General features: G+C 46.0%; 3 protein-coding genes and 1 pseudogene across 3 annotated transcripts; 3 read left to right on the plus strand and 1 right to left on the minus strand.

Moving 5' to 3' along the window:
- Positions 1 to 17,654: 17,654 nt before the first annotated feature.
- Positions 17,655 to 25,733, plus strand: LOC109771576 (pyrophosphate-energized membrane proton pump 3). The gene is made up of 15 exons (XM_020330275.4): positions 17,655 to 17,973; positions 18,726 to 18,928; positions 19,628 to 19,831; positions 20,641 to 20,792; positions 20,868 to 21,015; positions 21,111 to 21,243; positions 22,120 to 22,292; positions 22,694 to 22,814; positions 23,116 to 23,303; positions 23,626 to 24,063; positions 24,270 to 24,434; positions 24,519 to 24,674; positions 24,757 to 24,868; positions 24,983 to 25,202; positions 25,384 to 25,733. Exons 2-15 carry the CDS (start codon positions 18,839 to 18,841, stop codon positions 25,481 to 25,483), a joined length of 2,400 nt encoding a protein of 799 aa, XP_020185864.1. The 5' UTR covers positions 17,655 to 17,973; positions 18,726 to 18,838; the 3' UTR covers positions 25,484 to 25,733.
- Positions 25,734 to 26,176: 443 nt separating this feature from the next.
- On the plus strand, positions 26,177 to 30,237 carry LOC109771577 (26S proteasome regulatory subunit 7A). The gene is made up of 10 exons (XM_020330276.2): positions 26,177 to 26,438; positions 26,981 to 27,062; positions 27,552 to 27,643; positions 27,746 to 27,823; positions 27,913 to 27,974; positions 28,530 to 28,674; positions 28,793 to 29,011; positions 29,127 to 29,308; positions 29,546 to 29,721; positions 29,837 to 30,237. The coding sequence occupies exons 1-10, from the start codon at positions 26,352 to 26,354 to the stop codon at positions 29,992 to 29,994; spliced, it is 1,281 nt and encodes a 426-aa protein (XP_020185865.1). The 5' UTR covers positions 26,177 to 26,351; the 3' UTR covers positions 29,995 to 30,237.
- Positions 30,238 to 31,784: 1,547 nt separating this feature from the next.
- Positions 31,785 to 33,167, plus strand: LOC109771581 (beta-1,3-galactosyltransferase pvg3-like). Its single transcript, XM_020330281.4, has one exon. It carries the CDS (start codon positions 31,957 to 31,959, stop codon positions 33,034 to 33,036), a length of 1,080 nt encoding a protein of 359 aa, XP_020185870.1. The 5' UTR covers positions 31,785 to 31,956; the 3' UTR covers positions 33,037 to 33,167.
- A 2,153-nt stretch (positions 33,168 to 35,320) lies between these two features.
- Positions 35,321 to 37,175, minus strand: LOC109771582 (putative ETHYLENE INSENSITIVE 3-like 4 protein; annotated as a pseudogene).
- Between the last annotated feature and the right edge of the window lie 34,914 nt (positions 37,176 to 72,089).

Genomic DNA, 72,089 nt, shown 5'->3' on the forward strand with positions numbered 1-72,089 from the left:
AACGTGGTCAAGGAACGACTTCCATCGGAAGAGTACTGTACGTGGAGAGGCTGACAGCTGGGTCCACGGCCGCAGCAAGGAAGTGCCTCCTTATTATGCGCAAAATAATTATTCCTCCACCTGACAGCAGGGACCCACCGGACGGGCAACTGTATTTCACGAAAAAAACATTTCCCCCTGACTGCTGGGACCTACCAGCTACATCTTCGCACGCAAGGAAGTGCGTCCGGGCAAAAAAAACGATTCGCCCCCCTGACTGCTGGGACCCACCAGCTACATCTTTGCACGCAAGGAAGTGCCTGACAGTCGGGACCCACTTGGTCAAAGCGTACGTAGCATTGTCATTCTGGTCGTGAACGTGTACGTACATACTGGTCGATGTAGAGGCGCGCACGTGTCGTAGTAGAGGCGCGCACGTAGCATGTACACGTACGTACAGCGGCCAGGGTGCAAGAAAGAAATACGGCCACATACGTACATACGGGCAGGGTCTCGAACGCCTACTCGCGCATACGTACGGCCAGGGCTCGTGTACATGGCTGGGTCGGAACAGAGAAACAACGTCGTCGTGTTCATGGGGAGCCAACCGGCTGGGTCGAAACGGAATGCGTCGTCGTGTTCATCGGGAGGGCTTGGATGGAACAGCCGATGGAAACGAGGCCTGGTGTACCGCAGAACGGAGGAAACGGCCTTGTGTTTGACCGGCCACGTTCGAAACGGGATCCTGTTCATCGAGAGGGGTCTGGCGTACCGCAAAACGGAGGAAACGGACCTCCTACGGTCGAAACGGGGGTCCTGTTGATCGGGAGGGGTGTGGCGTACCGCAAAACGGAGGAAACGGACTTGTGTTGGAGCGCTACGGTCGAAACGGGGGTCCTGTTCATCGGGAGGGGTGTGGTGTACCGCAAAACGGGACTCCACGGGATATTGTTCATCTCCACCATCGACCCCCTCCAGCCTCCACGGGCTACTGTTCATCCACCGTCGACCTCCTCCAGCCTCCACCTGCAACTGTTCATCCACGGGCTCCTGTTCATCCAGCCTCCACCGTGCGCTACTCCATCGGCTACTGTTCAACCAGCCCTCTCCACAGGCTCCTGTTCAACCACCCCTCCATGGGCTACTGTTCATCCAGCCCTCCACCGTCAACTGTTCATCCTGCCCTCCACGGGGGTGGTCCTGTTCATCCTGCCCTCCACGGGGTCCTGTTCATCCAGCCCCAACCGGCTCGATTGATCGGGGTCCTGTTCATCCAGAGGCAACGCCACGGGGTCCTGTTCATCCACCCCCACCAGGAACTGTTCATCCACCCCCCCCAGCAACGCTCACTGCTCATCCAGACGCAGCATCGATCGGCTTCAGTTAGCAGCAGTAGCGAAGGAATCGCTCGATCGGGTTCAGTTAACAGCCATCGATCGATCGCTCGGGTTCAGTAACGCGTAGCCTGCAGTGCAATCGCTCGGGTTCAGTTAGAGCCCAATGCCTCGCTCGGGTTCAGTTAGAGCCCAACGCCACGCACCCACTCACGTGCGTGCACGAGAGAAACGCGCATCGCTCAGCCCCGACCACCCACCGTAACCGGGAACACCCTGATATTTTCCTCGCCCTCGCTTCTACCACGGTTTTTTCCGTCATGGACGGCCCAAAGAATGTCATGCAGCTGCGTCTCTGGCCCGCCTAGGACGAAAAGCCCATTTTCTGTCATGATTTTTTGTCATAGAAGTAGGACCCCACCACATCTATGATGATACCGGGTTTTGTCATAATTATCGTCATAGAAGTGTCATAAGTATGACAGAAAAAAATTCGTTCGGCCCAAAATGTCACGGATGTGTCTTTTTTTTGTAGTGTCTACTTTCCTCCCACTCACTTCTTTCGAGAGAAACTCCTTCTCTAGAAAGGATCCATTCTTAGCAACAAATGTCTTGCCTTCGGATCTGTGATAGAAGGTGTACCCAACTGTCTCCTTTGGGTATCCTATGAAGACACATTTCTCCGATTTGGGTTCGAGCTTATCAGGTTGAAGCTTTTTCACATAAGCATCGCAGCCCCAAACTTTAAGAAACGACAACTTTGGTTTCTTGCCAAACCACAGTTCATAAGGTCTCGTTTCCACGGATTTAGATGGTGCCCTATTTAACGTGTATGCAGCTGTCTCTAAAGCATAAACCCAAAACGATAGCGGTAAATCAGTAGGAGACATCATAGATCGCACCATATCTAGTAAAGTACGATTACGACGTTCGGACACACCATTACGCTGTGGTGTTCCGGGTGGCGTGAGTTGCGAAACTATTCCGCATTGTTTCAAATGAAGACCAAACTCGTAATCAAATATTCTCCTCCACGATCAGATCGTAGAAACTTTATTTACTTGTTACGATGATTTTCCACTTCACTCTGAAATTCTTTGAACTTTTCAAATGTTTCAGACTTATGTTTCATTAAGTAGATATACCCATATCTGCTCAAATCGTCTGTGAAGGTGAGAAAATAACGATACCCGCCGCGAGCCTCAACATTCATCGGACCACATACATCAGTATGTATGATTTCAAACAAATCTGTTGCTCGCTCCATTGTTCCGGAGAACGGCGTTTTAGTCATCTTGCCCATGAGGCATGGTTCGCAAGTACCAAGTGATTCTTAATCAAGTGATTCCAAAAGTCCATCAGAATGGAGTTTCTTCATGCGCTTTACACCAATATGACCTAAACGGCAGTGCCACAAATAAGCTGCACTATCATTATCAACTCTACATCTTTTGGCTTCAATATTATGAATATGTGTATCACTACTATCGAGATTCAATATAAATAGACCACTCTTCAAGGGTGCATGAGCATAAAAGATATTACTCATATAAATAGAACAACCATTATTCTCTGATCTAAATGAATAACCGTCTCGCATCAAACAAGATCCAGATATAATGTTCATGCTCAACGCTGGCACCAAATAACAATTATTCGGGTCTAAAACTAATCTCGAAGGTAGATGTAGAGGTAGCGTGCCGACCGCGATCACATCGACTTTGGAACCATTTTCCACGCGCATCGTCAGCTCGTCCTTAGCCAATCTTCGCTTAATCCGTAGTCCCTATTGCGAGTTGCAAATATTAGCAACAGAACCAGTATCAAATACCCAGGTGCTACTGCGAGCATTAGTAAGGTACACATCAATAACATGTATATCACATATACCTTTGTTCACCTTGCCATCCTTCTTATCTGCCAAATACTTGGTGCAGTTCCGCTTCAAGTGACCAGTCCCTTTGCAGTAGAAGCACTCAGTATCAGGCTTAGGTCCAGACTTAGGTTTCTTCACTTGAGCAGCAACTTGCTTGCCGTTCTTCTTGAAGTTCCCCTTCTTCCCTTTACCCTTTTTCTTGAAACTGGTGGTCTTGTTGACCATCAACACTTGATGCTCCTTCTTGATTTCTACCTCCGCAGCCTTTAGCATCGCGAAGAGCTCGGGAATTGTCTTATCCATCCCTTGCATGTTATAGTTCATCACGAAGCTCTTGTAGCTTGGTGGCAGTGATTGAAGAATTATGTCAATGACACTATCATCTGGAAGATTAACTCCCAGTTGAATCAAGTGATTCTTATACCCAGACATTTTGAGTATATGCTCACTGACAGAACTATTCTCCTCCATCTTGCAGCTGTAGAACTTATTGGAGACTTCATATCTCTCAATCCGGGTATTTGCTTGAAATATTAACTTCAACTCCTGGAACATCTCATATGCTCCATGACGTTCAAAACGTCATTGAAGTCCTGGTTCTAAACCGTAAAGCATGGCACACTGAACTATCGAGTAGTCATCAGCTTTGCTCTGCCAGACGTTCATAACATCTGGCTTTGCTCCTGCAGCGGGTTTGGCACCTAGCGGTGCTTCCAGGACGTAATTCTTCTGTGCAGCAATGAGGATAATCCTCAAGTTACGGACCTAGTCCGTGTAGTTGCTACCATCATCTTTCAACTTAGCTTTCTCTAGGAACACATTAAAATTCAATGGAACAACAGCACGGGCCATCTATCTACAACAACATAGACATGCAAAATACCATCAGGTACTAAGTTCATGATAAATTAAAGTTCAATTAATCAAATTACTTAAGAACTCCCACTTAGATAGACATCCCTCTAATCATCTAAGTGATCACGTGATCCATATCAACTAAACCATGTCCGATCATCACGTGAGATGGAGTAGTTTTCAATGGTGAACATCACTATGTTGATCATATCTACTATATGATTCACGCTCGACCTTTCAGTCTCAGTGTTCCGAGGCCATATCTGCATATGCTAGGCTCGTCAAGTTTAACCCGAGTATTCTGCGTGTGCAAAACTGGCTTGCACCCGTTGTATGTGAACGTAGAGCTTATCACACCCGATCATCACGTGGTGTCTTGGCACGACGAACTTTCGCAACGGTGCATACTCAGGGAGAACACTTGTACCTTGAAATTTAGTGAGAGATCATCTTATAATGCTACCGCCGAACTAAGCAAAATAAGATGCATAAAAGATAAACATCACATGCAATCAATATAAGTGATATGATATGGCCATCATCATCTTATGACTTTGATCTCCATCTCCAAAGCACCGTCATGATCACCATCGTCACCGGCGCGACACCTTGATATCCATCGTAGCATCGTTGTTGTCTCGCCAACTATTGCTTCTACGACTATCGCTACCGCTTAGTGATAAAGTAAAACAATTACATGGCGATTGCATTTCATACAATAAAGCGACAACCATATGGCTCTTGCCAGTTGCTGATAACTCCGTTACAAAACATGATCATCTCATACAATAAAATTTAGCATCATGTCTTGACCATATCACATCACAACATGCCCTGCAAAAACAAGTTAGATGTCCTCTACTTTGTTGTTGCAAGTTTTACGTGGCTGCTACGGGCTGAGCAAGAACCGTTCTTACCTATGCATCAAAACCACAACGATATTTCGTCAAGTATGTGTTGTTTTAACCTTCAACAAGGACTAGGCGTAGTCACACTCGATTCAACTAAAGTTGGAGAAACTGACACCCGCCAGCCACCTGTGTGCGAAGCACGTCGGTAGAACCAGTCTCGCGTAAGCGTATGCGTAATGTCGGTCCGGGCCGCTTCATCCAACAATACCGCCGAATCAAAGTATGACATGCTGGTAAGCAGTATGAGTAGTATCGCCCACAACTCACTTGTGTTCTACTCGTGCATATAACATCTACGCATAAACCTGGCTCGGATGCCACTGTTGGGGAACGTAGTAATTTCAAAAAAAATCCTACGCACACGCAAGATCATGGTGATGCATAGCGACGAGAGGGGAGAGTGTTGTCTACGTACCCTCGTAGACCGTAAGCGGAAGCGTTATGACAACGCGGTTGATGTAGTCTTACGTCTTCACGATCGACCGGTCCTAGCACCGAAGGTACGGCACCTCCGCGATCTGCACACGTTCGGCTCGGTGACGTCCCACGAACTCACGATCCAGCAGAGTGTCGGGGAAGAGCTTCGACAGCACGACGGCGTGATGACGGTGATGATGAAGCTACCGGCGCAGGGCTTCGCCTAAGCACTACGATGATATGACCGAGGTGGATTATTGTAACACCCCGCATGTAACTTGCCTTATTTGTAACTCCGACTCTTGCCATTTTCGGCTATGTGATATGTTATTCCCTCCGTTGTTGGGTTTTTGTCTTTCGTTTTGTATTTTGTCATGTCATGCATTTTCATATCATGTCATCATGCGCATTGCATTCGCATACGTGTTCGTCTCATGCATCCGAGCATTTTCCCCGTTGTCCGTTTTCCAATCCGGCGCTCCTGTCTCCTCCGGTGCACCCCTCTAGTTTTCTTTCGTGCGCGTGTGTCAAACTTTCTCGGAATGGACCGAGGCTTGTCAAGTGGTCTTTATATACCACCCGAAGACTACCGGTCAAGTTTCGTTCCATTCGGAGGTCGTTTGGTACTCCAACGGTTAACCGGGCCTCCGCTAAGTCCATTTGAGTGTCCAGCAAAACCCCCCTCTAAAACCAGCCCAAAACCCACCAAACTCTCTTCCATGCTCTAGGTCGTTCGATCACGATCGTGTGGGCGAAAACCACACATCATTTGGAGCCTCCTAGCTCCCTCTACCTATTTATATGTGGGCATCCCGAAAACGAAACCGCAGTCTCCCCGTAACCCTAAATCACCTCTCCGCGGGCGGACGTGTCCAGCCGCCGCCGGACAAAACGCGCCGCCGCTCCCGGCCAGTGGCGTCGCGCCACGTCGCCCCCGCCGCCGTCCCCGCCGCGCCAGGCCCGCCGGGCCCGTGACCGGCCCTCCCGGCCCGCAGCTCCGCCGCCCGGCGCCCGCGCCCCGTCTGCCGCCTCCCCGCGCGACCGCCGCCGCCGGCCATCGCCGCCTCGCCGCCGGGGCTGCGCCGCCCGTCCGCCGCGTCGCCGGGGCTCCGCCGCCTCCCTCGCCGGCCGGCGACCCCCCCTCCGCCGACCGCCGCCCTCCGGGTCCCTCCTCCTCCGCCGGCGACCGCCGACCGCCGGCCCCTCTCCCTGCCTCGCCGGCGTCGGCCGAGCTCGAGCTCAGCCTCGCGAGATCCGATCTGGTAACTCCCCCGCGTTGACTTCTCCCGACCTCGTTTTTTTCCCAAGTCCCAGAATTCCATCAGCAAGTGCCTATGTTCCCGATGCCGTAACTTTGTGCATATAGCTCTGATTCGCGCGTGTAATATGTCAAATTGTTCGCCTCGTGATGCTCTTCATTTTGTTCAATCTCACCATTTTCATTAGAGGTCATCTTGATGCCCAAATCTTCGTTGGAAGAGGGCTAGTTGCTGTTAATCTCTGGTTCTTATCAGAACTTGGAGATTTGTCATTTTTGTATCATTTATTATGTGCATCTTTTGAGCATGAGCTCTACATGTGTTTTGACGTATGCCATGCCATCTTTCCAGTGGTGTAGTACATGTATTTTTTTGATCTATGTGGTGACTAGCACAAGCATGCAAAGTAGGCCCCGTAATATTTCTGATTTCAGGGACTTGGTGTTTTCTCTAAGTCTTTGTCTGCTGTAATTTTGTTGCCATGTAAACTTGATGCTAGAGAGAGATCCATGCATATTTTGGAGATGTTCAGTAAGGATGTTTTGTAGCTATAGTTGTAATTGATCCATTCCTGCAATTTTTTGCAATTTTAGAGTACCATAGCATGACTCAATCTTGCTCTACTTTTGCTACAAAATATTTCTGGCAGATTCTTAACATGACATGCATTTTTGCCAAGCTTATTGTAGTTGATCCATACATGCTATGTAATTGTTCTTGCCATGGATAGCTTCATAAACATGCCATCTCTCTGTAGGTATGCTTGGTTTGTCATGCATTGATCTGTAGTGAGTGCATCAAGCTCACAAAGAGGCCTACATATTAATATTTCTGCCATGCTCTGTTTTCTGCTAAGTCTGAAACCTGATAACGAAACTTGCTATGTGTACATGCTTGCCATCATATCTTCTGGTCCTTTTTGGCTTATGGTCAGTAAGGGACTTTTGTCATGTGCATTTAGTAGAACACTATCATGCCTTGCTTTGCTATGTTAAGTTCCTGTAGCATGTTGATTTCGTGCTCTGAACATTGCTACCTGATGCTGATTTCTGCCATGTCCAGTTTTTCACTAAGTCTGTGAACCTGTAATCTTTTGCACTTTTGCCATGCTTGTTTGAGCTTGTTACGTTGTGAACTAGCCGTAGCTCAGTGTTCATCTTTTGTCAAGAATCTCCTGTAGATTACTGCCATGTGCTTTGTTGCTATGTTGGGATGCTGTAGCATTGTTACTTGTTGTATTTTAAGTGCTATCTTGCTGTTTATCGCAGATTAGTGTCATTCTTGTTTTGCTTGTCATTTGCAAACCGTGCATCCGATTCCGGTGATCTTTATATCGATTTCGACCAAAATCATCTCATCTTTCCAGTGGCATGCTTGGTTTGCCAAGTTACTGCCATGTTCATCATTTTCCTTCCGGAGCACGCATATGCATCGCATATCATATCTTGCATATCATACATGTCTTGCATCATGTTGCTTGCGCATTTCTCGTTGTTGATTGTGGTTCCGTTTGTTTGTGTTCTTGTCTTGGGTAGAGCCGGGAGACGAGTTCGTGAACGAGGAACCTGTCGAGTACGCGTACGAGGATCAAGCTTTCGACAACTCTGAGAACCTTGCAGGCAAGATGACCACCCCTCGAAATCACTTCTATCTTTGCTATGCTAGTTGTTCGCTCTATTGCCATGCTCGCTACCTATCACTTGCTATATCATGTCTCCTATTTCAGCCATGTCAGCCCCTAACCATCCTTTCCTAGCAAACCGTTGTTTGGCTATGTTACCGCTTTTGCTCAGCCCCTCTTATAGCGTTGCTAGCTGCAGGTGAAGTTGAAGTTTGTTCCATGTCGGAACATGGATATGTTGGGATATCACAATATCTCTTATTTAATTAATGCATCCATATATTTTGGTAAAGGGTGGAAGGCTCGGCCTTATGCCTGGTGTTTTGTTCCACTCTTGCCGCCCTAGTTACTGTTATACCGGGATTATGTTCCTTGAGTTTGCGTTCCTTACACGGTCGGGTGATTTATGGGACCCCCTTGACAGTTCGCCTTGAATAAAACTCCTCCAGCAAGGCCCAACCTTGGTTTTACCATTTGCGACCTATACCTTTTTCCCCCGGGTTTTCTAGAGCCCGAGGGTCATCCTTATTTTAAACCCCCAGGCCAGTGCTCCTCTGAGTATTGGTCCAAACTGTCAGTCGCCGATGGCCACCAGGGGCAACTCTGGTCTGGCCTATCGGAAGCTTGGACAATCCGGTGTGCCCTGAGAACGAGATATGTGCAGCTCCTATCGGGATTTGTCGGCACATTCGGGAGGCTTTGCTGGTCTTGTTTTACCATTGTCGAGATGTCTTGTAGACCGGAATTCCGAGACTGATCGGGTCTTTCCGGGAGAAGGTTTATCCTTCGTTGACCGTGAGAGCTTATGATGGGCTAAGTTGGGACACCCCTGCAGGGTATTATCTTTCGAAAGCCGTGCCCACGGTTATGAGGCAGATGGGAATTTGTTAATGTCCGGTTGTAGATAACTTGTCACTTGACCCAATTAAAATACACAAAGTGTGTGTGTAGCCGTGATGGTCTCTTCTCGGCGGAGTCCGGGAAGCGAACACGGTCTGTGTTATGTTTGACGTAAGTAGGTGTTCAAGACCTCTTCTTGGTCATTGCTAGATGACGTCCGTTCCTTTGCTTCTCTTCTCGCTCTCATTTGCGCAAGTTAGCCACCATATATGCTTTTGCCGCTGCAGCTCCACCTCTTTGCACCTCCTTGTCCTATAAGCTTAAATAGTCTTGATCTCGCGGGTGTGAGATTGCTGAGTCCCCGTGACTCACAGATACTTCCAACAACAGTTGCAGGTGCCGACGATGCCAGTGCAGACGATGGCGTCGATCTCAAGTGGGAGTTTGACGAGGAACGTGGTCGTTACTATGTGTCTTTTCCTGATGATCAGTAGTGGAGCCCAGTTGGGACGATCGGGGATCTAGCATTTGGGGTTGTCTTATTTTCATATGGATTTTGACCGTAGCCGGTCTATATGATTGTATTTTGGATGATGTATGAATGATATTTATGTATTGTGTGAAGTGGCGATTGTAAGCCAACTCTTTATCCCATTCTTGTTCATTACATGGGATTGTGTGAAGATGACCCTTCTTGCGACAAAACCACTATGCGGTTATGCCTCTAAGTCGTGCCTCGACACGTGGGAGATATAGCCGCATCGTGGGCGTTACAATTATGGTGGGGGGCACCGCACACGGCTAAGAACAATGTCTGTTGTGATTCTAGGGTGCCCCCTGCCCCCGTATATAAAGGAGCAAGGGGGAGGTCGGCCGGCCTTGGGGCGCGCCAAGGAGGGGGAGGAGTCCTCCTCCTAGTAGGAGTAGGACTCCCCCTTTCCAAGTCCAACTAGGATGAGGAAGGGGGAAGGAAAGAGAGGGAGAGGGAGAGGGAAAGAGGGGCCGCGCCCCCTCCCCTAGTCCAATTCGGACTCCCCTTGGGAGGGGGCGCGCCACCTCATGGGTTGCTGCCCTCTCTCTCCCCTAAGGCCCACTAAGGCCCAATACTTCCCCGGGGGGTTCCGGTAACCCCTCCGGCACTCCGGTTTTCTCCGAAATCACCCGGAACACTTCCGGTGTCCGAATATAGCCGTCCAATATATCGATCTTTATGTCTCGACCATTTCAAGACTCCTCCTCATGTCCGTGATCATATCTGGGACTCCGAACTACCTTCGGTACATCAAAACACATAAACTCATAATAGCGATCGTCACCGAACTTTAAGCGTGCGGACCCTACGGGTTCGAGAACTATGTAGACATGACCAAGACTCATCTCCGGTCAATAACCAATAGCGGAACCTGGATGCTCATATTGGTTCCTACATATTCTACGAAAATCTTTATCGGTCAAACCGCATAACAACATACGTTGTTCCCTTTGTCAACGGTATGTTACTTGCCCGAGATTCGATCGTCGGTATCTCAATACCTAGTTCAATCTCGTTACCGGCAAGTCTCTTTACTCGTTCCGTAATGCATCATCCCGCAACTAACTCATTAGTTACATTGCTTGCAAGGCTTATAGTGATGTGCATTACTGAGAGGGCCCAGAGATACCTCTTCGACAATCGGAGTGACAAATCCTAATCTTGATCTATGCCAACTCAACAAGTACCATCGGAGACACCTGTAGAGCACCTTTATAATCACCCAGTTACGTTGTGATGGTTGGTAGCACACAAAGTGTTCCTCCGGTATTCGGGAGTTGCATAATCTCATAGTCATAGGAACATGTATAAGTCATGAAGAACGCAATAGCAATATACTAAACGATCAAGTGCTAAGCTAACGGAATGGGTCAAGTCAATCACATCATTCTCTAATGATGTGATCCCGTTAATCAAATGACAACTCATGTCTATGGCTAGGAAACATAACCATCTTTGATTCAACGAGCTAGGCAAGTAGAGGCAAACTAGTGACACTTTGTTTGTCTATGCATTCACACATGTACTAAGTTTCCGGTTAATACAATTCTAGCATGAATAATAAACATTTATCATGATATAAGGAAATATAAATAACAACTTTATTATTGCCTCTAGGGCATATTTCCTTCACGGATGCCATTGTTGGGGAACGTAGTATTTCAAAAAAAATCTACGATCACGCAAGATCTATCTAGGAGAAGCATAGCAACGAGCGGGAAGAGTGTGTCCACGTACCCTCGTAGACCGAAAGCAGAAGCGTTTAGTAACGCGGTTGATGTAGTCAAACATCTTCACGATCCAACCGATCTAAGCACCAAACGTACGACACCTCCGTGTTCAGCACACGTTCATCTCGATGACGTCCCTCGAGCTCTTGATCCAGTTGAGGCCGAGGGAGGGTTCCGTCAGCACAACGACGTGGTGACGGTGATGATGAAGTTACCGGCGCAGGGCTTCGCCTAAGCACTACGACGATATGAGCGAGGTGTGTAACTGTGGAGGGGGCACCGCACATGGCTAAGAGAAGACTTGGTGTGCCTTTGGGGTGCCCCCCTCCCACGTATATAAAGGGGGGGAGAGGAGGCCGGCCCAAGGGGGCGCGCCAAGGGGGGGAGTCCTACTTGGACTCCCGGTCCAAGTAGGATTCGCCCCCCCTTTCCTATCCCAACAAGGGGGAGAGAGGGAAGGAGGAAGAGGGGAGAAGGAAAGAGGGGGCCGCCGCCTCCCCTTGTGGCCCTTCTCTCCTTTCCACTAAGGCCCAATAAGGCCCATTACTTGCCCGGGGGGTTCCGGTAGCCTCCCGGTACTCTGAAACTTATTCGATACTTCCCGAAACCATTCTGGAGTCCGAATATAACCTTCCAATATATGAATCTTTACCTCTCGACCATTTTGAGACTCCTCGTCATGTCTGTGATCTCATCCGGGACTCCGAACAAACTTCGGTCACCAAATCACATAACTCATAATACAAATCGTCATCAAACGTTAAGCGTGCAGACCCTACGGGTTCGAGAACTATGTAGACATGACTGAGACACATCTCCGGTCAATAACCAATAGCTGAACCTGGATGCTCATATGGGCTCCTACATATTCTACGAAGATCTTTATCGGTCAAACCGCACAACAACATACGTTGTTCCCTTTGTCATCGGTATGTTACTTGCCCGAGATTCGATCGTCGGTATCATCATACCTAGTTCAATCTCGTTACCGGCAAGTCTCTTTACTCGTTCCGTAATGTATCATCCCATAACTAACTCATTAGTCACATTGCTTGCAAGGCTTATAGTGATGTGCATTACCGAGAGGGCCCGGAGATACCTCTCCGATACTCGGAGTGACAAATCCTAATCTCGATCTATGCCAACTCAACAAACACCATCGGATACACCTGTAGAGCATCTTTATAATCACCCAGTTACATTGTGACATTGATAGCACACTAAGTGTTCCTCCGCTATTCGAGAGTTGCATAATCTCATAGTCATAGGAACATGTGTAAGTCATGAAGAAAGCAATAGCAATAAACTAAACGATCATAGTGCTAAGATAACGGATGGGTCTTGTCCATCACATCATTCTCTAATGATGTGATCCCATTCATCAAATGACAACACATGTCTATGGCTAGGAAACTTAACCATCTTTGATTAACGAGCTAGTCAAGTAGAGGCATACTAGGGACACTCTGTTTGTCTATGTATTCACACATGTACTAAGTTTCCGGTTAATACAATTCTAGCATGAATTATAAACATTTATCATGATATAAGGAAATATAAATAACAACTTTATTATTGCCTGTAGGGCATATTTCCTTCAACCCTGATGTATGTCATCTTTTCTATGCATACGTTGCTGGTCCTCCCGTGCCTCCGATGTATCTTTTGTCTTCCCATACACGCCCAAGAAGCCAAGTAGGGTCACGCAAAGGTTCTTCATCACATGCATCACGTCGATTGCAGAGCGGACCTCTAGGTCTTTCCAATAGGGCAGGTCCCAAAATATAGATTTCTTCTTCCACATGGGTGCGTGTCCGTCAGCGTCATTCGGAACAGGTTGTCCGCCAGGACCCTTTCCAAAGATTACCTTCAAATTCTTGACCATATCATGTACATCATCACCAGTACGGTGGCGAGGCTTCGTCTAGTGATCCGCCTCACCTTTGAAATGCTTGCCTTTCTTTCTTACGGGATGCCTGCTCGGAAGAAATCGACGATGTCCCAGGTACACATTCTTCCTATAATTATCCAAATATATACTGTCTGTATCATCCAAACAGCGCGTGCATGCGTGATATCCCTTGTTTGTTTGTCCTAAAAGGTTACTGAGAGCAGGCCAATCATTGATGGTCACGAACAGCAACGCCTTTAGGTCAAATTCTTCCTGTCTGTGCTCATCCCACGCACGTACACCTTCTCCATTCCACAGCTGTAAGAGTTCTTCAACTAATGGCCTTAGGTACACATCAATGTCGTTGCCGGGTTGCTTAGGGCCTTGGATGAGCACTGGCATCATAATGAACTTCCGCTTCATGCACAACCAAGGAGGAAGGTTATACATACATAGAGTCATAGGCCAGGTGCTATGGTTGCTGCTCTGCTCCCCAAAAGGATTAATGCCATCTGCGCTTAGACCAAACCATACGCTCCTTGTGTCACCTACAAAGTCCTCCCTGTACTTTCTCTCGATTTTTCTCCACTGCGACCCGTCAGCGGGTACTCTCAACTTCCCATCTTTCTTACGGTCTTCTCTGTGCCATCGCATCGCCTTGGCATGCTCTTTGTTTTGGAACAAACGTTTCAACCATGGTATTATAGGAGCATACCACATCACCTTGGCAGGAATCTTCTTCCTGGGGCGCTCGCCCTCGACATCACCAGGGTCATCGCGGTTGATCTTATAGCGCAATGCACCACATACCGGGCACGCGTTCAAATCCTCGTACTCACCGCGGTAGAGGATGCAGTCATTAGGGCATGCATATATCTTCTGCACCTCTAACCCTAGAGGGCAGACAGCCTTCTTTGCTTCGTACGTACTCTCGGGCAATTCGTTATCCTTTGGAAGCACCTTCTTTAACATTATCAGCAACTTTCCAAATCCCTTGTCAGATACACCATTCTCTGCCTTCCATTGCAGCAATTCCAGTGTGGTGCCAAGCTTTTTCTTGTTAGCTTCGCAATTCGGGTACAACAATTTCTTGTGATCCTCTAACATGCGTTGCAACTTCTTCTTCTCCTCCTTTTCACTTGCGCAATTTCTCTTTGCATCGGCAATGGCCCGACCTAGATCATTAGCGGGCTCATCTGATGCCTCTTCTTCAGCTTCTTCCCGCATTGCCAGCTCAGCTTCTTCCCCCATTGTTGTATCATCGTATTCAGGGAACCCATGGCCAGGATAGCTATCGTCCCTCTTCTTCTTCATTGTCTTCCATCATAACCCCTCTTTCTTCGTGCTTGGTCCAAACATTATAGTGGGGCATGAAACTGGACTCAAACAGGTGGACGTGAATGGTTCTTGAGTTAGAGTAATTGTGATCATTCTTACAACCAGCACATGGACAAGACATAAAACCATCCGCCCGCTTGTTTGCCCCAGCCGCAAGCAAAAAAGTATGCACGCCATCAACGAACTGGGGAGAGCATCGATCATCGTACATCCATTGCCGGCTCATCTTCATTACACAACACCGAATAGACCAAATTAATACAAGTTCATACAACACTTAAATGCAACATACAAATAACTCTCTAGCTAAAGCATTTAAATGCAACAACAAATGGATCAAGATCGCAACTAAGGTAACAATTGATCCAACAACATAATGATACCAAGACTCACTATCAATGGCATATTTTCTAATCTTTCTAATCTTCAAGCGCATTTTCTCCATCTTGATATTGTGATCATCGATGACATCGGCAACATGCAACTCCAATTCCATCTTCTCCCCCTCAATTCTTTTCAATTTTTCTTTCAAATACTTGTTTTCTCTTTCAACTAAATTTAACCTCTCGACAATAGGGTCGGTTGGAATTTTCGGTTCACATACCTCCTAGATAAAAATATCTATGTCAACTTGATGGGCTTAATTTGCCATAAACACGAAATGCAACAAATAGTTATAAAAGAGAATATACCACATCCGAATCATAACCCAGACGAGGGCCGACAGGGACGGATATCAAAACCATGGCACTATGTATAACAAACAACGTACGGGTAAGATAATTATACGAGTAACTATATATCTAAATCACACAAACATGATTTTTTTATATATAAAAAAGATAAGAACAAGAGGCTCACCACAAGGTGGTGCCGGCGACGGGACGGTGCGGGCGATCGATGGTGGTTACGACAGAGACGGGAAGGCACTAAGTAAACCACACCTACATATGCAAACTAAGTGTTATTTTGACCTCAAATTGCATATAAATCAAGTACTACCACATATAATTCCTCCCAAATTACTAAAACCCACAAATTAATCACTATATAAAGCATTGCAAGAGCTAATCTAGCAATGAGAGATGAAAGGACAAAGTTGCTAACCTTTGTGATCACTTGAATGGATGGGGGCCTTCAAATCTTGACAAATTTTGGGCAAAATGTGTGATGTGCTCGAGGAAGAGGGGAAGAACAGAGAGGAGAGGGGAAAGGGGAAGAACAGAGCGAGCTCGATCGCGGGTGGACGAAGGGTTTATATAGGAATACCTTTAGTCCCGGTTCAGGGCACAAACCGGGACTAAAGGCCAGCCTCTAGTACCGGTTCGTGCCACCAACCGGGACTAAAGGTGTTGGTGGGGCCGCAGCCTGACACAAGCCTGCCACCACCTCTTCAGTACCGGTTCGTGGCACGAACCGGTACTAAAGGTTCGCCATGAACCGGTACTAATGATCGCCGCCCGCCTAGCCGTTGGAACCGGCACTAATGGTCACATTAGTGCCGGTTCAGTTACAAACCGGGACTAATGTGCTTCACATTAAGCCCTTTTTCTACTAGTGGCGATGACCGTGGAGGCGAGGGCGGTGCCGGCAACCCTTGGCAGGCGTGCCTTCTCGTGCTCTAACGACGACGAGGAGCAGTCACCGACGTCGGCAAGAGTTGGCCTCGATGGATGTGGTCGCGGTGGGGAAGTTGGTGGATGCGGCGGCGACGCCTGGGTGGTGTCATCGCATCCGGAACTAGGCGGCGGCTAGGGGAGAACAAGGAGGACGAAAACCCGGTCCAAAATTGAGCCAGAAATAGGCCGCGACGGGAAAAAACGAACACCCCGTTTGCGTCGGCAGCGTTCAGCCATGTTTTGTGCCCGTGCAGACCCATAAGAAGGTGGGCAGACGAAATGGATCGTCATCGAGTTGGCCTAAAGGAAGCGTTTGCCCATTTGAGGCGGCGTTTTTTGTTCAGGTAGTGTCTGACTGTCTAGACTGTCCAGCCGGGCATATACGAGTCCTGTTGGAGATACTCTTTTGTGGGCGCTTCAGCCGAGGTAGATGAGCCATACAACGATCGTTTTCCTCCTGTAGAGATGGTTTTCCTCCTATAGCGAAACCTAGCCGCCGCCACCAGGAGAGCCCCTCCTTCCCGTGCCGTCTCCCGGCGGCTCTCCTCCGCCGGCGACCTTTTGGTCGTCGGTGGTGAGGGGGGTCGCCGGATCCCGCGTGTGTGGATCATTTTAGCTTTAGGTTTTAGGGCCCAAGAAGCTTAAGGTTTTGGATCGTCCGACGTCTTGGCTTCGGCGGCGGCGACGGCGATGCTGAATAAAGAAGCTCCAGATTCTTCTCCGGCGAGACGATCGTCTCTATTGTCGGTGAAGGATCTGGGAACCAATCTGTTCAAGCGGGGATGTCGTGGCGGCGGCATCCTTGTGGTGGACATGTGTCCTCGGGCTCCGCCGTTGCGACGACGTATGCTCCAACGTCGGCGCGGAGCTTGGGAGGTAGTCGAGGAGTGGATGCAGATTGTGGTCTGCATCGACGATATCTGGAATACGGAGCGTGTGCTGGGCTCATGGTTCGTGGATGGCAGGTATGGTTTCCTCCTGCGATGTCTTAGTCATGTGGGGGTGCCAGATCTGGAGTTCGATGACGTGTCCGGGGTGTTGCCCTGGTCTGATTCGTTCAACGATAATGGTTTCGTCTTTGGCGAGTCAGCTTGGAGGTCCGCAAAGCTGCATATCAGCGATGGAGCCGCGTCAAGCTCGAGTGAGAAGGTGATCCGTCATTTTTTCTTTCGGTGACTGCTATGGTGGTGCCAGAGGCAAGTGACGGACGTTGGTGTCAAGCACAGACGTTCTGCTGTCTTCTCAGTTTTGTCATGTCGGTCTTTATGTGACTTATACTTTAATCTTTATGATATGAATGAGACACATATTACCATAAAAAAAAAAGATGAGCCGTACGAGCAAATGCGAGCTGGCTAAGGCTCGGCTGATTTGGTGACCGAGCCGAGCCGAGCCGAGACTCGGGTCAGGCGGCTCGCAACGAGCTCCGTTTTTCTCCCATCCCTCCCTCCCGACCTTTCTCTCCCCCCGCATCTCCACTCCAACCGCATCGCACCTCTCCCCTCTCCTCTCTCTCCACCCAGCTCAGTGCGCGGCGACGAGGGGGACCGCGACCGCCGGCGGCCGCGTCGACGAGGGGGACAGCCACTTCCGCCAGCGCCGGCGACCGCGCGCGGCGACGAGGGGAGCACGGCAGGCAGCGACCGGAACGCGACCGCGTCAACGAGAGATCTCGGCGACCCCGCGGGGGGCCGTGCCACCGTTGGGCTCCACTCCTCTTCATTCCCGTCGACGTCTGGCTGACCGGCTTCCGCCCCACCGAAAGCCGAAGGTACGGGCCCGCATCTGCTCGATCTGCGCAGGCGCTGGTAGATCAGGTTGATTCGTGGCGACCGCGCAATGCTAGGCATGCCAATTCTGGACGTTGGCACTGCGTCCGTGATTGACTTAGGTGGATCCGTCATAGTTTTGGTGTCAAGTACGACCTGTTCGTGGTTACTAGTTTTTTGGGGCTGCGCAGTGCGCACTCGATGTAGATGGTTCATTCATAGTTATCCTCCTTTCGTACTAGCTGTCCATGGTCGCTAGTTTCCCTGGGCTGCACAATTGGTGTGAAGTGCTTGTGGTTGTGGAGTTGTGGTTCATGGTTACTGCCCCATGGCCCCTGATATATCCAAGTAAACTAAATTTCCCTTTATTTTCGGTAGTCAAGGGCTCAAGTCTGGCATTCAAAATGAGTGCTATTGCTTTGCTTGTCCCAGGAACTATCAGTGTTTGACCTACGTTCATCATTTTCTATTGTTCTTGTATATGTTAATCATACTCTGTTCTCTATGTAAACATAGTCTGATCTACGTATAGCCTGTACCTGATTTCACATCATAACTCGACTTCGTGCCCTAGCATTTGAACATAAATTAGGCAATAATTATACAGATTGCGGATCATTTTTTAATGCTTTTTGTATAACATGAAATGTTTATCTCATATAATTTTGAGGGAAAAGGTTCTGGGTAGTTTGGTGGCTGAGGCCTAAGAGCTGGATGTGCCTGACCTTTTGAACTTGCTGCTTGTGTTTTGAAGGTGTTTGATATAGATCATCCAAAATTGAGCGCCCAGGATCTGGGAGTGACCTACCCCAGGGTGGGGAGTTCGCTCCTTTTCTAGTAACGAAGAGGGCAAACTCTTATTCCATCATGATGGAAAGTGAAATGGAAAAAGGAAGACCGTATCAGGAGAAACCAAGAACGTTTTCCACTGTACGAAGTAAATCATCTATACCGCTGGTATGGCCTATTGCTAAGCATTCTCCACCTTTTACACACCGAGCTTAGTAGTTACTAGGAGTATCAGTTTAGTTCGCTTTTATCTTTGCATGCGTCTTTCTCACACACTTCTCTTTGCTGTGCGTAGTCTATGCAATTGCATGGGAGGTGATAGCTCTTTCTCCTTAATCTTTGTCAGTTTGAATGGTCCATAAGTTTATTTTGTCAAAATATCCACGGTATCATGTTTTGTATTCACCATTTTTTCTTACAACATTACGAGTTGAAGTACACACCAACCAAAAAATTGACATACCACACAATGCTGCATTATGATTACTCTTTCTTATAATTATTACCATGTAGAATTTTCCTCTCTTAAATGATGTCATTGCAGTAAACAAATGAGGTCTGCTCTGTTTATTGCTGCTTGTAACTCCAACTGAAAAGGTTATGTTGCTAAAAAAAGTCAAAAAGTTCAATGTGTACACCACTGCTGCTTGTTTATTTGTCTCGGAAGTTGTTGCAGGTTTTGAAATGATTCAACCCAAGTAGCTGCTTTCATCTAGATGTTATGTGCATTTTTTTAATATAAATTTGGAAGTTCAATAAGTAAAACAAGTGTTTAAACATTCCCACTGATCGATTGGTTGGATATACTTTGCCCTGTTACGAGCAATTTATTTGTGCCTCATTCAGTTGCTATTCTGACTGCTGCAGGTCTTCCGTGTGTTGATGAAGATAAATCCTCGTGCCCTGATAGTTCTTCTTCTGCTGGTTGTCTGTGGTGTGTTCTACTTAGGAGCCAGTACATCACCAATTATAGTCTTCGTGTTCTGTATATGCACTCTCAGTTTATTCTTCTCTCTCTACCTCACAAAGTGGGTTCTTGCCAAGGATGAAGGACCTCCAGAAATGTCCGAGGTATTGAAAATGCTTGTGTTCAGCTTGTGGAGGATATAGCAGTGCTTTCATTTTCTTAATGTTCACTTCAAATTATTGGTTTCTTTGGCATGTTTCAATGTCTGCAAAGTGCTGTATAACACATTTTCTATCATCTCTTGCTTGACAGTTAACCATACCATCCTATGAGACTACTGGCCCATTTTATTCTGCAATTTACATTTAAGGTTTAATGGTTTTGTTTTAGTCCATGTGTTGATATTTGATATGCTAGATCATGGATATGATTAGGACACACAGTGTAAAATGCTATTTTTATGTGCTGATTGGGGTTGCAGAATGCTATTTAGCTGCGGCATGTGTCACTTTATGGAAGCTAGACAGTTCAATGAAAATTGAGAACATATCCCATATTATAGCATTTTACCATATTAACATATCACACAATCTAGCATGATCCCGTTTCAGGAGGTTATTATGGGTTGGAACTAAGTCATACACTCATACATAATATTAGGTTGTTGTGCATTGGCTTTATATTTTATTTTATTTTATGACATTCTTAAATGCACAAAGCAACACATGTACACTCTACACTGTTATGTTGTGACTACTGACTAATGTTGCTAGCAAGTGTAAGTTCTCCTCTGTAAATAATTTTATTTGGACCTGTAACATGGTCATGGACTGTCATGGTGTAGCTTACATCAACGTTGCCCCTTTTGGAAATACTGATTTTCAGTATTTTATTTATCTATGCATCTACTTTTGTGAGTTCTGTATGTAAGGTTATCAAGGTTTTGATCTGTCATGTTGCATGTACTGCTCAGATATCTGATGCCATAAGGGATGGCGCTGAAGGATTTTTTAGGACACAATATGGGGCTATTTCTAAAATGGCTTGCATCCTGGCACTTGTTATCCTTTTCATTTATCTCTTTCGCACTATCACCCCGCAGCAGGAGGCATCAGGCCTAGGAAGGTGATTTTGTACTGTCATTATGAAATCTTAGTTGTACCCATCCTTTGTTGTCTCATAAATTTCATCGCTACACAGGACAACATCTGCATATATTACAGTTATTGCCTTTCTCCTTGGAGCTGTGTGTTCTGGACTAGCTGGATATGTTGGGATGTGGGTCTCCGTACGTGCAAATGTTAGAGTTTCAAGTGCTGCTCGACGGTCTGCAAGGGAAGCATTGCAGGTTTTGTTTCGCATCCTTGATACATTTTCTTTCATGTTTTAATGTGTTTCGCCTGTACGGTATAGTTTGAAATCATGACTGATTTCTCGAAACAGATTGCTGTCCGTGCAGGTGGTTTCTCGGCCATCGTTGTTGTTGGCATGGCTGTATTTGGTGTGGCATTACTCTATGCAACATTTTATGTTTGGCTTGGAGTAGATTCACCTGATTCGATGAAGGTTACAGACTGTAAGTTATTTCAAACATGATATATTCAATACCTGGGACAATAGAACTCTACTCGAATTGCCGGTTGAGCTATATGGTCTACTGTACATGGTCAAAATTGTTAAATTGGTTCATACTTACTTTTTTCTTGTTAAACTGGTGACCAATGATGAGTTCATAAATGACAATTCTGTAGGAGCATGTTGAGTAAGGAAAAGTACTGCTTCAAAGATTGTTAATGTGGTTTTTACATCATTTTTATTTGGCCTTTCACAACACCAAGATGCGACTGTGAACATTAAGCTAGTCCTTATATTATTAAGTAAAAATAACTACTCCCTCCGTTCCAAAGTATAGTGCGTCCTCGGTTTCCGCGCTTCAACTTTGACCATAAATTTAACCCTGCGGCGGGAGCAAAAATTATATAATTGAAAACTTCTTTTGAATACGAATTCACCGGTATAATTTTTGCTTCCGCTGCAGTTGGTCTCATTGGTTAAATTTATGGTCAAAGTTGAACCTCGGGAAGCGTGGGCGCGCTATATTTTGGAACGGAGGGAGTAATACTAGAAACATTTTTAACAGTAAATCTAGTTATTTAATCATCTCATGGCCAATTTATATAGTTTTTAACTTCTGGTCAAACTTTTAAAAGAAAAGATGGGAATAATTATTTATTGGGAAAAAGTACCACAATGTGATCAACACCGAAAGTTTGAGTGGATAAAATGACTCATTATAAAAGATGTTCATGTTCTATAAAAAAGTAACTTTAAGTCCTTCATAGACACTGGTAACTGATCCACTGCTGATATGCTTGTAGTTGCAAACTTGCATATGTGTTTCCAATTCAAAAGAACATAATTGCTGTTGCTGATTTCATGTGATTTTGTGTAGTGCCTCTTCTCCTTGTGGGGTACGGTTTTGGTGCGTCGTTTGTTGCCCTCTTTGCTCAGTTGGGTGGTGGCATATACACCAAAGCAGCTGATGTTGGAGCTGATCTTGTTGGAAAGGTTGAGCAGGGAATACCAGAAGATGATCCTCGTAATCCTGCTGTCATTGCTGACTTGGTAATGGCGTTTCTTCAATAAAAAATGTGGAATATGTTTTCTTCATGCTCTTAATTGAAATTTGTCTCATATTTTTTCATGGAATATACCTAGACATAAGGGATGATATTCAATAATGATGAGCTCCATAAGTTTTATCAGAGATAATATGACCTTAACAGCTTGCATTCATTCTGAAACCTAAACAAATTATTGTTTCTGCAAGGGGTGGACTAGTGTTGTGGTCCAATGCGTTGTACAGTAGAATTCTGAAGTTCAGTAGATGCATTTCCAATGATCAAATATTTGTGCCTGTGCTGGAATGCAAGATTTGCTTGTCTCTAAAACTAATTATCAGATTGTTATTAGCCTATGTTTCATTTATTGCTACTATATATGCTAATAATAAGAAAACTACACAGGTTGGTGACAATGTTGGAGATTGTGCTGCCCGTGGTGCCGATCTTTTTGAAAGCATAGCAGCAGAAATTATCAGTGCAATGATACTTGGTGCAACAATGGCACAGCGCTGCAAAATTGAAGGCAAGGCTCTTTTGCTTGTCATGCTAGATCTCTGATTGGGATGTCGGGTGACATTGTTTTTGTTTTTTTTTCTTATGAATGTACTTTGGTCCATAAGAGCACTGTCCACAGGTAGTTGCTAATATGGATAGTATAATTAATTAGCTTTAATCTAGGGGCTATGTTGAGAAATAGTGTTGGCTGACTCTCGGTGCATGGGATGTGCCTGGCTTTGAATAAAATTGATAATCACCTTTTCTTTTGCGGGTCAACAATCCTTGTGACTACACTGGATTATAATCAACATTATTTACTGTTGCAGATCCCTCTGGCTTTATTCTGTTTCCTCTTGTTGTCCATTCTTTTGACCTAGTGGTGTCATCAGTTGGAATTCTCTCAATTAGGGGAACACGTGACTCTGGATTAATATCCCCTATTGAAGATCCCATGGCAATTATGCAGAAAGGCTATTCTATTACTATACTGCTTGCTGTTCTTACCTTTGGAGGGGTAAGTTTAGTTATTCATACTTCTCTTGTTTGACTATTGTAATATTTCTCTATGGACATATTTTATTATACAGAAAATGATCCCAGGGGAAAAACATCAAACACGATCTGAACAAAGGAAACATTTAGGGTCCCCAGTCCGGTAATCATGACCAATCCATTATTAGATGTAAATCAACCATATTCAAAAGGATAAATAATTGTTAACTATAAACCAATTGAGCATTCGATATGTTCGTTTTGTCATGTGGGTAAAAACTCTAGTTTACATTCTTTTTCCCTTGGAGTTGTTTTTTAATTACTTACATGTGTTATGTTTGCAGTCTACTCGTTGGCTCCTGTACACTGAACAAGCACCTACTGCATGGTTCAATTTTGCCTTGTGTGGCTTGGTGGGCATCATCACAGCATATGCTTTTGTTTGGATTTCCAAGTATTATACAGATTATAAGCATGAGCCTGTCCGCCTTTTAGCTCTTTCAAGTTCCACAGGACATGGAACTAATATTATTGCTGGAGTAAGTTTGGGAATGGAAGCAACAGCCTTACCAGTTCTAGTGATATCTATAGCCATTATATCAGCATTTTGGTTGGGACGTACCTGTGGCTTGGTAGACGAGCTTGGCAATCCAACTGGTGGTCTTTTTGGGACAGCTGTAGCTACAATGGGAATGCTTAGTACTGCAGCATATGTTCTCACCATGGACATGTTTGGTCCTATAGCTGACAATGCTGGTGGTATTGTGGAGATGAGCCAGCAGGTACACTCGCAAATTTCTTCGTGTATATAATATTCGAACACACATTTTACCTGTGATAAGACGGTTTATGTTTTTCAGTGTACATATTCGAAGCATCTAAAATTGTAAATGGCTATAAATAAATGTTAACATTTAATTAGTCGTGTTTATACCTGAGTTTTGACTATTTATGTTTTCTTTAATCATTGTAACAATAATTTCTGCAGCCTGAAAGTGTTAGAGAAATCACAGACATTCTAGATGCTGTGGGTAACACTACGAAAGCTACCACAAAGGGATTTGCTATAGGGTCAGCAGCACTGGCTTCCTTTCTCCTGTTCAGCGCATATATGGATGAAGTAGCTGCTTTTGCACAGTTGCCATTCAAAGAGGTATGTATTATTATCACCTCTATACATGTAATGTTGAGATTAGGTGCTTATGACACATGACTGGTTGTACACAATGGATTGCAGGTTGACATAGCAATTCCAGAGGTTTTTGTTGGTGGTTTACTAGGTTCGATGCTTATATTCCTGTTTAGTGGATGGGCTTGTTCAGCTGTTGGCAGAACTGCACAAGAAGTTGTTACTGAGGTCAGGAGACAATTCATTGAGAGGCCTGGAATTATGGTGAGTAACTGTTTATGATTAAGTACTTGAGTTCTTATGCCTGGAAAAACTAATGCTAACTTACAAGATGATATAAATACAGGATTACAAAGAGAAGCCTGATTATGGTCGTTGTGTTGCAATTGTGGCCTCTGCATCCTTGAGGGAAATGATAAAGCCAGGGGCTTTAGCAATTTTGTCTCCCATGGCCGTTGGTGAGTTTTATGGGTCTGGGAGTTGTGGTGCTATGGTTCTGATATTTCATGCGTTTTGAAACTCAATTTATGATATTTGGTGTTGTTTTGAAATTTCATTTACATGATCTGTAGGCATCATCTTTCGGATTTTGGGCCATGCTACGGGGCAGCCTCTCCTTGGAGCTAAAGTTGTCGCCTCTATGCTCATGTTTGCGACCGTTACTGGTATCCTCATGGCACTCTTCCTGAACACTTCCGGCGGTGCCTGGGATAATGCTAAGAAGTACATCGAGACTGGTGCACTTGGTGGTAAAGGCAGTGAGGCTCACAAGGCTGCAATTACTGGCGATACGTAAGTTCCTCGTTTCTCAGTAATGTGCTGCTGCTTTTGGTTTCTTGAACTGAGTTTCTACTGTTGAGCAACACATGCTAAACTGAATAACAATGTTCTTTTCCTATAATAAGTTTGTTTTTGACTCATTCTTAACGATCATGCAACCCGAAGTAACATTTACGAGTATGTTATGCCGCAGGGTTGGAGATCCATTCAAAGACACGGCGGGGCCTTCGATCCATGTTCTCATCAAGATGCTCGCCACGATCACACTGGTCATGGCCCCTATCTTCTTGTAATCATTGGTCGAGCTCGCCGTTAACCCTGCGGAGAAATATCTATGGTTCTTGTAGATGAGGCATTAACATGAATGGGATGTAATGATTCGCTTTTAGTTTATTTGGCCACATTGAGAGGAGAGGTTCAGTGCTGCCCATTTTGATGGTGCCCGTATTTTACAGTTGCTATTTGGACAAATGATGCAAACGTTGGAGAATATATATGCTGTGACAGAGATTAGAATGAACTTTGAAATTCATATGCCTTGTATGCAGAGATCTCTTAATTGTTTATCCTCCAAATTTACTTTTTTTTTTTCCAAATACGTTCTCCCAAAATAGCATGACCAGAGCATTAGATGCAATCGGACGAAGCAGTAACACTATCCAGATGCTGGATAATCATCTGTTAATTTTACAAGCCAACATTTTGTGTTGCAAAATTGCCACACAAATCTTTGAGCTGTACAATGTGTGACTGAATCATACTCTCGGTTTGAAATCTCAGTTTGAATCTACAGACGCCTCTCACCTGGCACTTGCAGTCATGAAATCAAAAAGAAAGAAGAAAAAAAGCGTAGCCTGTCAAACTTGCATCGAAAGAAGAATTTTTGTTGGAGCGAAAGTTTCCGTCTTTTTTTTGTGAGAGAAGAGAAATCCGTTTCCGTCTTGGGAACACGGGTTCTGGATATACTATCCGACCCGGGCTGCTGCCTTCTTCTTGGAGCGAAAGTTGATTACTACTAGTAGTAGCCAGCAGAGGGCAGACCCAGCGCGCACCCGAACCCGCAGTCTCTCGCACACGCAGACGAGCCAGATACCGCCAGCGCAGCGCCTCTCCTCCCTCTCGCCTCGCGCCCGCCGCCCGCCGCCCGCCGGAGAGGACGCCATGGCGCCGGAGCCGGAGGACGACATCATGGCGGAGAAGAACCCGCGCCCCCTCGACGAAGACGACATCGCCCTCCTCAAGACCTACGTGAGTGCCCCCGCGACCCCGTCGGATCTCCCCCGCCCCCTCGAATCTGCGTTTCGGTCTGGCGGCGATCTGGTCCCGGGCTGGGTGCGGCGCACGGTTCGCGCCCGCGGCCTGCCTAGTCTAGGGTTTCGGTTCATCCTCTCTCGGGGAAATCGTCGTCGCCCCTTCTGTGGATTTGTTTGGGGGGAGGGACCTTCTGTGGATTTGTGATCTGGTCTCGGGCTGGGCGCGGCCGGGTTTGCGCTCGCGGTCACCCCTAGGGTTTTGGTTCCTGCACTCTGGGGAACCTGGTCGTCACCTTCTTGTGGATTCGTTTGCGGAGGCCCGTGGCCTTCGCCCTGTGGTTGTTTTACAGTTCTAGTATGTGGGATGGCGGTTGATTCCGCTAGGGCTTTGATGCGGGCGACGGGATGCCGTTTATTTTGTACTGCTTGTCTCTTTTTCTGCGGCAGAATTCGGTTGTTTGGGCGAGATGTGGAGTGCTCTCTCTTTAGGGTTTCTGCTCAAGTTTGCTGATTCTGGCTGCTGTTGACACTTGACAGGGGCTTGGGCCATACTCCACGAGCATCAAGACGGCCGAGAAGGAGATCAAGGAGTTGGCCAAGAGGATCAATGACCTTTGTGGTGAGTAAGGACTTGGCAATCTGTTTGTTTGTTCATCTCTCTAGAGATGTAGCCCCATTCGTTCCTGAGCTAGATAGAGACCAATTGTCTGCACTTTGTTCAGTTGTTTCACACTTTCACTGCTAGCAGCTTTCACTCATATGATAAAATATGAGGCATGCATCTACTGAAGATAGTGTGTCTAGTTAGTAAGTATGATAAGTGGTTCAGAATTTAAGGTGTATGAATGTACTGTTCGTTTTGACAGACTCAACTAGCAAGGCATTTGTTTGATGATATTGCATCTGTCTGCTGCTCTTGCTTGCAATGTTCTTCCCATTTGGTTTGTGTTTTAGAATTTCTGTTTAGCGGTTTCATGAACATTCAGAATATGCGATTAGCTTTCATACTTACATACAACTGTGCAGCTTATCTGGTTATTAAAATGTTAGGAGGGTAACATTTTTAATTAGCTTGCCTGACCCATTATGCGCTTATATTAAATCTCAGGGATAAAGGAGTCTGATACTGGGCTGGCTCCACCTAGCCAGTGGGATCTGGTGTCAGACAAACAGATGATGCAGGAAGAGCAGCCTTTACAAGTATGTTACTTGGCCTAATGTTTTCGTACTTCTTCCCAATTTTATAGTTGTGGTTTAGCATGCATAATTGTTTGGGTATAAGTTACCTTCCTCATGCTGCAGGTAGCAAGGTGCACCAAGATTATAAACCCTAATACCGACGATGCCAAGTACATGATTAATGTAAAACAAATTGCAAAGGTATACCGTGCTTATCCTATCTTATTATTTCAATCATATACCCATGGGTTCCCACCAGCCTCCTTATGCTTTATCTTTTGATCTTGCAGTTTGTGGTTGGATTGGGTGATAAAGTTTCGCCAACTGATATTGAGGAAGGGATGAGAGTCGGGTAGGTTACTACCTGTCTTTTGGTCTTACTGTATCATACATCTTTCATTCAGATCAACCTGAGTAATTCGCACCTGGTGATTTATTTGTTTGATTTAAACCATGTTATAAGGTTGCAGCATATACTATACATGTAGGATGTGTTATATGCCATCATGTAAGCAGAGAATAACTTTGTAAACTGAGGAGTGGACCAGTGTTTGCTACTGTGACTATATCAGATGTTAATTTATCATTTGTTTGTTCCCCTAGTCTATGAGTATCATGGATTGAAAGGCAATGATTATTAACTAAGAACATGTTGAATCTCTGAAGCAGTATCTTGTCATCATCTCCTTGGCTTAGGTATAAGTTCCTTCTGGTTGCTCATAGAATGCAGAAGGTGGGAGTATGGAACTTACTCCCCTACTTGTTTTTTGGATCTTGCTAAACTAATACTGATTTTATGAATGCATTTTTTGGATAAATCATCATTGATGCTACCCAGAATTGTTATCCTTTTCTGTGGTTGCACACTATCATTCTCACTGGAATTGTGATCTCATGCCTGATGCAGTGTCGATCGGAACAAGTATCAGATACAGATTCCATTGCCACCAAAGATTGATCCCAGCGTCACCATGATGACTGTTGAGGAAAAACCAGATGTCACGTATAATGATGTTGGCGGGTGCAAGGAGCAGATTGAAAAAATGCGTGAGGTATGTCAAAAAATTCCCTGTGATTCAGAACTTGTGCTTAATCTGTGAACCTGTGCATGCTAGTACATTCTAGTCTTGGACCTGCTTTATTTACTGTTTTCTTAACAACTATTCACAGGTAGTCGAGCTCCCCATGCTTCACCCGGAAAAGTTTGTGAAGCTTGGTATCGACCCTCCGAAAGGTGTCCTTTGCTACGGTCCTCCTGGCACTGGCAAGACTCTTCTTGCTAGAGCTGTTGCTAATCGCACGGATGCTTGTTTCATCCGTGTAATTGGTAGCGAACTAGTTCAGAAGTACGTTGGTGAGGGCGCTCGGATGGTTAGGGAGTTATTTCAGGTATATCCAGCTCTGCAGATAACCTACAGGCTACAGGGTTTCATCTGGTTTATTCGACTTGAATGTTCTGTCGTAGAAACAATCGTTTTGATTGAAATATATTATTGCTTGTCAGATGGCCCGCTCGAAGAAAGCATGCATCATATTTTTTGATGAAGTTGACGCCATTGGTGGCGCTCGCTTTGATGATGGAGCTGGGGGTGATAATGAGGTGCAGCGTACTATGCTTGAAATCGTCAATCAGCTTGATGGTTTTGATGCTAGGGGGAATATCAAGGTTCTCATGGCCACCAACAGGTACTTGCCTTTCCTTTCGTGCGCATTCTCATGCGGTCCAATATGGCATGATGCTCACCTCACATTCTGGACATCCTACTTGTAAGCTATTTATAGATGGGACTTATGATTAAGAAACTTCAGTGGCCTGTGCTATTTAAAACTCTTCACGCCTCAATCAGAAATTAATTGCAGCTAAAACATCATGGCCACATGAATAGAGTTGAGAAGGTAACCATCATTTTTTCTGTTTTTCAGGCCTGATACACTTGATCCTGCACTTCTGCGTCCTGGTCGTTTGGACAGAAAGGTGGAATTCGGGCTACCTGACTTGGAAGGCCGTACCCAGATATTCAAAATACATACGCGCACCATGAACTGTGAGCGTGATATACGCTTCGAGCTACTGGCGCGACTCTGCCCCAACGCCACTGGTGAGTACATGGGCTTTGCACTTTACAGTTCCTGTTCGATTTGATTCGACTGTTTCAGGCACCTTGGGTCCAGTCTCTGAACAATTCGATCCGACTGTCTGATATGTTGTTTCAGGTGCCGACATCAGGAGTGTCTGCACAGAAGCCGGCATGTACGCAATCCGCGCCCGGAGGAAAACTGTGACAGAGAAGGACTTCCTCGACTCTGTCAACAAGGTGATAAAGGGGTATCAGAAATTCAGTGCAACCCCGAAGTACATGGTGTACAATTGAGCAAGCAGGCTTCTCTTCGATTCTGTGCATGTTTGCATCCATGCCGTAGCAGCAGTGCTTTTTGTTTTCACATCCTTTCTGTGTGCCCCTGATGGTTGTAAACAGCACATCGGTGTGTCGGTTCATGTATGTCACTGTAATCTGGTAACCCCAGTGAAATCACTCTAGCTTTTCATAAAGCTTTGTCGAAACACAATTTTCAGCTTGTCTGCTAATCAGAATTAATTGCATACATTTTATCTAGGGAGAAGTGTCTCTTGTTAGAACTTTGTATGTACACGTAGCCCATATGGTTGTTCGGCTCCGTTGAGGCAGGGACGATGATGACGGCACGCTCCAGTGCTTTCAGTTGTCGTTGGATTGGGTGGTCCATGAACATAGTTGCAATTTTTGTATTAGGGCAGTGATCTGCGCCGGTGTGTCGGCCGAACGCGAATCGTTCGGCCGGTCGGCTGCTCACCGTCGGATCGCTTTGCCCATGGCCGTTAGATCGCGCCCTTCTGTCCCCCGTCCTCGTGGCTCCCTTCATCCCCGTGGCGCTGTTCGTGCTGGGCACCTGCCATGGACGCTTTGAGGCTTGACCTTGCAGCATCACCAGCTTGCCGCTGGTCCCCGTCCCCGCCCCCGGTCGCTGTCCTCGTCGCCATCGGTTGTTCTCCAGGCTCCCTGTTGAAGCTTTTTTGTCATTACCCCTTGAAGCTTTTTCTCCTGTCGGGTGAAGCTTTTCCATTGCCGTTTGAAGCTTTTTTCCGTGGTGGAAGATTTTTCTTCATGTTGGTTCCAGCAAAAACACTTGCCGGTTGTAACATTTTTCTCCATGGATGCAGCTCCGTCGTGCAGATGCTCGACGGTGGTAGCTTTTTTTGTCACCGGATGTAGCTTTTTTAGTCATCGGCTCCAGCTTCGTTTTCTTCGGTTGCAGCAAAAGAGCAGCGGCCGGCGTCGTGCCTCGTAGCACATGCTCTCGCCGGGTGCCAGCTTTTTTTAGCTGGTTATAAAAAGCTGGTTCTCGCCGGGTGTCACCGATGCAGCAAAATTCATTGCCGGTAGTAGCAAAACCAACAAATAGTTGTAGCAAAAAAGGTCGTCCGTCGTCTCGCCGTGACTGTTTTGTAGCAAAAACAGATATAGGTTGTAGCACCGAGGCTTGCCGGTTGTAGCAAAACATCACCATGGTTGTAACCTCGACGTCCGCCGGTTCCAGCAAATTTGCGCCGAGGGGTTGTAGCACCGAGGCTCGTCGGTTGTAGAAAAAAAAACCATGGTTGTACCCCCTGGCGTCTGCCGGTTCTAGGAAATTTGCGCCCCGGGGTGTGGTCCTGCCATGGCTGGTTGCAGCTCCGGCGTGGCCGGGTCCGGCGAGGTAGGCAGAGCTCCGATGCACGCGGATCTGGTCGAGGGCGGCCAGATCGGCTGATTCCCATGACGTCGGCGCCCCTGGGAGGCCTCCGGCTCGGGGCGACGAGTTAACTATGGCAGCGGGGAGAGAGAAGGGAGAGATGAGCGAGAGGAAGAAGAGAAAAAGGAGGAAGAAGACGCACGTGGGCGGGCCCCATCCTACGTGTCGCTAGGCGAGTCGCTGGGCGCGTTTGCGCGTGGACGCGACCGCCGAAGCTTCGGCCGGCGCTCCGTCGTGAAACGTTTTCCTTTCTATTACCATGATTGATTATTAATAGATTTGAAGTATTTTCTCGAAATCAAAAACAAAACACGCCATAAAAAAAAAGTAGCTCGTTGACTCTATGCACCCGATGGCTGCCGCGATCCCCCAAATATCCGGCGCCCTCGCATGGCGCGCTCGGCAAACCTTTACGCAAAGCGTGAGACCATCCCGTGCATCCCAAGCTCCCCCCACGTACTATCACACGAGAAGGTAGCTACGTAGCTTCATTACACCCAAGCCATCAAGCTTGCACACCACATACATTAGCATCTTCTTCGATCGACCAGACCAATCACTCGATGCCGGCGCCGAGCAACTTCCTCAAGTCCATGGCCGCCGCCGGCGCCGCGAAGCACGGAGGAGGAGAGCACCATCAGGCCGCCACGACGGCGAGGAAGCAGCAGCACGCCGTCGGCTTCCCGAGGCTGTCCACCTCCAGCAAGGCGCTCGTGCTGCTGCCCATCCTCCTCCTCGCCTTCATCTACCTCTTCGTGTACCCCAAGGAGTTCGAGCTGCAGTCGCTGATGAGCTCCTGCGTCCCGCCGCCGGGCACCTTCACCGCCGCCAACGGCTCCACCACCCTGTCAACAGCCATCGCATACACCCGGAAGCCCGACTTCCGGCTGCTCATCGGCATCCTGACCCGGGCCGACGTGTACGAGCGGCGCCACCTGCTGCGCATGGTGTACGGGCTCCAGCTCGCCGCCGACCCGGCGCTGGCGGCGCAGGTGGACGTGCGGTTCGTCTTCTGCCGCCTCTACAAGGACGACCAGCGCGTGCTGATCCCGCTGGAGATCCTGGCGCACGGGGATGTGATCGTGCTGGACGGGTGCGAGGAGAACCTCAACGGCGGGAAGACGCACACCTTCTTCACCGCCGTGGCGGACCTGTACGCCGACGCGCCCTACGACTACGTGATGAAGGCGGACGACGACATCCTGATCCGGCTGCCGGCGCTGGTGGCGTCGCTGGGGGCGATGCCGCGGGAGGACATGTACTACGGCGCCACCATCCCGTGCAACAGCATGGACCCCGGGAGGGGATACATGTCCGGGATGGGGTACGCGCTGTCGTGGGACCTGGTGCAGTGGGTGGCCGGCGCCGGCGAGGTCACCCGGGGCCGCACCGTCGGGCCGGAGGACAGGATGACCGGGGAGTGGCTGAGGGTGGGCGGGAAGGGGAAGAACAGGTTCAACGCCAAGCCGGCCATGTACGACTACCCGCTGCCGGTGCCCGTGGACCAGTGCTCCCACGAATTCGTGCCGGACACCATTGCCGTGCACCGCCTCAAGGACAACCCGCGCTGGGCGCACGCGCTCGGATACTTCAACTTCACCGCCGGCCTCAAGCCCTCCAAGTTCTACAAGTTCGACCCCTAGTTGTTTCTTTTTGGACAAGTTTTTTACATTTAAAAAGAGTTGCTCATTTCTACTTGTACCTATATATCATCATTGATTTTGGAGAAGCTTGTATGAACAATTAAACTGCGCATACGGAAGATTACCAAGAAATTACACACAAGAGCTGAGCGTATGTTCTAGACCTTGTTCGAAATTCGACCTTGTTCGAAATTCCACCAGCTCCGCGAAATCGGCGAGCTGCGGAGCCAGAAAATAGGTGCTCCGTGATTTTCAACTGTAACTCCATCAGCCCCCAGGAGTGGAGTTGTGGAGGTACTCTGAACAGGGCCCTAGTACAGTACTACATCTGTTCTCAACGGGTGCACACGCATGCACGACTGGGTTTGTAGAATCGTGCAAACATCGGCTGCACACCGTCGTGTGTATAGCAGCACTCTTTCAATTCCATAAAATGTACCCTTCGGTAAACAACAGTAACAAGGTATATTCGCACAATGTAGGAATCTCCCTATGGTATATCTAATAAGTAATGAAAAATTACTTTAGCGTTTTCCAAATGGAGCTAAGTTGTCAACCACAATGTGTGATAAAGCAGTGACCAAGTTGTCGATTGGCGACCAGTCGTCATGGTACGTCAAAATATTTATAGAAGATCATAACCGCCCACTAGCTGAGAGTTGTGGTAAAAAAAATCTATTATCGAAATATAAACATACACCAAAGAGAATAATCAAACATCTTAGACAAAATAATACTGCCGTGAGTAGGGTTAATGTTAATTTAGAAAGTCTTGTCACCAAATCTATCCGACTGCATTTAACACACAAGCTTCGTATACAAAAGCTTCATCTCCAAGATCTAAAACCCTAAAAATTTGCAACGACGATGTGGAAACGATGTTTCCACATATGGCGACTAGTATTAGGATGGGGGTAATTGGAATGCGGAGAATAGAAAAACCTAGCCATGAACAACACTAAGCTTATCTTGCACCTGACGGGGATAACCACAACACCAACGAGCTCCCCACTAGCGCCGAAGAAGCAAAACAAGTTGAAGAAGAAAGGTCGGTGCTGGGGGGGGGGGGGGGGGGGGTGGCATAACCACGACACCAACGAGCTCCGCACTACCTTGCTCCATTCTCTTTACTAAATGTCTGTCCCACCATGTCTGATGTGTGCAAATATCAGCCCCCCCCCCCTCCCATGTTTCCTGTTTTACGCATGATACGCCAAACATTCAGGGAACACACGTAGGTATCAAATATATTGTAGACCCGGATTTGGGAACCTTCTAAGGTTCTTGACCGGGTTTTTTTAATTCTCTTTTACCCTTTTTTTGATTTTCCATTTCTTTTATTTTGTTTTAAAAACGTGTCCGTGTTTCTGAAAAAAAATCTTTACAACTTAAAAAACAATAGTTGTATTAAAAAAAGATTTTTTAAAAAAACTTTTCATATTTTTAAAAAAATTATGTGTTCAGAATTTTCAAAAATTGTTCGCCTTTAAAAATATTTACCAAACCTAAAAAAATTTATATGCTACAGTAGTGAGGCAACCGAATTTGATGCCAAAGAGCGTCGAATAGTTGGCACCCCTGGCTCGCCAGGGGCGGAACAAATTTGGCCGCGGTTGTATCTCGCTCGCTGCGAGACACAAATACGTCTCGCCTCAAGAACGCCCCAAATGGGTCGGCTCAGCGCGGTAGGAGCGCTGCTCTCCAGCGCAAGTTTTTTTACTTATATTTCTCATGAAAATTTTAAAACGTCCATCGTGAGTTAAAAAATGTTTATACAATGAACAAAAATGTACGTGTCATTTTAAAAAATTTGTACGTGTCATTTTCAAAAAATTCAGATGTTCTGATAAATGTTCGTGATTTTTTATACAGTGTAAAAAGACATTCTCGTTCTTCAAAAAATGCACGTGATGTTTTCAAAAAAATTCACGCGTTTCAAACAAATATTCTTGAATTTTTTATAAAATACTTATACAAAATAAAAATAATCTTCATGTAATTTAAAATAATGGTTGGTACCATTTAGAAAAATGAACTCCACGTGATTTTTTTAAAGATGTTCACGTGTTTAAAAAATAAATTTATGACATTAAAAATATATTTATACAATGTATTAATATTTTGTTAGCTAAAAAAATTGTGCTGTTAAAAGTGTTGAACATGTGTTTAAATATACTCAATCTCACAGTAGACGAGAAATGGCTCCAACATTTGCCAGAAAGAAAAAAGAGAAATAGTAGCTCCGGCACTGTTTTTCTCTTCCGAGGAAATAGCTCCCGCACTGTTTATTTTTAAGAATACGTCAATGACGTATCATATTTTTATAAAAAAGAACAAAAATAATTACAAGAGACCCATGGTCGATGCGAACATCAACCGTCGGAACACACACATCCTCGAGTACAACTTAGATCAATGTCTCACAAATCTAGTCCGCCTACACGAATCGTAGAAACCGGCTTGGGTAGAATTTCATTTCCCCACGAGGCACATCACTCCTCCATCAAGCGCAACACATGATCTACTTCCGGGCAGCTACCGATGACATCGATCAGGAATTGCTGCGCCACATCATCGACGCCTCCCGGCACTCCCTGCATCGCCACATCTTGTTTCTCCTCCGCATCGCCCCCCTGCAGGCAGCTGTAGTACAGCTCCATGAGCTCGTTGATGGGGCCCTGGCTCTCCTCGGCGAGGACTCCGGCCTCGAGCGCGGGCACCATCGCGGCCAGGTCCCGGCTCCCGCCTCTTGGCCTGCGGCGGCACTTCCCGCCTGAGCTGCCGCTCGGGACGCCCTTGCACTTGCGCTTGTCATGCGGGCCACGCGCCACGTCTTCCGGACCGTCCTCCAGTTCCTCGCCGCCGTAGTCGTCGTCGTCCTCGAGGGGCGTGATCCGAAGCGAGCTCTTGAGCCGGCCGCTGAGCGCCTCCTCCTGCCGGAGCACCTTGGACCAGGTGTCGGACTCCTTGGCGCTCATCTTGTGCTGCAGCCGCTTGGACTGCCACACGAGCCTGCGCATCTGGTCGAAGCGCGGGCTCATGTGCTTGATCACCGCGCTCAGCAGGGACACCTTCCACGCCTTCTTCAGGTCGTGCGGCTTCCGGTACGGCGGCGCGCCCTGGTGGGCCTGCGTCTCGCCCTGCGTGCCCCACCACAGCTCCTTCCCCGTCGGCCACCACGGCGGCGCCAGGCCGCGCTCCAGCGGGAAGTTGCGCTGCGGCGGCTCGCAGTGCTGGAGGAGCGCCGAGAGCATGGAGCCCAGCGTGTTGTCCTGGATGGCCTGGAGGCGATGCAGGTAGGAGGCCAGGCCCAGCGGGCTGGTGCTACCGTCGGCGGCGGAGCTGCCGGTCAGACTCAGGGCCATCGGGCCCGTGCGGTCGAAGACTACCTTGTCCTTCCACCAGCCGCGGAGGCTGTCGGAGGAGCCGGACGTGGGCTCGCCGGCCTCGTCGATGACGCCGTACACGAACCCGCGCGCGTTGCAGGACTGCATCATCTTCATCATGTGCCGGAGCACGCCGTCCTGCGCGCGCAGCATCGCCTTCCGCCGGCACCGCGCCTCGGGACCGTCCTCCTCCTGGTCCTCCTGCCGCCCGGCCGGCGCGGCCCTCGAGCTTCATGAGGCGCATCTGGTCCTTCCACATGCGCTTCTTGAGGTCAGAGATCTCGACAGATTCAGAGGAGCCCGGCGGCTCTGTCTCGAAGTCGATTATCTCCTCTTGCTGCTCCACGTCCACCTCCAGCGCCTCGAGGCCGAACGCGGCGTTGCCACCGCCATGCGCGTCCAGACGCTCCATGGGAAACGGACTCCAACAGTGGGTGCCCTGATCCATAGACACGGCACACATAACAAGTCTGTTTTATTTCCGAGCTCGGCCACGAGCGGTCTATCATTCATGGTGTGGGAATGAGTTGCACCGGCGGTTTATTTATGCGCTCTATGAAGTGAAGTGAAGAGTTTCAGAGGCCAGCAAGGACGGCGGGTGATGCCGTGCGTGGGCGCGTGGCTGCTCAGGCAAGCCATGCACGTTCCGGACAAACCAACTCACTGACTCAGGCGCGCACTTCTTTCTGTTAAAAGAACAAGAGCATCCACGTACGACTACACATGCTCGGGCTTCATAGGCGAACTGGAAAAAAGAAATCGAAATGGACCTGACCTCGGCATCAGCTATGCACATAACCATTTTATTATAATATTCAACCGAACCAAGCAAAATAAATACATGGATCAACCCAAATGTCAAAACCACCTTTCGAGCTACATACTTGATCATGTGTCCTGGCCTCGTATTAACACACATCAAATTTTCCGGTGGCCTCACTAGCTAGTTAAGAGCACCAACCGGTACATTCGTAAAAAAAAGTGCACCAACTGGTCTAGCTAGACCCTTTGCGTGCATCGCGTGCGCATGGAGCGATCAACACATTCACCTCGCCATGTCGTATTGTCGTCGTACCATCTTGCGCACGCCCATGCACACGCGCCCGTCACCGACACTCCGACGCCATGCCACTGAGGCCTATTATCGACCTTGCGGTAGATGTAACAACGCTCCTCCTCTTGTCCCCTCCAGCCAACTCCGGCTCCAAAACAATGCCCCGATGAAGGAGAACAATATCGAAGGCGCCGCATCGTTCAATTCGGGAGACCTAGATCTAGAGTTTCCGCCGGACCATCCTAAGCGTGCTGACACAACCTGCAACGACAATACCTCGGGAAGGAAACGGCGTCAGAGACGCCGCCATTGTCCGCCATGACTACAGTCGGCACGATTTTTGCCGAAAGTTGCATCACCCCGATCTCGCAGCTGACTGGATCCGTCGGAGCCTCACCATGAAGGTGAATGTTGCTGCCGGAACACTCGCAAAGGGCCTCCAGCCGCCCCTCATCGGTCCCTCCACACGCCGCCGCTCGGCTAAGACCACACCACGGTGGATCTGGATGGGAAGCCAAATCCGCGGCCGCCACGACCCATCTCCTGGCAGAAGAGCCTCACCACGTCAGCCATGGAGTGTTGGCCACCGCCGCCACCCATCTCCACGCAGGGAAGCCCAACCGGTCAGCCAAGGATCGTCGGCCGCCGCCACACATGCTAGGGGCGCCGCCTTACCACTGCCCACGTACGCACCACAAGAGGCGCCCCTACCGCCTCAGGTGGTTCCCGCTGCGACTGCGATCCACCCGCCCTATCGCCTCGGGCATCGGGCTTGCTGCCACCGCGGACCTCGCCCGTGGCAGGGCGGCAGGAGAACCGGGCGGGAGGGAGGGGGGCGGCGGGGGGGGGGGGGGGGGGGGGTGTGAGGTTGGGGGGTTAGGCCTTTGTTTTGTTCCCGCGGCGAACTGAAGAAATGAGTATGCTCTTGTCCAAATCTGCGGTAGAGCATGGACGCACACGCAAAACTTAGGCATAGCTAGGCATGCATGGTCTGTACATAGCGTGCCTACGTGTAACATGCGGCTACGGCTTACGTGGTGGAAGTATACGGCGTGCCGGTGCCGCGGCCGGCGGTCAAGTTTGCTCTGTTTCCTCGCCACATTGCTGGTGTACGCCCATGCTACCTCTTTCGGATTCCTTTTCACTGGAAGCACACACTCGCCTTGCTGCGCCGTTCCCCCCCCCCCCCCCCTACCGTTTCTTCACTGAATGTTAATTGAAGGTCCATCGATGATGGTGTTTATCTTTCACTCGGCCTTTTGTGTTTTTGGCTTCAAGGATTTTGGCATGAGAACACACTTTACTTTTGCAGTCCAGTAACATGGTATAGAAATGTCCAGCAAAGACACATGATCCTCAAAACTTGGTAGGACATTAATCTGTATTTTCACAACAATTGTTCTTGACAATCATGAAATATAAGCATCACTACCAAAAAATAGTACTATAAATCTTGTGGTTGGAGTCACGGGCATCCGAGCTTCATGGCCAAAACATAGTACCACAATTGGTAGGACATAAGAGCATCTACAGTTGCCATGGGCAAATCCAGCCCTTCAAACGCCCGCGGACGCATCCGAGCGCGTGCGTGGGCATTGACCGGGCACCCCTCAAATAATGTAATCCACATCCGGTCACCTCAATTATCATATCTCAAATCCATACAAACTCATGCAACTATGTCGATGCACACACATCGTTCGGCTACTTCATCACTACTAACTAAACATGCCATCGGACTGCCAAAATTTGGCATGCTTGGCTATGGTGGAGTTCATCCACGGCTGCCCCTGCCCTTCTCGCCGCCCTTGCCGCCCTTCTCGCGGAAGTACCGGTCGAAGACGCAGTACGGATCGAGCCGATCTGCTCGTCGCCGGAGCTGTCCTCCCGTCGCTGTCCTCCTTCTCCTCCTTCGGTGGCAGTCCGTGCTACTTCTTGAGCTTGCGTTGGTTTTCCCTTGAAGAGGAAAGGGTGATGCAGCAAAGTAGAGGTAAGTATTTTCCTCTGTTAAGAACCAAGGTATCAATCCAGTAGGAGAAACACGCAAGTCCCCAATATATGCACCTACACAAACAATCAAACACTTGCACCCAACGCGATAAAGGGGTTGTCAATCCCTTCACGGTCACTTGCAAAGGTGAGATCTGATAGAGATAGATATAAAAAATTACTAAAACATAAAAGTAAATAAAAGTAAATAAATTGCAGCAAGATATTTTTGGTATATAGATCTGAAAATATATGAAAGAAAATAGACACGAGGGCCATAGGTTTCACTAGAGGCTTCTCTCTTGAAGGCAAAAATAATACGGTGGGTGAACAAATTACTGTCGAGCAATTGATAGAAAAGCGCAAAGTTATGACGATATCCAAGGCAATGATTATGCATATAGGCATCACGTCCGTGTCAAGTAGACCGACTCCTGCCTGCATCTACTACTATTACTCCACACATCGACCGCTATTCAGCATGCATCTAGAGCATTAAGTTCATAAAGAACGGAGTAACGCCTTAAGTAAGATGACATGATGTAAAGGGATAAACTCAAGCAATATGATGAAAACCCCTTCTTTTTACCCTTGATGGCAACAATACAATACGTGTCTCGCTACCCCTACTTTGTCACTGGGTGAAATCACGCAAGATTGAACCCAAAACTAAGCACCTCTCCCATTGCAAGAAAAACCAATCTTGTTGGCCAAAACAAACTGATAATTCGAAGAGAAATACAAAGATATCAAATCATGCATATAAGAATTCAAAGAAGATTCAAATAATATTCATAGATAAGCTGATCATAAATCTACAATTCATTGATCTCGACAAACACACCGCAAAAGAAGATTACATCGGATAGATCTCCAAGAACATCGAGGAGAACATGGTATTGAGAATCCAAGAGAGAGAAGAAGCCATCTAGCTACTTGCTATGGACCCTAGGTCTGTGGTAAACTACTCACGCTTCATCGGAGGGGCAACAGAGTTGATGTAGATGCCCTTCGTGATCGAATCCTCCTCCGGCAGGATGCCGGAAAAGGCCCCAAGATGGGATCTCACGGGAATAGAAGGTTACGGCAGCGGAAAAGTATTTTGGTGGACGCTTCTGTTAATAATGGAATATTTGAGGATTCATAGAACTCAGAGGGAGGTCAGTGGATTCTTGAGGGTCCCACAAGCCAGGGGGCGCCCCCCTCCCCAGGGCGCGCCCTGGAGGATTGTGGAGTCCTCGGGACTCTTCTGATTTGGCCTCCAAGCTCCGTGGATGTCTTCTAGTCCAAAAAAATCATCATAAAGTTTTATTTCGTTTGCACTCCGTTTGATATTCCGTTTCTGTAAAACTCAAAAACAAGTAAAAAAACAGAAACTGGCACTGGGCTCTAGGTTAATAAGTTAGTCCCAGAAATAATATAAAATAGCATATTAATATATATGAAACATCCAAAACAGATAATATAATAGCATGAAACAATAAAAAATTATAGATACGTTGGAGACGTATCAAGCATCCCCAAGCTTAATTACTACTCGTCCTCGAGTAGGTAAATGATAAAAAAACAGAATTTTTGATGTGGAATGCTACGTAACATATTTATCCATGTAATTTTCTTTATTGTGGCATGAATGTTCAGATCCATAAGATTCAAAACAAAAGTTTAATATTGACATAAAAACAATAATACTTCAGCATACTAATAAAGCAATCATGTCTTCTCAAAATAACATGGCCAAAGAAAGTTACCCCTACAAAATCATATAGTCTGGCTATGCTCCATCTTCATCACACAAAGTATTAAATCATGCACAACCCCGATGACAAGCCAAGCAATTGTTTCATACTTTTGATGTTCTCAAACCTTTTCAACTTTCACGCAATACATGAGCGTAAGCCATGGATATAACACTATAGGTGGAATAGAATATGATGGTTGTGGAGAATACAAAAAGAAGGAGATAGTCTCACGTTAACTAGGCGTATCAACGGGCTATGGAGATGCCCATAAATAGATATCAATGTGAGTGAGTAGGGATTGCCATGCAACGGATGCACTAGAGCTATAAGTGTATGAAAACTCAAAAAGAAACTAAGTGGGTGTGCATCCAACTCACTTGCTCATGAAGACCTAGGGCAATTTGAGGAAGCCCATCATTGGAATATACAAACCAAGTTATATAACAAAAAATTCCCACTAGTATACGAAAGTGACAACATAAGAGACTCTCTATCATGAAGATCATGGTGCTACTTTGAAGCACAAGTGTGGAAAAAGGATAGTAACATTGTCCCTTCTCTCTTTTCTCTCATTTTTTTGGTGGGATTCTTTGGCCTCTTTTATTTTTTTGTAAAGTACGGAGACTCATCCCAACTTGTGAGAGAATCATAGCTTCCATCATCCTTTCCTCACATGGGATAATGCTCTAATAATGATGATCAACACACTTTTATTTACTTACAACTCAAGAATTACAACTCGATACTTAGAACAAAATATGACTCTATATGAATGGCTCCGGCGGTGTACCGAGATGTGCAATGATCTAGCATAGAAATAACATCAAAACATCAAGCTAGCTATCTTACTATCATGCAAAGCAATACGCAATGATGGTGCGTGTCATAATAAAACGGAACGGTGGAAGTTGCATGGCAATATATCTCGAAATGGCTATGGAAATGCCATAATAGGTAGGCATGGTGGCTGTTTTGAGGAAGGTATATTATGGGTGTGATGCACCGGCGAAAGTTGCACGGTACTAGAGAGGCTAGCAATGGTGGAAAGGTGAGAGTGCATATAATCCATGGACTCAACATTAGTCATAAAGAACTCACATACTTATTGAAAAAATCTATTAGTCATTGAAACAAAGTACTATGCACATGCTAGTAGGGGGATAGATTGGTAGGAAAAGACCATCGCTCATCCCCAACCGCCACTCATAAGGAAGACAATCAATAACTAAATCATGCTCCGATTTCATCACGTAACGGTTCACCATACGTGCATGCTACGGGAATCACAAACTTTAACACAAGTATTCCTAGTAATCCACAATTACTCACTAGCATGACTCTAGTATCACCATCTTTATATCTCGAAACAATCATAAGGAATCAAACTTCACATAGTATTCAACGCACTTTACATGAAAGTTTTTATTATATCCCTCTTGGATACCCATCACATTAGGACTAAATTCATAACCAAAGCAAATTAACATGCTATTTAGAGAGACTCTAAAAATAATATAAGTGAAGCATGATAGTTCAACAACCAATAAAGCCACCGCCGTGCTCTAAAATGATATAAGTGAAGCACTACAGCAAAATGACCTAGCTCAAAAAATATAAGTGAAGCACATAGAGTATTCTAATAAATTCACGATTCATGAATGTCCCTCTCAAAAGGTGTGTACAGCAAGGATGATTGTGTCAGACTAAAAATCAAAGACTCATATCATACAAGATGCTCCAAGCAAGACACATATCATGTGGTGAATAAAAATATAGCCTCAAGTAAATTTACCGATAGACGAAGATGAAAGAGGGGATGCCATCCGAGGCATCCCAAAGCTTAGATGGTTGGTTGTCCTTGAATATTACCTTGGGGTGCCTTGGGCATCCCCAAGCTTACGCTCTTTCCACTCCTTATTCCGTAGTCCATCAAATCTTTACCCAAAACTTGAAAACTTCGCAACACAAAACTCAACAGAAAACTTATGAGATCCGTTAGTATAAGAAAATAAATCACCACTTTTTGGTAATGTTGTGAACTCATTCTTTATTTATATTGGTGTAATATCTACTGTATTCCAACTTCTCCATGGTTCATACCCCCCGATGCTACCCGTAGATTCATTAAAATAAGCAAACAACACACAGAAAACAGAATCTGTCAAAAACATAACAGTCTGTAGCAATCTGGAAACTTCGTATACTTCTGTAACTCCAAAAATTCTGAAAAGTTACTACAACCTGGGAAATTTGTATATAAATCTTGTATAAAAAAATTCAGATCAAAATCACGCTTATGTGATTTGTTAAAATTGTTTTACTGGGTGCAAAAGTTTCTGTTTTTCAGCAAGATCAAATCAACTATCACCCAACGTGATCCCAAAGGCTTTACTTGGCACAAACACTAATTAAAACATAAAAAACATAATCATAACAGTAGCATAATTGTGCAAACACTCAAGAACATAAAGAAAAAGACAAAAAAAAATTGTTCATTGGGTTGCCTCCCAACAAGCGCTATCGTTTTATGCCCCTAGCTAGGCATAATGCATAGATCTAAGTGTTGTCATCTTTATTTCTAGATCCACAAGATGCCCTCATGATTGATTCATATGGTGGCTTAAATCTTGTTCTTGGGAAGTGTTCCATACCCTTCCTTAGTGGAAATTGAAATTTAATATTGCCTTCTTTCATATCAATAATGGCACCAATAGTACGTAAGAATGGTCTATCAAGTATAATTGGACAAGACGGATTGCAATCAATATCAAGAACAATAAAAACTATGGGCACATAATTCCTATTTGCAAGAATAAGAACATCATTAATTCTTCCCAAAGGCGTTTTAATAGTAGAATCCGCCAAGTGCAAATTTAAAGAACATTCTTCAATATCGGTAAGACCAAGCACATCACATAAAGATTTCGGAATTGTAGAAACACTAGCACCCAAATCACATAAAGCAAAACAGTCATAATTTTTAATCTTGACTTTGATAGGAGGTTCCCATTCATCATGTAATTTTCTAGGAATTGAAATCTCTAATTCCAACTTTTCTTCCAAAGCTTTCATAATAGCATCAACGATATGTTTATCAAAAACTTTATTTTGTTCATAAGCATGGGGTGAATTTATCATGGATTGCAACAAAGAAATACAATTAATCAAAGAGCAATTATCATAATTAAAGTCTTTGTAATCCAAAAGAGTGGGCACATCACTAGTTAAAGTTTTGACCTCTCCAAACCCACTTTTATCAATTTTGTCAACAAGATTCTCACCCTCCAAATTATCAGGACGCCTTCTGGCTAAAGTTGACTCTTCTTCGGTCCCTTAATAATCAATTTTAATTTTATTAAACAAAGAATCAATAGAAGAAACACCAATCATTTTAATATCTTCATCATTTTTATGAAAGCAATCACTAGAAAACGCCTTTTCTAAAAATTCTCTTTTAGCTCTAAGCATAGCGGTTCTTTTCTTACTTTCATCCATAGAAACATATAAAGCCTTAATTGATTCCTCAACCCTAGGCACAACAATTTTCATCTTGAGATTTTGTACATCATGAGAAATTCTATCAATGCTTCTAGACATATCATCAATCTTACTCAACTTTTCTTTTATCGTAGTATTAAAATTCTTTTGAGCATTGGTAAATTCTTTAATATTATTATCAAGATCAGAGGTGTTCCTATTATTATTATAATAATGATTACCATAGGAATTACCATAATTATTAGAGAAATTTCCTGAAAAAGGTCTTGGATTAAAATTAGCTTTATAAGCATTGTTATTAAAATTGTTTCGCGAAACAAAATTCACATCTACGGCATCACTATTTTGCTCAATCAATGTAGACAAAGGCACATCATTAAGATCAATAGGAGCACTTTTATTAGAAAACAACTTCATAAGAGCATCAACTTTTTTCACTCAAAGAATTTATTTCCTCACCGAATTAGCCTTTTTACTAGTAGGAGCTCTTTCGATATGCCATTGTGAATAATTTGCCATAATATAATCAAGAAATTTAGTAGCTTCACCCAACATAATTTCCATAAAAGTACCACCCGCGATGGAATCAAAAGATTTCTAGAAACAAAATTCAATCCCGCATAAAAAATTTGTATGATCATCCAAAGATTTAAACCATGAGTAGGACACTTTCTTAGCATCAATTTCATTCTTTCCCAAGATTGCGCAACATGTTCATGCTCAGGTTGCTTAAAATTCATGATTTGTGTCCTAGGGAAATACTTTTTGTGGGCGGAAATACTTAGTAATAAAAGCATCTTTGCACTTATCCCAAGAATCGATACTATTGCGAGGCAAAGAAGAAAACCAAATTTTTGCATGATCTCGCAAAGAAAACGGGAATAATTTCAACTTCACAATATCATTGTCCACATCTTTTTTATTTTGCATATCGCATAATTCCACAAATGTGTTAAGATGGGACGCGACATCCTCATTAGGAGTACCGGTAAATTGATCTTTCATAACAATATTCAACAAATCGGCATTAATATCACAAGACTCCACACTAGTGGCGGGAGGAGTGATGATGTCTGCTAGGACTACGTCGGTATTTCCCCCAAGAGGAGAGGATGATGTAGCACAACGATGGTTGGTATTTCCCTCAGTTATGAAACCAAGGTATCGAACCAGTAGGAGAACCAAGCAACAAAACATAAACAACCCCTGCACACAAATAACAACCACTCGCAACCCGACGTGTTAAAGGGGTTGTCAATCCCTTTCGGGTAACGGCGCCAAAAATTGGCGAGGAGATGGGAGAAAATTGTAATAGATTGAAATAATAGATTGCAAATAAAATAAAGTGCAGCAAAGTATTTTTGTGTTTTTGGTTTAATAGATCTGAATAAAAAACGCAAAGGAAAAGTAGATCGCAAGGCAAATATATGAGAAAGAAGACCCGGGGGCCGTAGGTTTCACTAGTGGCTTCTCTCGAGAAAAAATAGCAAACGGTGGGTAAACAAATTACTGTTGGGCAATTGATAGAACTTCAAATAATTATGACGATATCCAGGCAATGATCATTACATAGGCATCATGTCCAAGATTAGTAGACCGACTCCTGCCTGCATCTACTACTATTACTCCACACATCGACCGCTATCCAGCATGCATCTAGTGTATTAAGTTCATGGAAAAACGGAGTAATGCAATAAGAACGATGACATGATGTAGACAAGATCCATTTATCTATTGCGGCAGCTATTAGATCTCGTCTTTTTATCCTTAGTAGCAACGATACATACGTGTCGGTTCCCTTTCTGTCACTGGGATCAAGCACCGTAAGATCGAACCCACTACCAGGCACCTCTTCCCATTGCAAGACAAATAGATCAAGTTGGCCAAACAAAACCCAAATACCGGAGAAGAAATATGAGGCTATAAGAGATCACACATATAAGAGATCAAAGAAACTCAAATAACTTTCATGGATATAAAAATATATGACTGATCATAAACTCGAAGTTCATCAGATGCCAACAAACACACCGCAAAAGGACTTACATCATATGGATCTCCAAGAGACCATTGTATTGAGAATCAAAAGAGAAAGAGGAAGCCATCTAGCTACTAACTACGGACCCGAAGGTCTACAAAGAACTACTCATGCATCATCGGAGAGGCACCAATGGGAGTGGTGAACCCCTCTGTGACGGTGTCTAGATTGGATCTGGTGGTTCTGAACTCTGCGGCGGCTGGATGAATATTTCGTCGACTCCCCTAGGGTTCTGGTATTTTTGGGGTATTTATAGAGCAAAGAGGCGGTCCGGGGGGGGGGGGCACCCGAGGTGGGCACAACCCACCAGGGCGCGCCTGGGCCTCTTGGCGTGCCCTGGTGGGTTTTCCCCTCCTCAGGACTCCCCCAGGTGCAACCAGGGCCCAACTTCTTCTTTCTGGCCCATTAAAAATCTCCATAAAGTTTCGGGGCATTTGGACTCCGTTTGATATTGATTTCCTGCGATGTAAAAAACATAGAAAAAACAGCAACTGGCACTTGGCACTATGTCAATAGGTTAGTACCAAAAAATGATATAAAATGACTATAAAATGATTATAAAACATCCAAGATTAATAATAAAACAACATGGAACAATAATAAATTATAGATACGTTGGAGACGTATCAGCATCCCCAAGCTTAACTCCTGCTCGTCCTCGAGTAGGTAAGTGATAAAAACGGAATTTTTAATGTGGAGTGATGTTCATCAAGTCATATTATATTCTTTTCTTTATAGCATGGACATTTGGACTTTTATGTGATTCAAAGCAATAGTCTAGTTTTGATATAATAGTTTAGATACTCAAGCATATCAACAAGCAACCATGTCTTTCAAAATATCAATGCTAAAACAAGTTATCCCTAGTCCATCATGCTCAAACATTGATCCATTCATGAAACACACTCGAATATTAGCTACACCCAATACTTAAGCATGATCATATTGCCTCTTAGTTGGTGCTTTTATAAGAGAAGATGAAGACTCAAATTCAAAATAAAAATTGCATAAAGTAAAAGAAAGGCCCTTCGCAGAGGGAAGTAGGGATTTGTAGAGGTGCCAGAGCTCAAAGCAAAAAATAGAGATAAAAACATTTTGGGAGGTGTATCCATCTCACCAACGAAAACGACTTAGAGTTCCGAACACTTTCCATGCTAGATATGCCATAGGCGGTTCCCAAACAGAAAATAAAGTTTATTCCCTTTTCCAGCATACTTTCATTTTCCATGGCTAGCCGAATCCACGGTTGCCTTCCATACCAACACTTTCCAAGGAATTTATTATTTGACAACATAAAGTAAATTCATTTTTGCAATTCGGGGCTGGGCATCCCTAAAACCTTTACCTTACTCTCGTGCAATGACAAGTGAATAAACACTCATCGTGAGAATAACACATCCAGCATGGAAAATATTAGCCACCCGTTACCGTTCCGCGAGCGAAACAAACACACAAAAGAGAAGTTTATTTTGAAAATTAGAGATGTCACATGCAAATTTGCTTAGAATGGCAAAAGAATACCGCATATAGGTAGATATAGTGGACTCATGTGGCAAAACTGGTTTAAAGGATTTTGGATGCACAAGTAGAGGTCATACTTGGTGCAAAATGAAGGCTAGCAAAAAGATTGAGAAGCGACCAACCAAGAAATGAATAATCTCATAAGCAAGCATTAAGCATAATTAACACCGAATAATGCACCACAAGTAGGATATAATTTTCATTGCATGATTATTGACTTACGTGCATGCATAGGGAATCACAAACCTTAACACCAATATTCTTACTTAAGCACAATTACTCATCAACATAATTCACATATCACATCATCATATCTCAAAACTATTACTAAGAATCAAGTTTATTTTGTCCAATGATCTTCATGACATTTTTATTTATTTTATCCTTCTTGGATATCTATCACTTTGGGACTAATTTTCATGTGTTGCTTTTCATAAGCTCAAACAAATATAAGTGAAGATCATGAGCATAACAAATTTTCTTTCTCTCAAAATAATTTAACTGAAGCAAGAGAGAATTTCTTCAAAATTTTACTAACTCTCAAATAAATCTAAGTGAAGCAAGAGAGCATTTCTTCAAAAATACTAAGCACACCGTGCTCAAAAAGATACAAGTGAAGCACTAGAGCAAGTCCTAGCTCATAAAAGATTTAAGTGAAGCATAGCGAGCAATTCTAACAAGTCATGACATAATTTTGGCTGTCTCAAATAGGTGTGTCCAGCAAGGATTGATGACTTAAAACACAAAATAACACAAGCAAAGACACATATCATACAAGACGCTCCAAGCAAAACACATATCATGTGACGAATAAAAATATAGCCTCGAGTAAAATACCGATGGTTATTGGAAGAAAGCAGGGATGCCACTCGGGGGCATCCCCAAGCTTAGTTGGTTGCTCATTCTTGGATAATAGCTTGGGATGCCGGGGCATCCCCAAGCTTAGGCTCTTACATCCTTCTTTCATCCATCGTAAGATAACCCAAAACTTGAAAACTTCGATCACACAAAACTCAACAAAACCTTCGTGAGATCCGTTAGTAAAAGAAAGCAAACCACTACTATAAGTGCTGTATCAAACCTATTCATATTTTGTTTTTTTATTATATCTACTGTATTCCAAATTTTCTATGGCAAAAACTCATCAAAGAAAACCATAGAGCCATCAAAATAAGCACACAACACAAAGAAAACAGAATCTGCCAAAACAGAACAATCTGTAGTAATCTGACACTTTCGAAAACTTATGTAACTCCAAAAATTCTGAAAAATTAGGACGACCAGGGTAATTTGTATATTAATCTTCTGCAAAAAGAATCAGGGCAGAAGCTCCTTTCTGTGATTTATGAAAATTATTTTCGTGAGCACAAAGTTTCTGTTTTTTTCAGCAAGGTCAAACAACTATCACCCGAGAAGATCCTAAAGGCTTTACTTGGCACAAACACTAATTAAAACACAAAAAACACAATCATACCAGTAGCATAATTGTGCAAACACACAAGAACAGAAAGTAAAAACCAAAATAAATTTTATTCATTGGGTTGCTTCCCAACAAGCGCTATAGTTTTACGCCCTTAGCTAGGCGTAAAGCAAGGATCTAAGTTTTGTCATCTTTGTCCAACTCTTCAATCAAACACTTAGAATCCCTTAAAGATTTAGCATTGAGATTTTCAATAACAACACTCCTAGGAATAAATTCAAAGATTTCATTCTTGCAAAAAGGATCTCTTATCATTTCAACAAAATGAGGGTGGATACTGATCATCTTAAGATCTCCTTTATTGCTATCACTAGAAGTTGCACCCTTGTTTTTGGATCTCCTAATCTTTACGGGAGTTTCCTCAATAATTTTAGTGGTAGTAAAAGCCGTGCTTAGATTACTAAAGATTTCTTCTATTCTTTCATGGATTAAAGTACCCCTCTCTTTTAACAACTTAAAAATATCGCCCGCTTTTGACCCAAGATTAGTGGCAAAATTATGCATCTTTTTATGTATAATTTCCATATGATCTTCAGTAAGCACTTTCTTTTCAATAGCATCTAGTCTTTCCATAACATGTTCAAGAGTCAATATTGTTCCATTAACCATTAGAGGTGGTGAGCCCACTAAATTTCCCATAGCATTAAGGGCATCAAAAGGAGGACTCATTAAGAAATTTCCACCGGTAATCGTATCAAGGACGAATCTATACCAAGTGGTGATGCCAATATAAAAACAGTGAAGAAGAACAACGGTAGATTGTTTACGAATAGATCTATTATGAGCATTGCAAATTCGATACCAAGCATCTTTTAAACTATCTCCTCCCCTTTGTTTAAAGTTGAGGACCTCGTCCTCGGGAGTGCAAGTAATACAGGTAGAACTATCCATAACGGCAAACAAGATTGCACACAAAAACAGATCTGGCAAGAAAACGGCGAACGAAAAAGAGAGGCGAATAAAACGGCAATTTTTTGTGAAGTGGGGGAGAGGAAAATGAGAGGCAAATGGCAAATAATGTAAATTGTGAGGAGATGATATTTGTGATTAGGAACCTGGTTATGTTGAAGATCCTCCCCGGCAACGGCGCCAGAAATTCCCTTGATGATCTCTACTAGGACTACGTCGGTATTTCCCCCAAGAGGAGAGGATGATGTAGCACAACGACGGTAGGTATTTCCCTCAGTTATGAAACCAAGGTATCGAACCAGTAGGAGAACCAAGCAACAAAACGTAAACAGCCCCTGCACACAAATAACAGCCACTCGCAACCCGACGTGTTAAAGGGGTTGTCAATCCCTTTCGGGTAACGGCGCCAAAAATTGGCGAGGAGACGGGAGAAAATTGTAATAGATTGAAATAATAGGTCTCAAATAAAATAAAGTGCAGCAAAGTATTTTTGTGTTTTTGGTTTAATGGATCTGAATAAAAAATGCATAGGAAAAGTAGATCGCAAGGCAAATATATGAGAAAGAAGACCCCGGGGTCGTAGGTTTCACTAGTGGCTTCTCTCGAGAAAAATAGCAAACAGTGGGTAAACAAATTATTGTTCGGGCCCTCTCTATGGAGGTAATACCCTACTTCCTGCTTGATTGATCTTGATGAATATGAGTATTACAAGAGTTGATCTACCTCGAGATCGTAATGGCTAAACCCTAGAAGTCTAGCCTGTATGACTATGATAATGAGTATTCTGATCTGGACTAAGCCCTTCGGTTTATATAGACACCGGAGGGATCTAGGGTTACATAAGGTCGGTTACAGAGAAAGGAATCTTCATATTTGGTCGCCAAGCTTGCCTTCCACGCCAGGGAGAGTCCCATCCGAACACGGGTGGAGTCTTCGGTCTTCGTATCTTCACAGCCCATCAGTCCGGCCCATGGCTAACAGGTCGGACGCCCGAGGACCCCTTAGTCCAGGACTCCCTCAGTAGCCCCTGAACCAGGCTTCAATGGCGAGGTGTCCGGCGCGCAGATTGTCTTCGGCATTGCAAGGCGGGTTCCTTTTTCCGATTACTCCAGAATAGTCTTCGGACGCAAAGAATGTATCCGGACCTGTAACACAAGCACCACACACAGCCGTAGAGAGTATAATATTTCACGAGTCTAATCCGCTGACAACTTTTTTGTAATGTGACATCACATCTACCCGGTCATTATTCTGAACCGTTTTCGCCTGCCGTTCCGCGTTTCGAGATGCGGTTTCCATTGGCACGTCTTGTCAAAGTAGAGATCGTGTCCCCTTATCGTGGGGTTCTCATCAATATGGGCGTGGGTAACCCAATCGTGCCGTTTGCACAGCCCTTGGGAATAGGCGAGTTTTAGGGCGAGTAGGGAGGCGTTTGATATTCACTGCCTTTATAAGGGGATAAGGATTCCCTTTCTTCACCCACGCCTTCTCTCTCTCTGCCCTTCCATTCTCGAGCTCCAGCGCCCAAGTTCTTGCCCTTTCCTCCCCAAGAAAGCATTCCACCATGTCCGGATCTGGAGGGCAAGGCAAATGGATGGCCTCCTCCATCAAGGAGAAGGACATCGCCAAGCTTTGAGAGGTCGGGTATCTGGCGAAAGAGATCACCCACCGGCTTCCAGCCAAGGGGCAAGTCGTCCCCACACCGAAGCCCAACGAGAGGGTGGTGTTCCTCCCTCATTTCGTCCGCGGGTTAGGGTTTCCACTCCACCCTTTCGTTCGCGGACTGATGTTCTACTACGGGCTAGACTTTCATGATCTAGCCCCGAACTCCTTCCTCAACATCTCGGCATTCATCGTCGTGTGCGAGGATTTCCTCCGCATCCAACCCCACTTCGGGCTGTGGCTCAAGATCTTCAACGTGAAGCCGAAGGTGGTGGATGGCCAACATGCGGAGTGCGGAGGAGCAATGGTGAGCAAGATGCCCAACGTCACATGGCCCAAAGGTACGTTTGTGGAGACCGTCAAGGAGTGGCATAAGCTGTGGTTCTATATCACAAAGCCTCATGACACCACCTAGGCCGCGGCTCCAGAGTTCAAGTCCGGAGCTCTAATGCGGCTCACCTCCTGGCTGAAGAAGGGCCTGGACTGGTCTTCGTCGGATGAACTGACAGCGCTGCAAACACGCGTTAAGAGTATGGTGGATAAAAACATCAAGCTCGTCAATGTGATCCAGGTGATGCTCATTCGCCGGATCCTTCCATGCCAGAGCCGAACAAGCCCTTTTTGGGAATTTGATTCGGAGAAGCACCAGACTTTGGAGAGGCTCTTCGGAACCACTCATGAAGATGTCTGGAAGGTGCTCTTCAAGGGCACCGAGATGCTGCCGGCCATAGACTCGGACCGCGGGCACGATCTTGCCCTTCCTGCCAGTGCGGTAAGTCATTTATGTCTCAAGGTGCATCCTCGTCTTAGTTACTCAAGGAAGATATCTAAAAACTTTTACTGTTCGCTTTTCAGGCGTGGACAGAGAAAGCGGAGCGGATTCGATGTCCGGCTCCGCTACCCGAAGAATCAGTTATCCCGCTCCTGGAGAAGATACTGGTTCCACCACTCTGCAAGGCGCCGGAGAAGAAGGCCAAGAAAAAGGCCAAGGGGGTCCGAAGTGGCCCCCGCCGTAAGGGAACTTCGGACATGTCGTTCGAAGACCAAACTCACTCCTCGGCCACCGAAGACGACGAGGAGGAGGAGGAAGAAAGCAACCCCCCCCCCCCCCCCCGGAGGGGGGAAGGAAGAAGAGGGCAGCCACCACAAATTTGGAGGCGGAGGCGCCCAAGAGGGGAAAAGGCCCCCTCGCGGATAACTCCGCGTGGGACGTCGACAGAAGTCCGGAGCGGCCCCCCAGGACCAAGCCCTTGGCCGCATCGTAAGTACTAAAAACCTTTGTATGTCCATGTGTCCAGCCTCATGGTATTAATATGTTAGATTGTGCTATTACAGTCCAGCCCAGGATAGCCTCCAGCGATCCTCATCAGGGGGTTCGTTGGATTCAAAGGCGATGGCCAGCGAGTCACCACCGACCGCTCACTCTCCCACGGCCATGGGCGACAATGAGGTGATGTCCCAAAGGACCTTCCCAGGCCGGGGAGAGGTTCAGGAGGCCGCCAGGGCGGTGCCAGAGGATGACTCCTCGACCGCCGGACACATGGGGGAAAAAGCCCCCATGGAGACTGGCAATGGGGGCCATGACCAATTCGGCCCCCAGCCGAATACCATTCCGGAGACCTATACGGCTCCAGAGTCAAGCGAGCAGCCTTCCCTGAAAGGAGGAGGTGTGCCTGTCCCGCCGGTGACTTCTGTCCAACCAGAGGCACCGGATAATCTGCTGGAAGCGCTACGAGGCGCTTCCATTGTGGATGAGCACCGTATCCTTATGGGTACGGTGATTGAGAAGGTTCAGTCCGTCAAGAGCGGACTGACCGAAGCCTGCGGCAATCTGTTGACCGGCTTTGAGGTAAGCGACGCAAAAGAGAAAGTCCCAATATAGACAGTAGCCCCTGAGACACTGTCCGGTGTTCGGAAAGAAGAAGCCGGATAGAGGATCAATACCCAGTGCGAGACTAACTAGATATGTCTTATGTGACTGAGCTGTCGTCGCTGCTGGCCGCGACCTCACGCGCTGTCGAAGTCTCCGGACTGAAGCAGAAACTGGAGTAGGCCGAGGACGAGCTCGGCCAAGCGAGGAAGCAGCTGGAAGACCAGCAAGGTATGTAATGACTTGCTATATATTCGGAAAGAATAAATGATGTTTATTTACCGTAGTGTCATGATATATGTAGGAACTACGACCGAGGTCGAGGCCCTTTGGAAGGCCCTAGCCAAAGCCGAGGAGAAAGCTGTCAAGGAGCAGGCCGCTCGTAAGAAGCTCAAGGCTCGGGTCAACGAGGTCCAGCAGGAGCTCCAGGATGCTGTGAAAAAATGCGAGACCTTGGAGGGTGATATTTTGGCTCGAGACACCGAACTCGCCAGGGCTTGCCAAATCGCAGAAGAGGCCCGGGTTGAAGCCCAGGGCGCCCTCGAGGAGATCCAGGAGGACGAGAAGATTGCAGCGGGTAAGGCGTTTAGTATGCAAAGAAAGTATGTGAAGAAGAAGTATTTCTTACTAACCCGGATTCGGAGTTCTCTAGGGGCGTTTGCGGATCTGCCGCGCAGTGCGTCCGACGCTGCGGAGTTCTTCCGGGCCAAAGAAGGGAGCTCAACGGAGAAGCTGTTCTGGTCACACTACCTTGCACTAGAACATCCAGTGCCCTTTAGCGATCAGCTGAAACAACTGGTCGAGCTGCATAGGACGGCCGAACTGGCCATGAAGGATTTGATAATCCGGCTGTGGCCTGCCGAAGCTATACCCAACAGCTACTTCGGCCTCGTGAAGCGGCTGGTGAATGCATGTCCTCGGCTGGACGTTGTCAAGCGGTCGGTCTGCATCGAGGGCGCGCGCCTGGCCTTTGCCCATGTCAAGGTCAGGTGGGTGAAGATGGACGCCATTAAGCTTGTGACCAAGGGTCCGCCTGAGGGCAAAGAGCACCGCAAGCCCGAACTGTATTTTGATAGTGTCCTGGAGGGATCCCGCATTGTGGCGGACCAATGTGCTAAGGATATTGCTTTTGAATGAATACATTCGTATGATCCCTGTGTTGTATGATAAAACAAAGCCGTTATGTAATATAATGCTTGTATTTAAAATTTTGTTTTACCTCCTGCGCGGCCGTATTTTATTAAATCTGAGAGTTGGCCAGTCGTCAGCTTCAGCCCCCATGTAGGAAGTACAGGGGTGTTCGGTTGGCGCCAAAACACACTTGATCCAAAGATTTTTGGTCCATTAAGGAGGTGTTAGCGCTGCAAACCAGGCAATCAGACTATACGGCTTTACCACCCTCACTTAGCCATAGGAGTTTGACAGATAAAAATTTGGGCGCAGCCCCTAGTGTTCGTAAGTCCAAACTTGGGATGCTGTAGACACCTGATCGGGGAAAATCGATCCTTCGCGAAATGCGGAAAAAACCTCTAACGATTTGTAACCTCTCGAACAGCTGACCGGCTCACGCCGCATCATGACAGTCAGTTTTCGGCTTTATCTACTGAGGTGCTCAGCCGGATGAACCAGGGCACAATCGCAGTAGTTCTCCCTTACCCTAGCTGATATAGTGGAACGTAAGGTAGTAAGCACAGGAGCCGGGCAACCCAACTATTGACCAAAGACATGATTCGGAGCCGATGCATATAATGCTAAAGATCGGGGTGCCAAACTATACTGTAAAAGTGTTCGGACTTTGTTGCCGTATTATGGGGCATAATGAAGCCCCTGGCGAATGAAAGCGTACCCGAGTGTACAGGTGCAACTGATAAAAATATCAGAAAAAGGAAAGGGACAATAAGCCAGTGCCACAAATATTGGGACTGCGAACTAGTTTCCATAATAGCATAATTAATACGTCAAAGCATATTTGTACAAGTAGTGCAATAAGCAATAGGGCTATTTAACATGCCACAACCAAGGCAAAGCTGCGTGCGGGTACCGAAAACAGGTAGAGTGATCGTTGAAGGGGCCGCCTAGAGCTTCCCTTATGTGTCCGAGCTGCTTGCAGCCTTGGTGTATTTTATCCTTCGAAAGGGAAGGTGATTCGGCCTTCAGGGAGGGCCTGTGGAAAAGAAACCTGAAAAGGAGAAACAGGGTAAAAGTGAACACATGTGTGTATCCGGGGTCGGTCGAGCCGTACTGTGGATCACGAGCTAGCTATGCCTCCGTCGATGCCCATGGAATTTTGAGTGCGTAGTTATGTACGCGCGGTACTAATGCCGCCACCTGATCGGGACCGGGACGGAGGCCGAATTGCTAATCGAGCTCTTGACGAGCCAAGCTGTCATGCTGCAGAATAGTCCGGACCCTTTTGATAGTGTCCGGGAGCTTGGCCGCCGAATTGAGGCTCTGATTGAAAAGGCCGCTCTATACTTCTGCTGCTAAGGCAACGGTATGCTCTTCGGTACGAAGGGAGCATTCCATATTTCCATTGACTGTTATGACTCCGCGTGGTCCGGGCATCTTGAGCTTGAGATAAGCGTAGTGAGGTACCACGTTGAATCGAGCAAATGCGGTTCGTCCAAGAAGTGCGTGATAGCCGCTGCGAAAGGGGACGATATCGAAGATTAACTCCTCGCTTCGGAAGTTGTCCGGAGATCCGAAGACAACCTCTAGTGTGATTGAGCCCGTACAGTGGGCCTCTACACCTGGTATGACCCCTTTGAAGGTAGTCTTTGTGGGTTTGATCCGGGATGGGTTTATGCCCATCTTGCACACTGTATCCTGATAGAGCAGATTAAGGCTGCTGCCACCGTCCATGAGGACTCGCATCAGGTGGAATCCATCAATGATTGGGTCGAGGACTAGTGCAGCTGATCCGCCATGCCGGATACTGGTCGGATGATCCCGACGATCAAAAGTGATCAGGCCCGACGACCATGGATTGAATTTTGGAGCGATTGGCTCTATCGCATAGACGTCCCGGAGTGCGCGCTTGCGCTCCCTCTTGGGGATGTGTGTAGCATATATCATGTTCACTGTTTTGACCTAAGGGGGAAACTTCTTCTGTCCCCCTGTGTTTGGTGGCCGGGTATCCTCGTCATCGTCCTTGCTTTGCGACCCCTTCTCCTTGTTCTCGGCATTTAACTTGTCGGCCTGTTTGAAGACCCAACAATCTCTGTTGGTGTGGTTGGCTGGTTTTTCAGGGGTGCCATGTATCTGGCACGGACGATCGAGTATGCAGTCCAGACTGGATGAGCCCGAATTGTTCTTATTGTACGGCTTCTTCCGCTGACCAGACTTGGAGCCACTGAATCCGGCGTTGACCGCCGTGTCATCGGTATGGTTGCCATTGATTCGACGCTTGTGTCTGTTGCGTCGGGGGTTGTCGTTGTTATCCTTGGCTTCAGAGGCGCTGGGTTCGCTTGCATTATTATTGCAACGGGCTAGCCAACTATCTTCGCCCGCGCAAAAGCAGGTCATAAGTGCCGTAAGGGCCGCCATGGACTTCGGCTTTTCCTGCCCGAGATGTCGGGCGAGCCATTCATCGCGGATGCTATGCTTAAAGGCCGCTAGGGCTTCGGCGTCCGGACAGTCGACGATCTGGTTCTTTTTAGTTAGGAACCTAGTCCAGAATTTCCGGGCTGATTCTCCGGGCTGTTGGACTATATGACTTAAATCATCTGCATCCGGAGGCCGACCGTATGTTCCTTGGAAGTTGTCCAAAAAGGCTTCTTCCAAGTCTTCCCAGCTGCCGATGGAGTTTTCTGGCAGACTGTTCAACCAGTACTGAGCTGGTCCTTTGAGTTTAAGTGGGAGATATTTGATGGCATGGAGATCGTCGCCACGAGCCATATGAATATGGAGGAGGAAATCCTCTATCAAAACCGCAAGGTCTGTCGTCCCATCATATGATTCGATGTTTATGGGTTTAAACCCTTCTGGGAATTCATGATCCATTACTTCGTCGGTGAAGCAAAGAGGGTGTGCGGCGCCTCTATATCGGGCCACATCAAGACGTAGCTCCTCCGATGGAGTCCATCTGCGGAGTTCGGCCCGGGCGTGACTGGGCTTATTACGTCCAAATAGGTGGCCGTCGTCACGTGTCGGGGCATGCCCTCATGATCCATAGATCGATCTGGTATGTCCTGCATTATTGTCCAGTTTTTGCCGTAGGTCATAGGTATGTCCCCGAGCTATTTGATCTCTACCTTTACGGTGAGGTGGAGCGGGCTGGTGTTCGGCTTGAGTTGCTGCTTTGTCTCAACCCCGTGGTGGTCGATCCGCCGCATTGCGTGGTGATGGTATGGGCTCCAACGCCTCATCATCGAATTGAAGTAGCAATTTATGTTGCGGGTAACTTTTGGCTGGGCGCTTGAGGCCGTATTCCTCGGTTGCCAGGACATCAGTCCCTTTATCGTTTAGCAGGTCTTGGTCAGCTTGAAGCTGCTGCTGCTTCTTTTTCAGTCTCCTTGCAGTGGCTATCAGCCTGCGCTTAAAGCGCTCCTGCTCGAGGGGTTCCTCAGGCACGATAAAGACTTCGTTGCCGAGGCTCACCTCCTCCTCGGAGAGCGGATGATAACTACTGTCCTCCGAGTCTTCATTTATGGCCTGTTCGTCAGGGCTGACTTGCCCATCCTCCTGATTGTCCTGTTCGATAGTTTGTTCGTCGTGGTCTTCTACGTCTTCGGCACCGTCCGGAGTGTTGTCGTCCCCTGTGCCGGTGTTGTTGTCCTTGCTGCGGCGTGGTTTAGAGTGGCGCCGCTTACGCCGGCGCTTTGGTTGTGTCTTAGGGGGGTCACCCTCCACTGGGTTTTCCTTGTCATCACCGCTATTATCTTTTGGCGTATCCACCATGTATACGTCATATGAGGAAGTGCCCGTCCATCGTCCAATGAACGACGTGGCTTGGGCCTCCTCTTCTCCGGCATCGTCGTCCATACCGTCGATATCTTCAGAGTCATAATCGAGTGTGTCGGTTAAGTCATCGACAGTGGCTATGAAGTGGGTGGTGGGTGGGAAGCGAAATTCTAAATCATTAGCCTCTAGTTCGAACTGGACATAATTCAGCTGTGGGTCTCCCGCCAAGGACAGGTTCTTTAATGAGTCTAGCACATCGCCGAAAGGCAAGTGTCGGAAGATGTCTGCGGCGCTGAATTCGAAGATCGATGACCGATCAAGCTCGGCGTCCGCGGACGCACATGGCTTGGAACCTATAGCCGGAAACGAGTCTGGAGTTCCACAGACATCACATGAGGCTAAGTCTGTGCGCGGCTCCGACTCTGCAGAATCTGCGGCCTCCGTGGCGGGGTTGAGCTTCCCGTCCTCGGATGGCACGATTTGCTCCGGATCTAAGGCCAGAGTAGTTACAGGAGCCATCTCCTGGATGTGGTCCGATGACAGATTTAAGTCATGTTCATCGAGGTGACAGGGAGCGACTGGCACGGTCTCGAATCCGTCGAAGATCAAGTCTCCGCGGATGTCCGCGACGTAATTCAAGCTCCCGAATCTGACTTGATGGCCAGGGGCGTAGCTTTCGACCTTCTCCAGATGGCCAAGCGAGTTGGCCCGCAGTGCAAAGCCGCCGAATACGAAGATCTGTCCGGGGAGGAAGACTTCCCTTTGGACAGCATCGTTGTAGATGATCGAAGGAGCCATCAAACCTCTTGACGATGGCACAGTGGAACTCTCAATGAAAGCACCAATGTGTGTCAAAACCAGCAGATCTCGGGTAGGGGGTCCCGAACTGTGCGTCTAGGATCGATGGTAACAGGAGACGGGGGACACAATGTTTACCCATGTTCGGGCCCTCTCTATGGAGGTAATACCCTACTTCCTGCTTGATTGATCTTGATGAATATGAGTATTACAAGAGTTGATCTACCACGAGATCGTAATGGCTAAACCCTAGAAGTCTAGCCTGTATGACTATGATAATGAGTATTCTGATCCGGACTAAGCCCTTCGGTTTATATAGACACCGGAGGGATCTAGGGTTACATAAGGTCGGTTACACAGAAAGGAATCTTCATATTTGGTCGCCAAGCTTGCCTTCCACGCCAGGGAGAGTCCCATCTAGACACGGGTGGAGTCTTCGGTCTTCGTATCTTCACAGCCCATCAGTCTGGCCCATGGCTAACAGGCCGGACGCCCGAGGACCCCTTAGTCCAGGACTCCCTCAGACTCCTGCCTGCATCTACTACTATTACTCCACACATCGACCGCTATCCAACATGCATCTAGTGTATTAAGTTCATGGAGAAACAGAGTAATGCAATAAGAACGATGACATGATGTAGACAAGATCTATTCATGTAGGAATAGACCACATCTTGTTATCCTTAATAGCAACGATACATACGTGTCATTTCCCCTTCTGTCACTGGGATTGAGCACCGTAAGATCGAACCCATCACAAAGCACCTCTTCCCATGGCAAAAAAAATTGATCTAGTTGGCCTAACTAAACCAAAGATTCGAAGAAGAAATACGAGGCTATAAGTAATCATGCATATAAGAGATCAAAGCTCAAATAAATTTCATGGATAAAAATAGATCTGATCATAAACTCAAAGTTCATCGGATCCCAATAAACACACCGCAAAAAGAGTTACATCAAATAGATCTCCAAGAAACCATTGTATTGAGAATCAAATGAGAGAGAGGAAGCCGTCTAGCTACTGATACGTATCCGTCATATCTATAATTTCATGCATGCCAATATTATACAACTCTTACATATTTGTGGCAACAATTTATATGATTTATTGGACTAACCTATTGATCCAGTGCCCAGTGCCAGTTCCTGTTTGTTGCATGTTTTTTGTTTTGCAGAAAATCCATATCAAACAAAGTCCAAACGCGATAAAAATTTACGAGGAATTATTTTGGAATATATGTGATTTTTGGGAGGTGGAATCAACGCAAACGGAGGCCCACAGCCCCCAAGATACACCAGGGAGCGCCAAAAGGGGTGCCAGGCGCGCCCAGGTGTCTTATGCCCTCCTTGTAAGGTGGTTGGGGCCCTTCTTCTGGCGGAAGAAAGATAATTTATGGGAAAAAATCGTGTAAAAATTTAAGCGCAATCGGAGTTATGGATCTCCGGGAATTTAAGAAACCGTGAAGGGCCGGATCTGGGGAACACAAAACAGAAGAGAACAGACAGGGAGATCCAATCTCGGAGGGGCTCCCGCCCCTCTACCGCCATGGAGGCCATGGACCAGAGGGGGAACTCTCCTCCCATCTAGGGAGGAGGCCAAGGAAGAAGAAGAAGGAGGGGGTGAAAGATCGTGGATGTCGCCTAGAGGGGGGGGGGGTGAATAGGCGCTTTAAAATAATTACGATTTAGGCTTTAACAAATGTGGAACCTAGCGGTTAATTTATCAAGCACAAAACCTAAAACAACTAGGCTCACCTATGTGCACCAACAACTTATGCTAAGCAAGATAAACAACTATGTGATAGCAAGATATATAAGATGAAACACTATGACTATCACAAAGTAAAGTGCATAAGTAAAGGGCTCGGGTAGGAGATAACCAAGGCATCCGGAGACGACGATGTATCCCGAAGTTCACACCCTTGCGGATGCTAATCTCCGTTTGGAGCGGTGTGGAGGCACAATGCTCCCCAAGAAGCCACTAGGGCCACCGTAATCTCCTCACGCCCTCGCACAATGCAAGATACCATGATTCCACTAAGGGACCCTTGAGTGCGGTCACCGAACCCGTACAAATGGCAACCCTTGGGGTGGCCACCGAACCCGTACACTTTTTCAACCTTGGGGGCGGTCACCAAAACCCGTCAAATTGCTCGGGGCGATCTCCACAACCTAATTGGAGACCCCGACGCTTGCCCGGAGCTTTACACCACAATGATTGAGCTCCGAACACAACCAACTGTCTAGGGCGCCCAAGCACCCAAGAGGAACATGAAGGAAATATGCCCTAGAGGCAATAATAAAGTTGTTATTTTATATTTCCTTATTCATGATAAAGGTTTATTATTCATGCTAGAATTGTATGGATCGGAAACTTAATACATGTGTGAATACATAAACAAATACTGTGTCCCTAGTAAGCCTCTACTACACTAGTTCGTTGATCAAAGATGGTTAAGGTTTCCTAAACATATACATGTGTTGTCATTTGATAATGGATCACATCATTAGGAGAACGATGTGATAGACAAGATCCATCCGTTAGTTTAGCATAATGATCGTTCAGTTTATTGCTAGCGCTTTCTTCATGTCAAATACTTATTCCTTCGACTATGAGATTATGTAACTCCCGGATACCGGATGAATACCTTGTGTGCTATCAAACATCACAACGTAACTAGGTGATCATAAAGATACTCTACATGTATCTCCGAAGGTGTTTGTTGGGTTGGCAAAGATTGAGATTAGGATTTGTCACTCCGAGTATCGGAGAGGTATCTCTGGGCCCTCTCGGTAATACACATCATAAGCTTGCAAGCAAACGACTAAGGAGTTAGTCACGAGGTGATGTATTACGGAACGAGTAAAGAGACTTGCCAGTAACAAGATTGAACTAGGTATAGAGATACGGATGATCGAATCTTGGGCAAGTAACATATCGATGGACAAAGGGAATTACGTATGTTGTCATAATGGTTCGACCGATAAAGATCTTCGTAGAATATGTAGGAGCCAATATGGGCATCTAGGTTCCGCTATTGGTTATTGACCGGAGAGGTGTCTCGGTCATGTCTACATAGTTCTCGAACCCGTAGGGTCCGCACGCTTAACGTTCGTTGACGATACAGTGTTATATGAGTTATATGTTTTGATGACCGAATGTTGTTCAGAGTCCCGGATGAGATCACGGATATGACGAGGAGTCTCGAAATGGTCGAGAGGTAAAGATTGATATATAGGACGATGGTATTTGGACACCGGAAGTGTTTTGGGACGTACCGGGAAGAAATCGGGTCACTGGAAGGGGTTCCGGGCACCCCCGACATGTATATGCGCTTAATGGGCCAAGGGAGGGACAGACCAGCCCATAGGGGGCTGGTGCACCCCTTTCCCTAGCCAAACAGCCCTAGGGAAGGAAAGGGGGGAGGACTAGCCCCTCTTGCCTTTCCCTCTCATGGGAGAAAGGAAAGGGGGGGGGGCACCCTCCCCTTCCTTTCCCCCGCTCCTATACATGGCAGGAGGGCACCACCTTGGGAGAGACCCCAAGTAGGATTCCTCCTACTTGGGCTTCCCCTTGGCTCCTCCTCCCTCCCTCCCACCTATATATATATATATATATAGGGAAAATCCATCCTACCACCCAGTGGTAGTTACCCCATATATCTCATATACTATTTTATTATTTTAAATATGTTCATATACTATATCTAAGATATTTCAAAGCAAGTTACTTGAAAAATTGCATATGAGCCCATAGTTTTTATTATATTTGTGAAATACGTACATATTTGTACGTAAAAAAGAGCATACTCAAAACATGGTACATACTACCTAAAGTTTAGTATATATACTACCTAATCATTGTTATATACTACATACTACACGTATATACTTTCGGTTTTGATAAATACTACATACAACATACAAAATGCAAGTGATGGTAACTACCACTGCTTGTAGAAAACATTTGTCCTATATATATATATGTGGGAGGGGGGCGCCTAGCACACACCAGACGATTGCCTAGCCGTGTGCGGCGCCCCCCTCGACCGTTTACACCCCCAGCCATATTTTCGTAGTACTTAGGCGAAGCCCTGCGGAGATCACTTCACCATCACCGTCACCACGCTGTCGTGCTGTCGGAACTCATCTACTACCTCGCCGTCTTGCTGGATCAAGAAGCCGGAGGACATCACCGAGCTGAACGTGTGCAGAACGCGGAGGTGCCGTGCATTCAGTACTTGATCGGTTGGAGCGCGAAGAAGTTCGACTACATCAACCGCATTGTTTAACGCTTCCGCTTATGGTCTACGAGGGTACGTAGACATACTCTCCACCTCGTTGTTATGCATCTCCATGGATAGATAATTGCGTGTGCGTAGATTTTTTTTGTTTTCCTTGCAACGTTTCCCAACAGTGGCATCATGAGCCAGGTATATGCGTAGATGATATGCATGAGTAGAACACAAAGAGTTGTGGGCGGTGATAGTCATACTGCTTACCGCCAACGTCTTATTTTGATTCGGCGGTATTGTGGTATGAAGCAGCCCGGACCAACCTTACATGTCCACGTACATGAGACCGGTTCCACCGACAGACATGCAACTAGTTTTGCATAAAGGTGGCTGGCGGGTGTCTGTTTCTCCTACTTTAGTTGAATCGAATTTGACTGCGGCCGGTCCTTGAAGAAGGTTAAAACAGCAAACTTGATGAATCACCGTTGTGGTTTTTGCCATAGGTAAGAACGGTTCTTGCTAGAAGCCCATAGCAGCCACGTAAAACTTGCAACAACAAAGTAGAGGACGTCTAACTTTTTTGCAGGGCATGTTGTGATGTGATATGGTCAAGACATGATGTGATATACGTTGTTGTATGAGATGATCATGTTTTGTAAATTTATCGGCAACCGGCAGGAGCCTTATGGTTGTCTCTTTATTGTATGAAATGCAATCACCATGTATTTTCTTTACTTTATCGCTATGCGTTAGCAATAGTTGTAGAAGCAATAGTTGTAGAAGCAATAGTTGGCGAGACGACCATGACGCAACGATGGTGATCAATGTGTCGAGCCGGTGACGCTGGAGATCATGACGATGCTTTGGAGATGGAGATCAGAAAGCACAAGATGATGATGGCCAGATCATGTCACATATTTTGGTTGCATGTGATGTTTATCTTATATGCATCTTATTTTGCTTAGAATGAAGCATTATAAGATGATCCCTTCACTAAATTTGAAGGTAAAAGTGTTCTCCCTGAGTATGCACCGGTGCTACAGTTCATTGTTTCGACACACCACGTGATGATCGGGTGTGATAGACTCTACGTTCACATACAACAGGTGTAAGACATTTTTACACATGCATAATACTTGGGTTAAACTTGACGAGCGTAGCATGTACAGACATGGTCTCGGAACACTGGAGACCGAAAAGTCGAACATGAGTCATATAGTGGATATGATCAACATGGAGATGTTCACTATTGAAGACTACTCCATCTCACGTGATGATCGGACATGGTTTAGTTTATTTGGATCATGTATCACTTAGACAACTTGAGGGATGTTGATTTAAGTGGGAGTTCATTAGTAATTTGATTAATTGAACTTAAATTTATCATGAACTTAGTCCTGATAGTATTTGCAAATTATGTTGTAGATCAACAACTCGCGTTGTAGCTTCCCTATTTTTAATATGTTCCTAGAGAAAACTAAGTTGAAAGATGATAGTAGCAATGATGCGGACTAGGTCTGTGATCTGACAATTATCCTCATTGCTGCACAGAAGAATTATGTCCTTGATGCACCGCTAGGTGACAGACCTGTTGCAGGGGCAGATGTAGACGTTTTGAACGTTTGGCAAGCTCGATATGATGACTACTTAATAGTTTAGTGCGTCATGCTTTACGGCTTAGAACCGGGACTCCAAAAATGTTTTGAACGCCACATACCATATGAGATGTTCCAAGAGATGAAATTGGTATTTCAGACTCATGCCCGTGTCACGAGGTATGAGACCTCTGACAAGTACTTTCCTACAAGATGGAGGAGAATAGCTCAGCCAGTGAGCATGTGCTCAGAATGCCTGGGTACTACAATCGCTTGAATCAAGTGGGAGTTAATCTTCCAGATAAGATAGTGATTGACAAAATTCTCTAGTCACTATCACCAAGCTACTAGAACTTTGTGATGAACTATAATATGCAAGGGATGACAAAAACGATTCCCGAGATCTTCGCGATGCTGAAATCGGCGAAGGTAGAAATCAAGAAAGAGCATCAAGTGTTGATGGTTAACAAGACCACTAGTTTCAAGAAAAAGGGCAAAGGGAAAGAAAGGGAACTTCAAGAAGAATGGCAAGCCAGTTGCCACTCCCGTGAAGAAGCCCAAAGTTGGACCTAAGTGTAACACCCACGATGCGGCTATATCTCCCACGTGTCGACGCACGACTTAGAGGCATAACCGCATGGTGGTTTTGTCGCAAGAAGGGTCATCTTCACACAATCCCATGTAATGAACAAGAATGGGATAAAGAGTTGGCTTACAATCGCCACTTCACACAATACATAAATAAAACATACATCAATCAGAGTACACACATAGGTCCGACTACGGAACCAAAAGAAAAGAAGACAACCCCAAATGCTAGATCCCTGATCGTCCCAACTGGGCTCCACTACTGATCAACAGGAAACAAAACATAGTAACGACCAAGGTCCTCGTCGAACTCCCGCTTGAGCTCGGTTGCCTCACCTGCACTGGTATCGTCGGCACCTGCAACTGTTTTGGAAGTATCTGTGAGTCACGAGAACTCAGCAATCTCACACCCGCGAGATCAAGACTATGGGTAGGAAAGGGGTAATGAGGTGGAGCTGCAGCAATCACTAAGCATGTATGGTGGCTAACATACGCAAGTGAGAGCGAGAAGAGAAGCAACGCAACGGTCGTGAAGCTAGAAATGATCAAGAAGTGATCCTGAAACTACTTACGTGCATGCATAACTCAAACCGTGTTCACTTCCCGGACTCCGCCGAGAAGAGACCATCACGGCTACACACACGGTTGATGTCTTTTAGTTAAGTCAAGTGTCAAGTTCTCTACAACCGGACATTAACAAATTCCCATCTGCCACATAACCGCGGGCACGGCTCTCAAAAGTTTATACCCTGCAGGGGTGTCCCAACTTAGCCCATTATAAGCTCTCATGGTCAACGAAGGATAAACCTTCTCCCGGGAAGACCCGATCAGTCTCGGAATCCCGGTTTACAAGACATTTCGACAATGGTAAAACAAGACCAGCAAAGCCGCCCGATGTGCTAACAAATCCTGATAGGAGCTGCACATATCTCATTCTCAGGGCAACACCGGATGAGACTAGCTACGAGTAAAACCAGCCCTCAAGTTTCCCCAAGGTGGCCCCGCAGGCAGCTCAGTTCGGACCAACACTCGAAGGAGCACTGGCCCGGGGGGGGTCTAAAATAAAGATGACCCTTGAGTCTGCAGAACCCAAGGGAAAAGGGGATAGGTGGTAGCAAATGGTAAAACCAAGGTTGGGCCTTGCTGGAGGAGTTTTATTCAAAGCGAACTGTCAAGGGGGTCCCATAAATCACCCAACCGCGTATGGAACGCAAAATCAAGGAACATAACACCGGTATGACGGAAACTAGGGCGGCAAGAGTGGAACAAAACACCAGGCATAAGGCCGAGCCTTCCACCCTTTACCAAGTATATAGATGCATTAATTAAATAAGAGATATTGTGATATCCCAACATAAACATAATCCAACATGGAGCAATATTCATCTTCACCTGCAACTAGCAACGCTATAAGAGGGGCTGAGCAAAAGCGGTAACGTAGCCAAACAACGGTTTGCTAGGAAAGGTGGGTTAGAGGCTGGACATGGCAATATGGGAGGCATGATATAGCAAGTGGTAGGTAGCGCAACATAGCGATAGAGTGAACAACTAGCAAGCAAAGATAGAAGTGATTTCGAGGGTATGGTCATCTTGCCTGAAATCCCGCTAGGAAGAAGAACGAGTCCATGAAGAAGACAAACGGACGTAGTCGACCGAATCCTCACAACTCTGGAATGAAACCGAAGGTAACGAGAGAAGCAACCCGGAAAGAAACAAACAACATAGTAAACAACCACCACATACACATGGCATGATGCACAATCAAGTATGATGCATGTCCGGTTTAATGGGGCATGGCATGGCAAAGTGCAAAAACAAAACTACAAGTTAAGTGGAGCTCAATATGCAACGAGTAGCATATTGACGAAACACCACATCAATTGTTTAGTTCTCTCAGTTATGTACCCAACAATATTAAATGTTGATTAACATGGCAAGAGGTGAAGCATAAGTAAACTAACTATTTAAGCAAGTTAAATGAGGCCGGAAATAACAAACAACAATTCTGGAAAATCCTCATGTGCATATTTTAGATTTGGTACTGTTCTGCCATAAACACAATTTTAATGTTGTTAAACAGAAAAATAAAGTGCACGAAGTTAAACTAGGCATTTTTCTACCCCATTTATATATAAAGTTTATTAAATTCCGAGTTACGGTTAATTAGTTATGAAATAAATCATTTTAACATGTTATTTATGCAAAATTAAACAAACAACATTTTTAAACATTTTAACATGGGATGAAAGTGGCATATTATGAAACTAGATGAAATTCTAAGCACTTTTCATATATAAATCATTTTAATCCGATGCACGGTTAATTAGTTATTACACGCATGAACATGAGGGGTTTTTCTGCAAAACTGGAATACTCTGGATAATGGACAAAATCGCAGACGAAAAAAAAACAGGATCCGGGCCGCATCTGGAGGGGCTGGGGTTCTCACCATGGGCCATGGCCCAGATCGGTGGAGGAGGATACAGGCCGGCTGGCTTGGGGGCGCTGGGCCGAAGCCAGGCTGGGCCGGAGGCGTGGCTGCGGTCCACGTAGGCGACGGAAGGGCGCAGTCAACGCAGCGAGGCGGTCGTCGCTCGATGCGGCTTGGCTGCTGGTCGTCTCCTTCCCCAGGGGACAGAACGAAGGCGCGGCGGCAGGGCGAAGCAGAGGCCGAAGCGGGACTTGGCGAGGAACCCAGCAAGGCGGACGAGGCGCATGGCGGCGGGGACGGCTGGAGGCGGAGGGAGGCAGACACGGCAGCGGCGGCGTCGAAGCCTTGTCCATGGCGGCAGAGAGGGAGCAGAGCGATTAGAGACAGAGAGGAAAAGAGAGACGGCAGATGGGGAAGGAAGGGAGCAGGGCACGGCGGGGAACCCATCTCCGGCGAGGTTGTTGCTGCTGGAGGTCGCCGGCTCGGGCGAGGGTCGCGGACACAGGGCGCCTGGTCTCGCGAGGCAGGGCATGAACGCGGGAGAAGGAGCTCGGGCTCCTGGCGTGGTGGATGAGGGCGACACCCTCGTGGTTGAGGTCACTGGTGGTGGTGCTCCGGTGGCCTGCCGGTTCTTCCGACGAGCGGCGCGGGGACGAGGTGAGGAGGCGCTCGGGCACCTGCCCGCTGGATCGAGGGCTCGAGGAGCTCCTCTCCTTTGGTGTTGGACACGCACGGGAGCCGGGAGGGGAGGCGGCTGCGAGCAGTGGTTGGCCTGGTTAACTACAAGTTAAGTGGAGCTCAATATGCAACGAGTAGCATATTGACGAAACACCACATCAATTGTTTAGTTCTCTCGGTTATGTACCCAACAATATTAAATGTTGATTAACATGGCAAGAGGTGAAGCATAAGTAAACTAACTATTTAAGCAAGTTAAATGAGGCTGGAAATAACAAACAACAATTCCGGAAAATCCTCATGTGCATATTTTAGATTTGGTACTGTTCTGCCATAAACACAATTTTAATGTTGTTAAACAGCAAAATAAAGTGCACCAAGTTAAACTAGTCATTTTTCTTCCCCATTTACATATAAAGTTTATTAAATTCCGAGTTACGGTTAATTAGTTATGAAATAAATCATTTTAACATGTTATTTATGCAAAATTAAACAAACAACATTTTTAAACATTTTAACATGGGATGAAAGGCTAGAGCGTCCAATTGAGAAAACGGAGATGTTTTATAGATGTTAGGGGATGATCCGGACCCATCGGTAACAACAACCCGGGTCAGGTACGGGACAACTTTCGGACGCGCGGGAGGGGATCGCGGGCTGACGAGAGAGGTTAGTTGGTTTGACAAGAGGGAACCGAAAACACGGTTGGTCTCGAAAGGGTCAACGAACGCAAGGGAAGGAAGCGAGGAGCGGCAACTACGAGCGGATGCAAGCTTTAAAAACAATGACGACAACGAGTGCCGATGCAATGCGGATGATGCGATGATGAATGCAACAAAAAATAAAACACACGGCGGTCACGCAAAACATGGCAGGCATCTGGAGCGTCGGTCTCGGGGCGTCACAACACTCCACCACTACGAGAGGATCTCGTCCCGAGATCTAGGATGGCAACGGAGAGACATGGAAGAGGAAGAGGTAAAACAAAAGTTGCTTCTTTGACAAACGAGTGAAACCACGAACCTTGAGAGGTTAAATAATTTAAAGAAGAATACAATGGAGATGAACGCGATTGCAAACACTCTGTTAGAAAAGAGAAACAAGGAACATTACGAGAACCTTGTAGGTTGAAAAGCAAACAAAAATGGTTACGATGGACAAGAAGTACATGCAAGCACTCCGGTTGAAACGAGATGTATAAGGAACGATAAAGATCAATTACGACAACACTCCGGTTAAAACAAGATAGAGAAGGAATAAGAGTGATATAATTAGGATAGCACTCCGACTGTAAATGGAAGGAATTTAACATGATCTTGACAAGATGAGAGGATACTCGATCAAATTAACAACACGTTGCCTCCGGAACTAATGAAAGAATGGCACAAGGGGTAAGAAAGATTTCAAACAGCACTCCGGTTGAGGAAGGAGACAAAACTTGATAAGATGAGAGAACTCGAATGAAAACACGACACTCTGGCTAAACGGATAAGAAAGGAAAAATTACATGATCTTGACAAAACAAGATGATTGGTCGAAGAGAGCAACATCACAAAGCCTCCGGAAACAATGCATGATAGTTAGATAGTTGGAGTGAATAGAACGAAGAATGATACCAACATCTCCTACCATAAATGAATTTTTAAAGAGCATCCTTACGAAGTAGGATTGAACGGAGTTGTTGGAAAAATCAACAACGAAAAGAACAAGCTTGTTGTGGGCTTATGGAAAACTTCTCAAAATTATGAGGTGAAATTTTGCCACTAACGAAAACAATTGCTTGCTTGAGATCAACGAAGAGATGAAAACTTCTCTCGCCGAGAGGATAGGAGAAAACTTGGATCATTGGTGAGCACCACAATAGCAAGATTCCTTAGGGAAGGCTTTAGGTGAAATATAACCCAAGATAACTCCAATGAAGAAATCATGGGTTTAAATATCTCATTCTTGATAACTTATGAATCATGAAACATGAAGAAAATTATCAAGAATGACATAACACCACCTCAAAAGATAGGAGAGAAAGAATTGCACTTTGGAATGCAAGATGAAGAATACTTGAGCTCCTCTGAAAAGATTCTCGATGAACACTTCGAGAAGGAATTAAATCCTTGATGAACCATCATGTAGAGCCTCCATGAAGAACTCCGATAATAAAAGGATGATAGAAAAAAAGAGAAGTTGAAAACACCAGGTGAAGCCTTGCAGTGATAAGATGAAGCTTTGAAATGATATAACCGAGAAAACTTGGAACTCCGGAAAGAAAGATGAACAAATGTAATCAAGAATTTTGATGAACCTCCGGAATAAGGAATTGAATTTACTCGATGAAACAAGAATAATAATTACATTATGCTCATCCTTCACCAGTTAATTGATGACAAGCAATGGATTTGTCATACTACTTATTCTCGTAGAAAGGATTAAGATAGATATGGCACAAACTTGGGAAGGTCTTGATGGAACCACCGGTAGGATTTGGAAACAACGAATGAATTGATATGATAACGAAGGAATAGAAATCTTGAACGCACCACCGCGAGAATTGAAAATGAAAGTAGCAAAGGCACAATTCAACGGAAAGAATTAGAAAATGAATGAAGATACTTGACAGAATTTAGATACACGAGAACGAAGAGATCATGAACTGATTAGAGGATATTTGAGTGATGCACCG

This window comes from Aegilops tauschii, chromosome 6, assembly GCF_002575655.3.
Source record: "Aegilops tauschii subsp. strangulata cultivar AL8/78 chromosome 6, Aet v6.0, whole genome shotgun sequence".
Lineage (NCBI taxonomy): Eukaryota > Viridiplantae > Streptophyta > Magnoliopsida > Poales > Poaceae > Aegilops > Aegilops tauschii.

What these genes read in the sequence shown, in the direction of transcription:
- LOC109771576 (XM_020330275.4), top strand. Translation starts at nt 18,839, where the DNA reads ATGATGGAAAGTGAAATGGAAAAAGGAAGACCGTATCAGGAGAAACCA. An exon ending in CTGCAAGGGAAGCATTGCAG is followed by an intron (nt 21,016 to 21,110) that starts GTTTTGTTTCGC and finishes TTCTCGAAACAG; the next exon opens with ATTGCTGTCCGTGCAGGTGG. An exon ending in TTTGTCTCCCATGGCCGTTG is followed by an intron (nt 24,869 to 24,982) that starts GTGAGTTTTATG and finishes CATGATCTGTAG; the next exon opens with GCATCATCTTTCGGATTTTG.
- LOC109771577 (XM_020330276.2), top strand. Translation starts at nt 26,352, where the DNA reads ATGGCGCCGGAGCCGGAGGACGACATCATGGCGGAGAAGAACCCGCGC. An exon ending in GAGGATCAATGACCTTTGTG is followed by an intron (nt 27,063 to 27,551) that starts GTGAGTAAGGAC and finishes ATTAAATCTCAG; the next exon opens with GGATAAAGGAGTCTGATACT. An exon ending in TGGTTAGGGAGTTATTTCAG is followed by an intron (nt 29,012 to 29,126) that starts GTATATCCAGCT and finishes ATTGCTTGTCAG; the next exon opens with ATGGCCCGCTCGAAGAAAGC.
- LOC109771581 (XM_020330281.4), top strand. Translation starts at nt 31,957, where the DNA reads ATGCCGGCGCCGAGCAACTTCCTCAAGTCCATGGCCGCCGCCGGCGCC.